Source organism: Arachis hypogaea, chromosome 2 (assembly GCF_003086295.3).
Source record: "Arachis hypogaea cultivar Tifrunner chromosome 2, arahy.Tifrunner.gnm2.J5K5, whole genome shotgun sequence".
NCBI classification, from domain to species: domain Eukaryota; kingdom Viridiplantae; phylum Streptophyta; class Magnoliopsida; order Fabales; family Fabaceae; genus Arachis; species Arachis hypogaea.
Window position 1 is genome coordinate 72518670 of NC_092037.1, and position 72089 is coordinate 72590758.

General features: G+C 32.8%; 2 protein-coding genes and 1 long non-coding RNA gene across 3 annotated transcripts; 2 read left to right on the forward strand and 1 right to left on the reverse strand.

The window, feature by feature from the left end:
• The first annotated feature begins 33312 nt into the window (after positions 1–33312).
• Positions 33313–34529, forward strand: LOC112747883 (metallothionein-like protein 2). The gene is made up of 2 exons (XM_025796094.2): positions 33313–33503; positions 34053–34529. Exons 1-2 carry the CDS (start codon positions 33439–33441, stop codon positions 34228–34230), a joined length of 243 nt encoding a protein of 80 aa, XP_025651879.1. The 5' UTR covers positions 33313–33438; the 3' UTR covers positions 34231–34529.
• A 1536-nt stretch (positions 34530–36065) lies between these two features.
• Positions 36066–37980, reverse strand: LOC140176157 (uncharacterized). Its single transcript, XR_011867131.1, has 3 exons — positions 37691–37980; positions 37424–37556; positions 36066–36294 (listed from the first exon to the last, which is right to left on the reverse strand). It is a non-coding gene; the product is annotated as an uncharacterized lncRNA (long non-coding RNA).
• Positions 37981–38854: 874 nt separating this feature from the next.
• On the forward strand, positions 38855–41059 carry LOC112747891 (mitochondrial import inner membrane translocase subunit Tim9). The gene is made up of 2 exons (XM_025796102.3): positions 38855–39294; positions 40559–41059. Exons 1-2 carry the CDS (start codon positions 39200–39202, stop codon positions 40749–40751), a joined length of 288 nt encoding a protein of 95 aa, XP_025651887.1. The 5' UTR covers positions 38855–39199; the 3' UTR covers positions 40752–41059.
• Positions 41060–72089: the final 31030 nt, after the last annotated feature.

Consider the following 72089-nt stretch of genomic DNA (forward strand, 5'->3'; position numbering starts at 1 on the left):
ATATCAACCCAGTCAAAGCATTCCAAATTTTAAATAATCACAAACGAACCAACAAATCATGAAAACAAAAATTATAGATATTCAATTGGAGCAACCAAATCTGGAGGCAACAATCCTCAACAATTTGATCAAGACAGTCACAATCTAATCACAATTAAGCCACAAAAGCACAAAGAATAACAGGACAGCAGCACATTTACCATGAATAATCACAAACAGTAGTAAGATTGAATGAATTATTGTCTACTGCATTACTGAAAAGATTTTTGTCAATCTAATGACTCAGATTATGAACTGATCCTCCATTACTAATAAGTACTAAGTCTCTGATGAATTAGTGATGCCCATTTACCTTATAATAAGAGAAACTATCACTTCATAGTATTTTTTCTTTGAAAATCTCTTTACAGGAATATTCACATTTTGTTTTACATGTATCTTCTTCTTGCTATCACTTTAGCTACATAACTTGGATGCAGATGGCTTTAAATATTAGTATTTACACAGCATCTTATCAATTTTAATTTTATTTATATAATAAATCAATATATCATTCCATTTATTTGGATGAATATGAAAGTTCATGTTAATATACATTCATGAGCTTCAAACAATTTTATAATTCATAAACCTCTCAAAGTGAATTCCAAAAACAAACGCAAGGATCATGAAGCAAGTTAGATGACAAAAATTACATACCTTTTTAGACCTTGCATAAAGTCCCATGCCGACAACAAAGAGGCAAATATCTTTGGTGATTTCATTAACAGTTTTTATTTTGTGCTGTCTGATAGAATTCATCAACAGTTCATGGTGGTATGAACTCAATTATGGGTAACAACTCAAGAGTAACAACTCAATCGATGGTATGAACATGTAAATTAACAATATCCCTAATATTCACAAGTTCTGATATTCAAAAACAATATCCCCAATCAGAAGTTCTAAAAAATTAAACCCTAGACTTCCATGGCATTCATAAATTAAAACAGTTAATTTCAAAATAAAATTCCCTACCTCAATCAGCTTAAACTCGGTAATTAAACGCAACAAACCCTTTGTTTATTTTTAATTCCTAGTAGCAACAAATTTCCTCTTGGAACAGCAGTAACAATGATCTTAGTAACAGCAAGTTCCACCGACGGCAGAGGCGCAGCCAGAAGCTTCGGTAGCGGCGGATCTGACGGTGGTTCAGACAAAGACGACGCTGGTGACTGGTCACGGCGGCTGGACTGGTCGCGGCTCTCCCAGGTTCTCTTTCTCTCACTTGGGGATCCTGTCTCTGCCCATGGCTCTGCTTGACGGCGACGGACTCAGAGGCGGCGGCGGCGGCGGCGTCATGCGTAGCATCAGCTCGTGATGATGACGATGGAGGCGCTGGCTTCATAGAGAGAAGGACGGCGGCGACGGGCTTCACGGAAGAGACGACGATGGCGACCGAAACCCGCGAAGACGACGACAGATGCAACGCAGTAGTGGTTCGCGAGGCGTGGTGCAACGGCGGCGAGCTTCATCCACGGCTATCTTCATCCGTGACGTTGTGTTTCTTTTCCTCTGGCTCCCTCCTCCGCGTCGGTGCTAGCAATGATGGCGGCGAGCAAATCGGCCCACCAGCGCTGGCCGTCCCCCTCTCCTCTCTTCTCTTCTCTAACTCCGTTTCTCCCTCTCTTCGTCAACGTTTTCTTTCTTTCTTTCTTTCTGCTGATTTCTTTCTTTTTTTTTTTTACTTTTTTTTGCTGCTATGTGTTGGGTTTGTGTGTGATTTTGGAAGGAAAGGAAAGTTGAAAGAGGTGTAGCGGCTGAAGGGAATGAGAAAATTAGGGTTAGGGTCTTAGAAAGTATTTAGCAGATTAGGTTTCATTTTGAGGATAATTGACAATATAATTAGGATATAAAATGGTATTAAAAACTAAATTTAATCTAATAAAATTATTTTTTAAAAAATATTATTTGTTCATCAATATATAAATTATTTTCTAATAAATATTCTAATTCAAAAAAATTATACATAATATTATTAATTCTCTTTGTTTTTCAAAATATTAGTACTAAATTATAAAATATTAATTATTTAACTCGAATTATATAAAATTTTTATTATTTTACAACTATTAAGTTTTATCGTTTAAATATAGAAAATTATTCAATATTATAAGATTAAGTAAAATTTTTAATTTAATTATTAAAATTTAATTTAATTATTTTAATACAATAATTTTTAAAAATAAAGTCTTTAATAAATTAATAAATTAAAATTAATTTTATAACATTTTTTGAAAATTCTGAGTCTTACCAAAAAAAGATAGGGTTAGGGATTGAGTAACTTAAATATTTTTAATAAAAATAAAGATAATATAATAACTGAAAATTAATTTTAATTTAATAATAGTTATATAAAGATATTATTTAATTATAAATTTTTAAATTATTTTTAAATAAATATTTTAATTTTAAGAATTAAAGTAATTAAATTAATTATTCTTAAAATATTATTTTATTATTATTTTAAATTATAAATAAAAAATATTCTATTTAATATATAAATCTCTAAAAATTTATTTTAAATAATATAATAAATTATAAATAATTTATTATTTAATTTTTAAAATAATTTTAAACTCAAATTATCATTAATTTGACTTAAATATTTTTGGTAAAATAAATTTTTGAATATAAAATCTTAAATAAATATAATAAATCATAAATAACTTATTATGTTAATTTTTAAAAATTTAAAGTCTTACATTTAGTAAGTTGAAACAAAATTTTTTATTAGTTACAAAAAATCTTTGAATTTTATGACAAATAAATAACTTGTTACAAAAATATTGTATTTTGTGACATATTAATTTTTTGTTACAAAATATTTAGAGATTTTGAAACAAATAGATATTTCGTTACAAAATATTTTGAATTTTTGCAACAATATAATCTTTTGTTACAAAATATTATAACATTTTGTAACAAAACAACAATTCGATACGAAAGCCAACATAATTTGTAACAAAAGAAATCAAGTTGTTATAAAATATTAAAATGTTTTGTAACAAATTTTCTTATTGTTACAAAATATTCTTATTTTGTAACAATAACTAATTATTGTTACAAAAAACTATAATTTATAACAATTTTAAATTTGATATAAATTTTTTGTTACAAATATTTCATTTTCTTATAGTAAATAGACTAAAAAACTAACAATTAAGACATAATAAAAGACCTAAAAATAAATAATAATTAAAATTACATGACAAAATATAAATAAGTCTCTTCTTATATGTCGTTGAACATTCTTAATATTGTATTTGCTTTGTTTTAATTTCTCTCAAATAATTTTATCATACTAACCACTCATATCATTTTATTTTATTTTCACAGTCTTGCCTCATTCATCTCACTGTCATTACCAAACATTTATATTTAGTTTATGTGGTCTACTTCGCTCAATAGTTGTTGTTTGTCAGCCACACGCTTTCATTCCTTTGTTGCTTTGAAATCATCTATGTTCCTAAACTTGATCCCAATATTTTGCATCAAATGCTTTATTTCATGAGCTTTATTTTCTAGGTTCTATTGCTCTCAAAACGTCTTTTCTTTCCATTTAATCACTCTACTATAAAATCAATAAAAATCACAATGTCCTCTTCTTTGGCCTTTAATTCCTCGAATAAAAATTGGAGCATTTGTTCCATACTTGTAATAAAAGCCTCACTATCGGATTTTTCAAGTACATTCTCTCCATAAAATACTTTAGAGGTAAATACCAATTTAATATCCGAAAGATTTTTGGAATTAACAAAATGGTACCTGATTTTTGTTATTGACAAAATAGTCCCTGAAAGATTTTAAAATTTGACAAGCGTGCCCCCGAACTCGTCGAAATACATCTCCGGCAAGCACGATGCTGACATGCCCACTGTGTTTTGATGACCTGGCAAATCCCCAACCCTAATCCCTCCCTCCCCAACGCACTCCCCCTCCCCCTTCCTAACAGACTCTCTTGCTCTCGCACTTTCACTCTCTTTCTTTCTCCAGCAACAATGATGACTTTTTTTATGACGAAAATGGTGGGTCGGTTTTCTTTGAAGAGCAACCTCAACATCAACAGTAACTTTAATGGCAAGAGTACCATCAAGGACTACCGCCACCACCACCAGAGCCACAACAACAAGGACAGGAACAGCTATATCAATGCCATTGATGAAGAAGACTTTCTCTACAATGATGATCGACACGATAAAACTCTCCCTCGATGCTGCTATGTTCTAGCTTTTGTTCTTGGCTTCATTGTTTTCACTCTTACTTTGGGGTGCCAGTAGACGCATGAAGTCCAAGATTTTCGTCAAGGTTCTTCTTCGTTTCTCTCATTGTAGTCTCTAAAGTCTTGATTTTTTAGGATTTAAGAGCGAAATCTGAGCTGGGTGTTGATTAATTTTGCAAGTATGTCATTCCCTCAGCATCTCAATTGCGTCATACCTCTGCCATTTACGCTGCCTCAACCCCTCATGCTACTCTCACTGCTAGCCGCTCAACCACTGGCCTCATCTTCTTGGTGTGATCTTCTTTGCTCATCCACCACCAGTGTGATCTACGCCGCCGTCTTTAAAAACCATGGTGAAATGAGAGAGGAAGAGAAACACCAAGAGTAGTTTCAAAATTCCAAAGCCCCTAAATTAGAATATTTTGATAGTTTGTAAATGGAAGCTCAGAGAGGGGGGAGTAGATTCGACGATCTCTGGGAAGAGAGTGGAACTGCACGGATAGGAGTGGAAGCTGCGTTGGGGAAGGGGAGAGTGCGTTGAGGAGTGCATTAGGGAGGAAAGGGATTAAGGTCGGGGGTTTTTGCCAGATTAGCAAAATATAGTGGGTCACATTAGCATTGTGTTCGACGGAGATGTACTCCATCAAATTTGGAATTACACTTGTCAAATTTTAAAATCTTTTAAGGATTATTTTGTCAATAATAAAAATCAGGTATTATTTTGTCAGTGTTATAATCTTTTAAATACAAATTTGATATTTACCTAAATAGTTTATCATATTATAAAAATTTTCAAAGTATCCAGCAACAACAAAATTATTATAGCTAGGAACATATATTTTATATACCCACTAATACCACTCCCCATTAACCTGTTCAATAGTTGCTAACCTTAATCCATCGTCTTTTTTCTCTTTTACTACATCCCATTGATAATTAGAGTTTATCATTTAGTATTTAGGGTTTATGTATGTTTTAGAACTTGCGAAGCCTATTTTATAAGATTATCATAATTAATAATTTATTATAATTTTTTAAGGTAATATTATTGCAAAGTTTTTGTGTTTCTTGTTTTTATAAGTATCTAGGGCTGAGGTTTGTCGGGTCCCTCTGTAAATAAATAAGCTAATTCTTATTGCTATTTGTTTTTTTTAGTCTAATAACTTTTTTTTGTTTTTAATTTTTTTAAATAAAATTTATTGTAAAATTGAGGTTTTGTAAAAATTCATTTTGAATTGTTTTAAAAAACGTAATGCATCTGAATTAATATTAGTTAGAATCATTAATTTTTAGTTTATTAATTAAATAAGGCAAATATTATAATATATTTATATTCCTCACAGGGCACTGTTTCTTTGTTACTTCCCATTTCATAAAGTTTAAAGTAAACATTTTTTGAGGGTTGAACTATTATTTTACGTGAATCTATGATGTATGATATATAAGGCTAATATTATTCTACCCCCACTACAATATTTTTGCCCTAATGTAATCCTTATTCGAAGCAACATTTAACAAAAATTGTCTTAGATAGACAAAGACAACATTTTTTACGAGTTACTTTTGAGTAAGGCAAAGATAACAAAATTTTTGGTCACCCATAAAAAAAGTTGCCTTTGATATCTAAAACAACGTTTACAAAATGTTGCAATATAAAAATTTTAAGACAACACTTTTAAATAAAAATACAACATTTTATAAGGGTTGTCAAAAAAATTTAACAAATAACATTTATAAAAAGTTGCCTAAAATTATTCACAGTTAAAAATTTTAGAGAAAAGCTTTTAATCATTTTCCCACAAATTATTTTTCCTATCAAATAATAACTTAAAAAAAAAACAAATTTGTTTATCAGCGAAAAGAGAATACCCTAAGTCCTAAATAACCAAGCCACTGAGCTAGTAACACTCACGCACGATCCCTTTCTCTCATTTCTCCATTGTCAGCTCCAATAATCAACGACGCTAACGGCGACAGCAACTCCTCCACGGCGACGGCGCGGTGCTCTCCTCCACGGCGACGGCGCGGTGCACTCCTCTACGGCGACGGCGTGGTGTTCATCTCCACGCAGGCTTCTCCATGGCGACGGCGCGATGCGCTCCTCGTTCTGTGCCCAACCACCTCCGGCGAGAAACCCCTCTCCTTTCTCTTCTCCTTCTTCCTCTTCTTCTCTTTTCTCGCATTCTTCTCTTCGCGAACCGGAGATGCATGCAGAACCATAGCAACCTCTGTTCCGCTGGCAAGCTTTGATGCAACACAGCGACCACCCCTCCGCTGGTCTATTGCTTTGGCAACATGGCGACCACCCCTCAAGTGTAACCTCCTCACCCCTGCCTTGTTACTCTGTTCTTCAATTTCTAGATTTTTGCAAAAACCCATTTTGCTGTTATCTGATTTAATTCATTACATTTTAGTTGGATTTTAATTTTTACTTAGTAATTTTATTTATTCAAACTTATTTTTGCTAATTAGGTTAATTTAGATTAAACTTAGGATTTTTTTTATCAGTATTTGTCTTAGTTCATAGGTAATTACGCATGCTATTATGATTCTTGAGTCTGGAATTTCAATTTGTTTGGAATAGCTTGATTGATATTTTGTTGAATTTTAAGTTTTTCACTACTTTTCAGTAGGATTCAAGTTAAAGGGAAAAGAACAAGAAAGAAGGAACAAAAAGAGCAGTTTGTGACACTATTAAAATTTTAATTTTCAACGTGTCTGTTTTTTCTTTAGTTTTCTTCTGAATGCTATTTGATGTCATATATATCATCATTGTTGTCTTGTAGGGAGATGCTGATGTAATATGTGGTGTAGCTTGGAAATTCTGGCTGCTGGAGCATATGGCTTGCCTCAATTTCGACTGCGAGTGTTTTTATGGGGTACTAAACCTTCTGAGGTATTCTAATATTTTTGAGGTATGTGCAAATTTTACATAGGACTTGTGTAACTGTGTTTTGAATTGTAAAATAACTTTTTAGAGGTGTTTATTAGTCATGGCATGGTGATTGATTGGCATGTTCATTGGTTTCAACTAGCCATAGGTTTATTGTTAGTTATTTACTATTAAATTGTTTGGATTTAAAAAATCCATTTTATAATTTGAATACTAAATGGATGATTAAGCCTCATTTTTTCTATTTTTTAATTTAAAAAAGCACTACAAAGTTTCATGCTATTTATTCTCATAAATACCTTTGTATATTAGCTTAACATTGGCTCAGAATTAAGATGTGATGGAACATTTCTTCTTTAAAAATGGAACAAATTGATGAAGGTGTCATTTCAGAATGCTGTTGATCAAGTTCGGTACCTTTTCCCACATCTATATCTCAATTCTGTTGGGTTGGATCATCACAAAGTTGTAAAGGAAGGTCAATTGGTAGAACCTCACTCAGCATAACCATGAATGAATGTTAGAACTTTTCTTCGCCTTGTTTATTATGCTAATGCTAATTTTCTGCACTTGTTACTACTATGTATCTATGTTAGTGTTGTATTTTGAAAACTAAGAAAGACAATGTTAGTGCTTCTCATAACATAAATAACTTTCGCAATTCCCATCTTCATGTGCATACGTAATATATTGAACTATCCTTGCTCTTAACATTATTGGAATTCTGTGGATCTTGTTCTTGTTGCTCATAAGACGTTCTTTATGTTGTTATCCATTTGTTTATCTTTCAATTTGTTGACGTTCTTTATGCTCTTAACATTTGTTTAGTGCTTTCCTGTAATTTTTAGTTTATAATTTTATTGAACTAGATATATGTTATCTATCTTTAGAAGTAATGACTTTATTTTTTCTTTTTTTTAAATAATATTTTTTATTTGAACATGAATATGATCTAATTGAAATGAATTCCAACAGTGACAAACTTCGGCAATCATATAATGAACTCCTCGAATTCAAGATTGTATTGCAGAAGGTATTTATTTATTTTTCTTCTTGATGTTTTGTAGCAAGCATATTCTCAGTTTAATTTCGAAGTTTAGGGGTGTAGATATGCACCATATTTATCATTATTGACATATTAGTACTCTTTTCTTATTTTTAACCCCCTTATTTAATTCCATCTGGTTTAAGATTTATTAGTGGGATGTTGTTTTTTAAGTTTTAACTGTTGAGTTTTGCATATTCTTGCAATGATGTTTTAGGGGTCAAGATTTTGCTTTTTTGGATATAGGTTTCGTTGCGCCTTACTGACTTGGAGGCAACTTTGGATGCAAGGTTGAGGCACCACAATAAGGCTCTAGCTTTTGTAGGGGAACATCTATCAGACTAGATAAACATGGTATGATTTTCTTTTTTTCTGTCTTGTTTTTCAACTACAAAGCAGTCCTTTTACTTTTGATACTGCTGCTCGTGATCAAACAAGAGAGAGCATCAATGAGTTCTTGGAAAGTGTTAAAAGCCATGATCTAGCAAAAGCTGAGATTCTCAACATAATCAACATCAGGCCCACTAACATAGTCGAAATTTTTTCGGTAAGTTGCCAATAATGTCACTCAAGTTATATTTGCTCTCAACTTTTTAGTTTTTACCCACTAAACCTTGTCTTTTGCTTTACTAAACTGGTTAGCAGTAACACACTAACATATAAGCAATAGAATATTTCTGAGAATTAATAGATACCTTGACATTATTACATAACTTCTAATACTATGGAAAATGCTTAGCTCTGAATTCATCTTAGTATGATTTGGAAACTCACAAGGAAAAGTGATTAATCATCCTTGAACCCATATCTGAGTCCTTGTAGCCTATAACATAAATGACAAAACCTTGTCTTCTAAGTTCCTTGTTCAATGTGAATTTGGGGTATGTCAATTCTTGATTGGTTGCATTTGTTTTGAAATGAGAAAAGTAATTATAATGGTGCATGAATTATTAAGCCATAGAATCATTCTGCTATGTTATATCATTTTTATGTTTGACATTGACAATCGATGAACTCGGTGATATGCTTTTGAGTTTGTTGTCTATCTTCACTTGTGTTTAGCATTTATTTGAGTAGTTCTAATTAGAGTTTTGGTGTGCTTTGCTTTTGTTACATAGATCATAGTGTTGTGATACTCGTTTTTCGGATGAAGAGCTCACAGAAATAGTTGAGATTGTGAAGAGAACATTGCCACCACCCCCTGAAGATGCCAATGGTGCTGAAGCAACAAAATCAAATGGTGAGAAAGGTAGGGAACAAATGGAAACAAGTTGATATCCTACTTGTGACCATAGAATTTTGTGAATAGCACCACAGGATCTCAAGCAAGTAGTTCGGTTATAGTTTTCTATTAGTTGGTATGCTAAGATTTAGAATTAGGTTCAATTTTCAAGGGGTGTAAGTGTGTTGATTACTACCTTATTGGTGATGAAATACACATGCAAGGTGCATTGCCAAATTTGCAATATCGCACAGCAGGAAAAATATGTATTTTGTTACTTATGTTTATTTATTTGACTTGGTAACTTAGCAAGTATGTTAATTGGCAGATGGAAGATCTTTCTATATATATGCAATATATATTATTAGCTTATTCTCCCTATATTGATTAAATTGAATTTAAATATTTAAATATTGTTAGTGTGTGCTATATATTCTTCAAATGTCATATACATATAACAAAGGTAAAAAATATATTGCTTTAGATATAAAAAAAGAGAATCTAAGAAAAACTCAATGAAGTGTTGCTTTAAGTATTAGAAAAAGATAACTGCAAATAAACTTAGATAAGCGTTGCTTTAGGTCTATGAAGAAAGTAACTTAAAAAAATCTGGACAAGTGTTGTTTTAGGTATATGAAAAAACAACTAGAAAAAACTTATATAAGTGTTGCTTTAGGTATATGAAAAGGCAACTTAAAAAAATCTGGACAAGTGTTGCTTTATGTATTAGAAAATACAACTTGTAAAAAGTGTTGCCATAAAGTCTTATCTAAAGCGTTGTGTTTGGGTCCCCTAAGGCAACCCTTTTGTGGAGTTACTTTTTTTGTAGAAAAGGCAACGTTTTTTTAATGTTGCTATAAAAATGATTCCCTTTGATACACAAAAGCGTTGCCTTAGACCAAAGGTAACGGCCATATAGCCAACCCCCCAAAAAGCGTTGCGTTTTGTTGGAAAGTGTTTCCTTTGATCAAAGGCAACACTTTTCCGTATTATAGGCAACGTTTTCAAAGGGTTGCCTCAGTCCGAATTTGTTGTAGTGCCCACGACTTTCTTTTTTAGAGGATAGTAAAAAATTATTAAATAAGTTATCAAAGTATTTTTTTATTTAAATAAGCTAAACAAAAAAAAAGTTAGGAACTATTTAAAGGAATGATTTCAATGGATCAACTAGAATTTTAGATCTTAATAATCTATGTAAAAAAATATAAAATAATTTTATAAAATATCTACATTATATATATATATATATATATATATATATATATATATATATATATATATATATATATATCTTCTCTTCAATTAAATATCTTTCATAACAATGTTTACTGTTATCACCACAACAACATCAATACCATTAATGGTATCATCAATACTATTATTGTGCTCTCTTTTTGTGTGAAATTGTTCTTCTTGTTATGCATTCAAACTTCGAACGAAATTATTATCTCTCTTTTGTATTTTTCACCCAACACGCTCTTGTGAATTTGAACATCTCTATCTTAAAACTCTTTCTTAGAGACCATAAAGTTGGACAGCAGAAATTAATGTCATGGTTTCCTTTAGTAGCGCTGCGATGCCAGCACAGGAGACGGCAAGAAGCATGTGAGGTGCTACTGACGGGTGGTGATAGCAAGCGGAGGAGATCTGCGGGAAAGATGCAGTGTTAGGACTCCGGTGAGATAGTGGAGGAGGGTGGCGGCGTGGTTCATTGAATGAAATTCAAGGTAAGGAGATGAACCCAACTTCTAAATAGTTGACCCCATACAAAAAGTTTTTTGGTGGTAGCATGTTGATGTTTGGAGTGTTGCAGGAAAAAAAAAAGAAGAAAGGACAAAAGCTTAATTTTAAAATAAAACTTTTTTTAAATTATTTAAATATAAATATGATTATTTTATAATTAATAAAAATTTTAAATCTTAGCCATTGGTTCAAAATTTAAATGGTCATGATTCATAAGGAATCTTAGACCATCAAGAACCATAATATACTTTTTTTATTGTAGAAAGCTCCACTGTTTAAATAGATTGGCAGTCTCACTTAAGACTACTTTTAAATTACTCCAAATAGAGAGAAGCTCTATTTGATGAAGTTGTAATCTTATCGCCATCTTTGTCATGGTATTCGCTATTATGTTTGCATTTTTCATAATCAAATGAAAATAAACATGTAAATTCCAATGCATGATATCCCTTATTTTGAACATTAATGTATTAATAAACTCAAAACTACCTTGGTGATTAGTAACGAGATTAAACGCTTCCATACAATCTGTCTCACAAATAACATCTCGTTGACCTACATCCCAAGTTAAGAGATATCCTCTCCAAATAGCAAACAATTCTCTTTGAAGAATACTATTACTCTCAGTCATTCCCAAATAACCATTTGCCAACTCCCATTACAATTTCTAATAACGCAAGCAAAACCAGCGCTATCGCCAGAATCAGGATAACTAGCATCACAATTAATCTTAAAAGTACCCATAGATAGAGGATTCCAAGAACCACTTAGAATAGAGGGGAGGGACATACGTTGTAATTAAAAAACACTTCTAAGCTCTTTTTCTGAAGCTAATGCCAAACAAATCACTTTTTCTGGGGGCCAAGTCTCATGAGGATTAAAGATGTCATTATTCCTTACTTGCCATATCCATCAAAATCCCAAAAAGAACTAGTTCTTCAAAAACTAGTTCTTCAAAATTAAGAGGATGACAAGAAATATCCAACCTGTACCATACAAGCTAAGCTTTCGGACAATCTTGAATACAATGTAAAACCAATTCCTAGCTAAAAAGGAATCTTGGAAACCTATCCGATAATGATATCCCTTTTCTGAAGCAAAAACTTACAGTAGGAAGAGCCTCTCTAAGACATAGCCAAGCCAAGTACTTGTGCTTTTTTGGAAAAAGCTAGCGCCAAAGGCAAAGCAAATTCCTTCGCTTCTCCTAACCAAATAGCTACTTCCACAGCCACAAGTACCATTGCGTAAGTCATAGAATTTGAAAGCAGACCCAGATCACTACCAACTCACTTCTAGACCTGCTTGCATATCTGGATAATAAGAAAGAATATTACCTTTCAGATTTTGGGATAGTGGAGAATAAAGAGTCTCCAAATGCCCACCTATCAACTGGCCAGATATCTTATATCCGGAGGATCGAATCAGAAATATGAACATAATCCATCTTATTAGATAATTGGCATTCTCTCCTCCAGTTAGAAAACTAAAAATTCTAGTTCAAATCCCTAATACACCAAGAAAATCCATCCTTCAACACTTTTCAAGCCTTGCAAAGACTCTTCCAAATCTAAGGCCCGTGTTCTTAGAACAACCAGAACAATTATCTTGAGATAACTAGTAGTTGACATCTAACAATTGGACTCATAACTTGTTTGGATGATGAAAAAATTTCAAATTAACTTCCCAAGAAGAGCAATATTCATACAATACAGATCTCTAATCCCCAAATTTTCATATTTTTTAGAGTAACTAGCACCTTCCAACTAACAATATTCAATCATCTTCCATCAGCTTGTCCTTTTCAAAGAAAATTCCTCATCATAGACTCCAGTTTACTAATGATCTCTTTAGGAAAAATAGAGACCTACATCTAGTACGTGAAAATAGTGACTACAATGGAATTAACCAGGCAGAGTCTACCTACTCGATTGAGCAAACACCCTTGCCAGTTTGATAGTCTACTCCGAATCTTATCTAGAACATCTTTGAAACCTGAACGGGTTACCCTAGAATGGCTAAAGGTAACCCCAAGAAACTTGCCCAAGTCCTTTACAAATCTGATAGAGGACACCCTAGTGAATATCTCTTTCCTTGTCACAGAGACATTCTTGGAGAAAAGCGCTTTAGACTTCTTCACATTAATCTTCATCCCATATGCTTTGCGAAAATTCTCTAAAATCACCATCACATTTTGCACTTGTCTCTTTGTAGCTTTATAGAATAAAAGCAAATCATTCGCAAACATTAAGCGGGATATTCTTGGTTCCCCTCTAGAAACAGTAACTGGATCTCACAATCACATATCAACCTGATGACTAATAAAGCATGCTAATATCTCCATACACAACACAAAAAGATAGGGTGACATATGGTCTCCTTGTTTAAGACCCTGGCTAGGAGTAAAGTCATTCTGACGATTTTCATTCCAAAGAATAGACAAGGAGGAAGCAGTGACACAATTAATAATGAAATTAATTGTAGAATTGAAAAAATCAAAGATCTAAAGGGTATGAGCCAAAAATCTCCAGTAAAATCTGTCATAAGCTTACTCCATATCAATCTTAAAGGCCAGGATGTCTTTCTTTGATTTAGTCTTCTTCATAAAATGGAGAACCTCTTGAGTAATAATGATGTCATCAAGAGTTTCTTGTCCTAAAATAAATCCTCCTTGAAGAGGACCAACAATCTTCGCAAGATGAGGACAAATCCTATTAATAAGGACCTTCATGCTGATCTTGTAAACCACTTTGTAGAGACTAATCGGCCTGAAATTCTTCATAGATATTGGCGTTTCAACCTTCGGAGTAAGAACCAGTAAAAAAGTTGAAAAAGTTTATTTAATCAGTAAAGTTGTTGTGAAAAAAACAAAAGCTAATTTCAAAAGAAGAAACACCAATGGATAGATAATATTCTTTCGAGTCGATTTCTAAGAAAAAACATCCATCTTAAATTTGAAAATTGGTCATTATAATGGACATCTAATATGAAATTTTTAAATTGACTATCAAGTGTCAAAAATTGACTAAAAAATTATTGTAGGGTCAAATTTAACAATTTAGTGGGAACAAATAAACATTATAATTATATACTACTCAATAAAATTTTAAATTATAATGGGGCGCTTGCCCCTACACCAATAGGAATAGATTCGTCCCTAATTATATGTTTATACCATAGACATCATGTTTCGCTGAATTCCCCACCCATTGCCATCCAGTTCAGTACCCATATTGGGCAAGCCTCCCTGCAATGAATTCTGATGACTCCATACCAACTGAATAAAGTACCAGCAGTCATAGGATTACAAGAGCAACTAACAGGTCAATGAGCTTATTCGTCTTACCGAGTGACACTAGCTGGTAGTCTGTTTGCACTCTTGATGCCAAAACACATGACTCCTCCATACTTGATGAATTCAATAGGATTCTTTGGAGCAGCAATTACGGAAGCCACCCCATTTGGCTTATAAAGAAATGAGACTCGTTTTAGTAGTGGGGTAACTTGAATTCATTAAAACTATGGTTTTTGGATAGAATTGATACCACTAGTCAAATGAAAAATCTTCTTCTTATGTCATCATTGTCGGATATGTTTGCATCCAGATGGAATATTACACCTTCATTGAATCCAATGACCATGAGGCACAAGTGACTGGAGACCTCACGAATTAGTATGTATGCCTGTGTATAACCAAGAGAAAAGAAAACTGTTACAGATTAAATCAGTATGTATGTGCATGGATGTTAACAAATGACTCACAAAATTCAGGGATAGGGAAGGTTTCATTCATTGTTCTCTATATATCTTTATCAGCTCTACACCAGGCCTTCCTTCACAAATGTCAACCTGATCAATTGTTAAACTACATCAGTCGGATGCATGTGAGCGATTAAACCGTCAAGGAAAAAAAAACATTTGAAGCTGTCATACTTGACACATTGGTTGTCATGTCTGATGTGACTTTGTCTGACATCATGCTTTTTTGTATCTCCATAAATAGTCCCTCATCATTATTGTAGAGAGTCAAAAGCTTGCAGATGTTTTGGTCAATGCAGACAAGAGTCGAATACAAAACGTCCGAGTATGCTCTACTTCTTGGCGACGGAGCTCGTGTACCTGCATCATCATCAGCAGGGTTACCCATTTTGTGCATCTCATTTCTTGAAACATGTGAGGTGGTTATACTAAGGAACGTACATCAACTTTATCAGATAGTGTCTTCACGGCAATGGTAAGACACTTCCCGGTGGCCCTGAGCTCTACATACCATAAAAAAATGTTCTTGCATGTGACAAAAACATCGGGTTATAGCATTCAACTATATGCCCATGTTCACATTATAACATTAATCTATATGCCAATGTTAACATTAAACTATTTACCAAAGATTCGTTGGTCACGTTCTTGGAAGGCTGAGTCGGGGTCGCTCCTCAGGAAATGTACGTATTCAACGGGTGTTAGCAGTGGTTGTCCACATGTGGGGAGTCGTCTATGCTCGTTGTGCTTGTTAGGAGGGGAAGGAAGATTTTGGAGCATGGACTTAGATGTAGTAGTGGAATCTACTTCCATAAATCTCATGAAACATTTAAGTAGCGTAGTAAACGTCATATTAAGAAAAGACCACGAAAAATAGCAAACATTAAACGTTTTCTGCAATCTCAAATGCTCATCAGAAAGCCAACCAGATGTCATTTTTTTTCGAGAAAAGTTCTGGCACAATACAGGATTAGGCATACAGAATGAAAGATTAACGTCTCTGTAACTCTGATTGTGATAATAAGTCTCTAATGACGTTAAAATTGTCTTACGTACTACAATGTTGTCACTAGGTTGGACAGTTAATCTGGTAAAAGTTTTGAATTATTTTGTATAAGTACGTTTATGATTTTGGTAAGCATCTATATTTGTGTTCTGCCGTAGTTACACAATTATGGATACGTTGAATGGCACTACTCTTGTAAAGATGTCATTAATAATTAAATTAGAATCTTGAAAATAAAAAAATAATTAAAGTATTTGCATTAACTTTATAAAACATCATTTTAAAAGACGTTAAGTTTCTAAAGTTAATACTTAAAATAATAAAACATATATTTCTCAAAAAAACTAAGCTTCACAACAACAAGCTTTAACCAAGGATTAAAATTAATAAGTAACAATACGAATTCCTGGTATAAAAATAAATAAATTAACAATACAAATTAGCACTAATACAAATTCTTAGTATGAAATAATGATCCTCAAAGTGCGGTGAAAGGGAAAATCATAAAAATTAGTAGAATTTTCTAATTAAAATTTATAAACAAATTAGAGGTAATATTTATAACCTATAATATTTATAATATATAACATGCTTAAAAAATATAAACATGACTTTATCAAGTAAGAGCAAAACACATAAATGCATCATTGAGCTATTAAAATTTGGACTTATACATGGTTCTATTAGAGAAAATCATACCAGATTTAAATTATTTTTGAACCCAACTACCGATTGAAACAACATCACGACAAAATAGTTCAGGTCTTTTATCAAGAAACACAGTTACATGTCTACTGGTAGTACCAATTATAGGAAATTAAACATTAAGCTAAGGATCCTAACCCTAACAAGCTTATTGACCCTATGAGCTTATCGGCTACCATGGGGAACCAACTAATGCGAAACACTAATGATAACACCTATAAAGAGACATTCATGGTGAATTAGTATTCTTCACGGGGCTCCACGACGTATCCAATGAGAAGCCCATAGCTTAACGGAGCTTCCAAGCGCGTTAAAAGGCCTTCCTACAAGTGAAACTGCAGTCTTTTTCCACATAGTGGAATCTTCAAGCTAAATGAAAAGTCAAAACAATGCACACACAATAAGAGCTTCAACAAAAAGAGCCTATAATAGCAAAAGGACTAACAATGTTAACATCATGAAGCTAATAATGTAAGGCCTACCACTCCACTAATCTCCGGTGGATTAAACCGACCTTCCGGGTGTAGCCAAGATATAACCCAGCATGCATAGCTATCACTACATGAATAAAATACACACTAAATGTCTTACTTAAAGAAATAACTGGAATAAAACTAGACGACTAATAATGGGAGTCAAATTAGGTTTTATTGTACTAGATTTGGACTACCTTGTGTTGCAATTAGGGATGCCATGTCCTTTGCGTATTGGCCAATCTGCAAGTTCTGATGGGGTGTAAATTTGTCAGGGTTCGTAGCTCGTGGAAGTCATAATCTCATGAAGTTGTCCAAGCTGGTAATAAGCAACTTCAAAAACAAACCAATGCAAAATCATTTAATCATATACATCACCATGTCTCAAAGTCTCAGTGCGCTTACCATGATTCACATGAATTTTTTCCTCTTGGCAACCATGTTTTGGTCAGGATATAAGTCGAGAAGGTATACTGCCTTATCCCCAAAATCAACAACCATGCAATATCAGTGCATGAATATGTCCTCAATCGGTATAAAAATATGTTTCAAAACCAATGCAATGATTAAAGGAACGGTTACATATTCACAAAAATGAGTGTAACAAAGTCAACACTTACACAACTCAGAAATTGGCTTGGTTTAATCCAAAACGGAATGTATGTTTCTATGAGCTCCTCGGTCAACTTGCAGTTGCCCACATCATCCTACAACATTAAATTATGAGTCAAAATATCTTCTCCTAACTCACAACCAATCCACAACCAAACATAGATAAAGCGACATGCATACAACTCACAGCAAAACGTGGATGGAGAGTCCAGAAGTACGCATGCTTCACATGCTGGACAGATGTTCCTCATCGCCACCTTTTCAACTCGACCATCCATTGCATAGCTTAGAATTAGGGTCTGAATATGACGTCTCGACAATCAGCATTGAACTATCATGAGGACAGTATCGCTGCAACAGTATGTAGCATCATTACAAGGCCAATTAACAAACATACTCCAGTGTATTCCATTAAAATAGAATGAAATTACTTACTCCAGGTTATGCCCCTTTGAAAACAAGTAGTTGAAAAGCATGGTATCTGTCCGGTTCAAGCCCATGTTATACATGGGTTTAAACTTAGTCCCGCCGGTCTTCTACATGCATCGTACTTGCTCTAGTAGCTACACTACATAAAAATGTAGCAGCAACATCAAACACCGTAAATAAACTTACCTTGGAGCTTCTCCCGACAGAGCTGCTCCTGGAACGTTTGTCAGGGGATGATCGAACTACTTGATCAGGAGAGAAATGTAATAGCCTCTGTCCCTTGATGGTGGCCACAGTTCCTTTTCCAGCAGGGTTACCCTTTTTAGTATCTAGAGCAATGTTCTTGGGACTTATAGGAGCATCATCAGCAACTTGATTATGTATTTTGGGAAGGCTAGCCTCGAGTGGACAGTCCAAAAGGTAATTAGAAGCGTGCCCCTCCTAAACTTGGGTGAAAATTGATGGGAGAGAAGATGGCTGAGATTGCATTTTTGGAAGTCAAAGGGATGGATGTTGGTTTCGTATTTTGACGACAAATATGAACACCTCCATGCAACAAATGCCCATGTTTGCCATTGTTTATATAAAATATCTCATACAATAAAAAAGGTAATGCATAAATCAATATTTTAATTAAAAAGTGATGCATAAATAAAATAAGACGGGGTTGCTTCTAATAAACAGGCAAGTGCATCATAGATAAACAGTTGGAGTCAAATCAGTTTTCCAATGTATCTTTATTATTATTATTATTATTATTATTATTATTATTATTATTATTATTATTATTATTATATAACTGTCAAAACCTGACATAGCTAAGTCTCATATGAAGACAACACACAACAGCTTTTTTTTCTAGCTCGTTTCTTGAGAGTACAAGGTAGATGAGGCCAAACAAACCCAATTAAACTAGATCATAATTGCTTCCAACTAACTGAATCCCTCAACCTATTTTAAAAGGGCATCCAAAAGCACCCTAAACTATAAAAAGCCATCCAAAACAAATAAACCCCTTTCATTCTGATCACCCAAATTGAACCAATGGTGTTTTCCAAGGCCAAAACCTATGTGGGTTTCCATGGAAGAGTCACAGAAATATACAACAATTGGCCAGCTTGTCATCAATAGGTTGACGGCTTCAGCAGGAGCTTATATTTCTTATATAAAGACCAACAACAAGCAATCATGGCTTAGAACAGTTACGCATCCCACCAAAATGAAACTTGTATCCCTAACCTCCAAGCTAGGCTTATACCGGACGTAGTTCAAGTCGAACATTAACCACAACTATCTCTTCCAACATGGCTAGCTACATATATAATCCAAGATCAACCCCTTTCAATGCAGCAAGAAGACCAACCCCCTTTCAATGCAGCAAGAAATCCAAGGGGCGACATGTTACCAACTAGAGAAGAGACAACAACAACTAATGTAATACTTTTGATACATGCTCTAATTGAGATTGTAATTACTAGGTTAGTCCTTTGCATTGCCACATATTGGACTTAAATTCAACTATTACTAGCACCTGGAAAGGGCGTCGAAAATCAACCAGTCAATGTCCTCATAAGCTCGTATGTGTGTAGCATTTAGCGTTTAATAACTATTCCATTAAAATGTATAACATGTGTCACCATCCTCTTTTTTAACCAAGTTAGACCGTCCTCTTTCTTTAATCAAGTGAGCATTGTACTGAGATTACTTATGCTATATGCCTTATTTAGTTTTATGTGTGGTTGCTTGATTATTTATTTTCTAACCAGCAAAAATTTTTTCTTAACCTCGTTTATGAAATGTTTGTCCCTAACTGCAACCTAAACCAACTAGGAGGACAAAAATTCCTACCATGCTTTCGCCATGCTGTAGACATACATGCTAGGGTCATAATTACATAGTATATGCCTTTCGGCACCTAACACATCTTTTTTTTTTAAAAAAAAGAAAAGAAAATCCTAACTACAGAGATTCACTTCTAACTCATTCAATGCATTGTATAAAAAAACAACACAAACTGACAAACAACGGCATTTCATGAAAAAATCACAAATTAGGTTTCCACAACAAATTACAAATAATAACCATCATTTTTTTCTAGTAATGCAATCAAACATTAATAGATCACAAATAGTATAGCACATTATTGCATAAAATAGTGCATTACACCTATCTCTAAACAAGTTCAGTGAATTATGTAACACCCTAACTACCAAGACTTACGCTTCCGGCTGCGCAACTCTGATAGCTCGGACATTACAACGACACTTATACTATTTAATACTAAAATATGAGCCTGTTTAAAAATTTAAACCGCAATACCGCTCCCAAGAATACTTTTGCTATACAACGTACATCCATACATGCCATACAACTTACAAAAACTCATAAAGAGTACATATATATATATATATATATATATATATATATATAATATTACAAACATTATCCAATACAATTCCTATCCCTCTTACAGGATATATCAAGATAAAGGCGAGGGTACAAAAATAATAATCTAAAGCAATACAGAGCATCTCAATAACAAATAAATAAACTCTTCGTAACTTCTGCGCCCAAATCCTGAAAGGGGAAAAATGTAAGGGGGTGAGAACATCATCCTCGAAAGGGTTCTCAGTAGAGGGTTTTTTTGGGAACTACTGTAATAGGATACATGAAGATAAACCGTACCAGTGATTAATAACCGTCTTATGCCTCTTTTCAAAAACAACAGTTTACAATAAAAGTAAAGTCGGAAATCTTTTTTTTTTTAAAGAGGAACCGTTCAATCCTTAAATCATCGAAAGCCTTTCAAAAAGGTTTATCTATACTGAACCAAAATAGCCTTTCATAGTTTTCCAAACCAGAAACATAAAATCGGAATCAACCTTCGATCCATCTCAATTCAACCACGGCCCTAGGCCCAAACAATCCAATCCAACAACCAATCACCACAAACCAACAGAGTCCCAGTTGCAAACACAGATAGGAAGTTCAAGCACAAACAAACAGTTACAGCAAGTAGAACAAGTAGCAGGTAATCACAAGTAATCACATAGGCAAACCAAGTACAATATGCACACCCAAACAATGTCACATAGATGCATATGATGCATGCCTGTCCCTAGTGGCTGATGATATCATCTGTCGGTTATAGAGCCAACCCGACAAGTCCTGGTAGCTAACGATGGGACTGTCCCTCTGTCGTGTCTCCCCAACTCGAGTTATACTCAATATAAACTTGATCATAATCATGATCTATATCCATCACCCTCACTGGTGAATATTTATGGGGGTGAGCTCATCCGGGAATTTCACAGTGTCCAGCCACCCTGACGACATAGGGTCAAAAAAGCTTCGAGTCTCCACCTGGAACACGTGGTGGCTAGCCACTGCTTCCTCCCAGGGAAACTCTTATCTCCGATAGTGAAAGTGCAACATCACAACTTATCAATGTTTCAGCATAAATGCTTTCATTCTCAATCATGGATCAACATCCATCTCAGCCATCCGGCTCACGGATCAATCCAGAACCAGCCAATATTCATATCATACACAGTCATTCCGGCTCACAACAAAACAACACTTCTACATTCAAAATCATCAAATTCATGAAATCGGCATTTAAGCCATAAATCATTTTCTCTATTCATTTCACTTTGAAATCAAGTTTCAACTCTTTTCAGCCTTGGCTTTAGAAATCTCGTTTCTCAAATCATCTCAGGCTCATAAGCCAAATTTTCTAAAAGTGAGTTCCCTTTTTAAATCAAAGCCACTCTCGGCATTCTCTTTCCAAAACTTTCAAAACCATGGAAAGTTAAAGATTCATTTTGGGAACATTCAAAATCACCCATCCAACAATGGGATTTTATAACAAAAGTTTCTTGCCAGAGTCCCAAGTCTTTAGGGAAAGTCAACTTATATAATTTCCTTAAAATTCATTGAAACTCTTAAAATCATAGATTCTCGATTCAAGTAAATAAAACTGAATTTTTTATGAAACCAATCATACAAAATCACAAGTTCCAACCCGGTCCAAAAATCAACTCATTTGAAACGGAACCAGTTCATTTGAATCAAACCACTTTCAGGTTTCTTTTTGGAACCCATTTTTCTAACTCTTTCAAAAATGCCTCAAACTTGATTACTCAATCAAAAGTATAAATTCCTTTAAAATCACTAAAAGCTCCTTTTTATATTGAAATCAATATTAGAGCATCATTCTTTCCTTCAGTGATTCAAACTGTACAAGTAGTTCATTTCTAAATAAGCCGAACTCAACGCATAAAGTTCATTAAATAAATTAAGCTTGAAAACATAAATATTCTCTTAATAAATCAAATAATACAATTTCTCAAATCCAACCCTTTTTAAATAGCTTTACAAACAAGAGTATGATTTTGTAGAAATTTCGGCAGCACCTCCCCTAAAACTTGGACTTTTGCCACCCGGTTCAGGTCCTAACTAAACCGTTCCTCATTCCTTTTCAACAGCTCAAAACTAAAAATCAATTTAAAGCAAGCTAAATCCAACAATTGCCTCAGTGGCGTATCTCAAGGAAACCATTTCAAAATCAACTCAATATCAACCGATTTAACTCATTTCCAAAGCTTTAAAGAATCGGTTCAGCAATAAATCATTTGTCCAAAACCAAGTCAATTAAAGTAAACCAGGCTGAATTCAAGAGTACATTCTATTTTTCACATTCCCAAGAAAATTAACCCAAATCAATCCTCAACGGATTAAACTCGATTTCAAAGCTTTAAAGAATCAACTTCAAAACATTACATTTCACAAGCCGCACAACAATTTAGCCAAATTAACATCCATAATCATTCGAGTCAATCAAATAATACTTAAGGCAGATACAATCACCAAATACACAATATCTCACATCAGTATCCATATGTAATAATTCCAATACAGAAAACATAGTGTTTGGAAAGCGCCCCTACCTCACAACATTGGAACCACAACCCAACTCGTTAACCAACTCCTTTTATCTCGACCCGAAATCACTGGCAATCAAAATCTCGGCTATGCTCGCTCTCTCAAAAGCAGAAACAGCCCCAAATGGCACAAGCAAACCGGATTCTAGCTCCTAAAACTATTAACATTATGATTACTTTATTACACAGAACAGAACACTAACGCAGGGCTTTCCAAACATAATTTACTTACTGAAATAACAAAATGGGGCAGCCACAGCTCTATATCAGCCTGGCAGCGGCTCTGTCAGTGGCCAGAAGCTCTAGTGGCTCAGCAACAAACCTCCATTTTTGACAAGAAACCCCATAAACTTAATCTTACAACATATATTCATCCGAATCCTTAGCCATAGATAATTAGAACGATTACGGTTTGAGTTTCAGAGCGCAGGGGGCTTACTGTAATGAAAAGGAATGGCAGAATGGAGCAGCGGCTCCGGCGGCTACCTCCTGCAGCAACCACACCGTCTCCCGGCAACCAGAGGCACATCGGGGTTTCTTGGCGGCAGAAGCGGCGGTGGTTGGGCACGGTTCTGCCTCTTCTCCTCTGCGCGACCCGGCGGCTGGCCACCATCAACAGAAATAGAGAGGTGATGGCGGCGGCTGGACTTGTCGACGATGGCGGCGGCAAGGGAACCGGCGACAACGAAGACGGCACAGACAGCGGCAGCGGAGCGGCGCTCTTGGCGGCGTCCTCCTCCCTTGCGCGACCCTGCTCCGTTTGTGCCTCCAACAGCGGCAGATCGGTGAGGACGCAGTGAGGGCGACGGCTCTGACAAGGACGGAACCCTCGGCGGCGCAGGGTGCGACGGGGCTTGCGGCGGTAGAGCGTGATTACTCCCTTTTTTTTCCTCGCGTCATCTCTGCTTCTTCCACTTGCGAGCTTGTCAGCAGCGGCCATGGAAGCTCTTCGTGCGGCGGTGGTGAGGACGATCGGCACAGTGATAGGCTCGGCGGCTGCGCTGCCCTCCTCCCCTCTCGGATTTCTCTTCCCAGCCTCCCCCTTCTTGCTTTCTGCTTTTCTTTTGCTTCTGTTCCTTTCTTTCATGAAGAAAGAACAAAAAGGAAACTGTGCATGCTATAGCTGCTGGGTTCTTGGGGGAAAGGGTAGCTAGGTTAGAGTTTAGGCAAAAGTTAGGTTTAAGGGTAATTTGGTAATTTTAACAAAATTAGGGTAATGGGGTTAGTTTTGTAATTTCAAATAAAATTGGGTATAATATAATAATTGAAACCCAAACTAAATCCAACACTATATAGAAAATACCATTTGTTCCTCACTTTCACAAATTATTTCCAATGAAATGCCTAAATCTAAAAATTAGGAATAATATAATTATTTCCTCTATTTTCTCAAAACAGTAGTAGTAATATTTAAAATATTAATTATTCAATCCAAATTATATAAAATCCTTATTATTTCACAACTACCAGCTTTATAATTTAAATATAGAAAATAATCTAATAATGATAAAATTGGATAATAATTATAATTCATCTCAAATTCAATAAATCAAAACTTGCCTTAATTAATCCTTAATGAAATAATTTCTGAAATTAAGGCTATAAATAACTATATGATTTGAGACTTGATCATAAAAATACTTTTCAAAGATTCTGGGTCTTACAAATTAAACCAAATAGGCAAAATAATCAACTAGAACTAATGGCAACTAAACCATATCAAACATAAAAATCATAGATTAGTACAACTTAACTTGGTAAGTTACACTTATATCAAGGAGAGTTGCCTTCGATGTGGGAATTGAAAAGGTTCTGGTAACCAAACTTAAGCTTCTCGTATGATCTCCAAAAGACGAACCTTTGCTCGAAGGGCACCGTTGCTGTTATAGAGGAGCCTCCCTTTTGCATAGTTAAAGTCTTGAATTTCTTTACTAGTTATCTCCAGGATGCGACCAAGCATCTCCACAGCTACATCTTCTCGAGCTGCGTTCTCCTCCAAACAAAAATGACCCATCGCATCCATCTCAACTTCAAATGGGTCACCGAGAATGACCACCGTGAATCCGAAGTACAGGCCAGGATCTTCCAGATATCGTTTGAAGAAATAAGGCCCAAATATCTCATTCTTGTGGCAAACTTTTACCAACTATTCCTCCATATCATTTATAATCGCGAAATCCCACTCAAGTTCCTCTTAGGAAATTATAGATAGCCCTACATAATCACCAAAATGGAAAGAAAGTTAAACAACTCCAAACTCCACGAAGACTAACATACACACATTTTTCATATAATAATCTCCCCGTAAACGAAAATTGGAAGTAATCCTACATTAATCAATTTCAGACAAAACCTTAAATTGACTTACATGACATAATCGAACATCGCCAGCTACCTCCGGATGACCCACCTCCTTCGCACAAAGATCCCACCATCTTAGCCTTCGCCGAGTTCTCTGCATGGATGTTCGACATTATGAAATTGAAAGCCAACAACACTTAGTCGTAGCTATTGAATCCGTGGAGCTCCAAAAAAGTGCAAGAGGCAACTTGTTCGTTGGCGTCTTTCAAGCTATAGTACACACCGGGTTTTTTCCCTTTTGTGACCACAAAGAAAAGGTATATTTTTAGACTCTCATCCATGGTGGATGAGAAATGTCTAATTTCAAACGTCCCTACATTTTGTTTAAAATGGATTAATAGGAACCAAAACATATAGGTAAAGAACAATATAAAATAATAAAAATAAACCTCACAAATTAATACCAAAAACTAACAATTCTCCATAACTCAATTCATTTTCTTTCTAGATTAGATATTGGATTCTTTTTCTGTGGTGTTGAAATTTTTTTTGGGTTCTACCATTGATTTTTTTTACGTGATCAACATGAATTTTTGGCCCATTAGAGACTGCCCACTGTGAAGTCCAATTTTGGTGATCCGTTCTAAGATAGAAACATAGTTTTACAAAATATTCCATATTTTAAATGCTGCCCTAAGATTGGCTACAAACTCAAATATGAAATACATTCTCTAAATCTGATGCCAACACCTGATGCATTTGTCTTCCTACTCCAAACCCCACGTGGCTCTTCATGAAGATGCCACCAACCCAAAAAGTGGTTGGTATTTGGACTGCCTAATATGGGTAAGCGTGTGCTAGCATTCACCTCCAAAAAGCATGTGACGTGCAAATCGCCTGATTTGGCAAGGCGTAGCCAAGCATTCATCCAATCTTCATTATACTCATCGTCTTACATAAATACACTCTAATTCCACATGATACCTTGACGTCACTCCATTACTGAGATTCACCGTCTCCGAGAACCTCTCTCCTTTCAACACGTCGCCTCGAGGTATTCGTTGGCAGAGTTGAGATTGCCATCTCTAGTCTTTTTCACGGCCAAGACGTTGTTGCTCAAAACCTCTTTTTTATGCCACATTCCTTTCTGATCTGCAAATTTGATTCTCTCTCTTTCAATTTTTCCCAAAAATCAGTGTAATATCTAAAAATCATCCAGATTTCTGTTTGGTCCAATTTACTAGTTCTCAAATATTTTTACGGTCCATTATCGATTCAAAAAATCAGACAATTTTTTTTTTTTAGAATTGAACCGAATTTAATGTTGATTCCCAATTAGATTGGTTCAACTAATCAATTCGATTCGATTTTAAAACCTTGATTAAATAACTCTATAAACTGTAGTTGTAAAAACCGAATCAGACCAATTAATTTGACTAAAAAATTGGTGAATTAGATACTAATTCGGTCTGAATTAGTGTTCTAACCATTTAAAAAAACAAACCGGTCAAATAGTCAACATGCGCGATCAACAGTCAACCCGATGGGAGTTGAACTTTGCTCTTCCAATATGAACACCAAACTGACAACTACTATGCCATAAAGCCAATCTTTTTTTTATTATCTTTCATGCTTTTTAAAGTATATATATTATTTTTATATATTATCCTAATTAATATACATATATTACACACAGAAATACTTAATTCAATATTTTTGAATTCAACATTTTTTAAATTCATTATTTTTTAATTGTATACAATTATTAACATGAAAATAAAATTTTGTTAAACATCTATAAATTAAAAAGTAAATAAAAATGCTTTTTTTAATCATAAAATATTTTTGCTATTTATAATTATATAATCTATTAATATTAATATTTTTCAACATATACTTAAATAATATAATAAATATAAATTAATTAATGAGCTTATATATAATTATTTTATTATATAAAAATAATTAAATTTTGAAATTATTTTTTTAATATAGTTCATAAAATATTATTTTTATTGTGTCAAATTAAAATATTATTATAATAATACTAATTAGTTTTATATTTATTTTTATATTAATTATTTTTAAAATTTAAGATTTAATTATTTTTAAAACATTAATAAATGTATATATCTTAAATTTTAATTGTAAATTTTTTATTATTTAATTTTTTATTTACATAAAATTAAATTAATAATGTAACCGGTTCGATGATCCATTTACACTGTATTTATTTAGATAAAAATAGGGGAATTCAATACGGAAGGAAAGAAATAGGAAGGAAATGTAAAGTTTTAGCTATTTGGTTTTGAAAGAAAATGTCAAGGGAAATATGCAACAATGCCAAAAAGTGAAAGGACCCATCAAAAATTTTTCTCTCCAACTTTGGCGAGAAACAAAAAGAAAAAATCATTCCACTCCGTAATTCCAAACCCTACCCTTCTCCTTTCTTCTAAGACTCTTCTTCAACCTGTGATTCAGCCGTTCATGTTACTCAGTTCCAACAGTCCATTCTTCCACCACTGCTTAACTAGTCTGGTCGCAACGTCTTGTATCTACTAGTGAAATTAGGTAAGTTTTCTATGTTGCTCTTATTTCATATTTCACTCTATATATTCATGGATCTATATGTTTGTGATTCAATTTTGAAGTATATGGATAGATATTATATTTTGGTTTGATTTATTAGTTTGTTAACTTTCATGTCTGTAAACTGTTTGATAAAATGCTTCAATGAAAAAATACAAACATACTGATTTATAAGTTCATCAGAATTGGAAGAATTGACATGTGTATAGACTATAGATAAGTATTTTATGTTGTTCTTATTTCACATTTCACTCTATATATTCATGGATCTGTGTGTTTGTAATTCAATTTTGAAGTATATGGATAGAGATTACATTTTGGTTTGATTTATTAGTTTGTTAACTTTTATGTGTGTAAACTGTTTGATAAAATACTCCAATAAAAAAACAAAGATACTGATTCATAAGTTTACCAGAATTAGGAGAATTGACATGTTTATAGAATATAGAGTAGTGCAACTATTTTTTGTATATAATAAATGTTTAAAAAAGATCGCAACTTTTTTCTTCATGTAAGCACGCAACTTCTATCATGGTTGGTTGCTTTCTTTTTCTGTGTTTTTTTTTGTTTTTTTAATATGTAGTTTATGTTTAAGTTTTTTCGAAAGTTATAAAAAATAGTTATTTGCTAATTTGTTGAGATTCTTTTACAATTAAATATATTCTTTGATTAGGAGGTGATATATATGAATACTAGTTATTTAATTGCATTGTTTATGCTTAACATATGATGCTATATTTTTTTTTGGTGCTGTAAATCTATGATATATACATTTGAACCTACAAAAGTGTTTGTTAAATGGATAAAGACGATCATAAAAAATTTTTTTGGTTATGAAAGATATCTTTAATTGTGATTTCCCACTAAACCGTTCCTTTAAATTTTGGGTTGATAATCACGAAAATATGTTAACCCTTGAAAACCAAGAATATATATTAATAGTTTTGAAGTAGGATTAGAAAAGACGACAAAAATTATGCGCAATAACACTGATATGTTACACCGTACTCATGTTATATTTATTGAGATTGATGTCTATGCAAGTTGACAAATTCATCTCCCATAAAATGGTTGTGCGAGAACAAATTCGAGCTACTTTAACGCAACAGTTAAGTGAAACTCACAGGTATCGTGATATCCTACGCTTGAGTCCTAATGTATTTCTTTAATTGTGTGAGAAATTAAGAACAACATGTCAAGTGAGAGATACAAAACATGTTACAATAGAGGAGCAAGTTTTTAGGTTTTTGTATATAATAGCTCATAATATAAAAATTAGAACCATTTCTTTTTTCTACCACCGGTCTGGAGAAATTGTTAGCCGTCATTTTGATGCTGTGTTATGGACAATTATTTTACTAGAAGAAGATTTTTTTCAACAACCATCTGCAACCATTATTTCTCCAGCGATCCTTCACAATCATAAATTTTATCCTTATTTTAAGGTATGAACATGTACAATTACAGGAATAAATATTTTGATTGATATAGCTAAGTTCATATTATTTTATTAAATAATAGACTATTATTTAGGATTATATTGGAACTATAGATGGAACACATTTTCGTGTCAAAGTGCCAATAGCAGATTAACCCAAATTTTGAGGGAAAAAAGAGTGGTCGACACAAAATGTATTAGCTACATGAGATTTTGATATGAAATTCACCTATGTATTAACGAGTTGGGAAGGAGCAGCATCTAACTCAAAAATTCTTAAGAATGCATTCAAGGGATGATAATCTTAAACTTCCACAATGTGAGCATATACATAAAACATCGTTATCTCATTAGTAGGTAAAGATTAATAGTTTGTATATTTATACTAAATTAAACATTTTAAATGATAGATTTTGTAAGAAAATTTTACATTGGAGATGATGGATTCATGCTGAAGCATGAATTAATTACCCATGTCGAGGTGTAAGATATCACTTAAAAGAGTATGCAAGACGTGACCCAGAAAATAAAAAAGAATTATTTAATCTTCGTCATGCTTCATTAAAAAATGTTATCGAAAGGTCATTTGGAGTTTTGAAGAAAAGATTTGCAATAATTACAAGTGGCACTGAACCATATTATGATTTTGGTGTGCAATTATTGAATCAACTTGTCACATGTTGTACTTATGGAGTATATTGAATCTTTATTTGTTGAATAACTGATAAGATAGTTTACAAATAATTTTATTTAGGATTATAGTATGTTGTTTCTATCCACTTGTTTTGTAGATTGACAGGTGTTAATGGCAAAGAAAGCATCATGCCAAGATGAGGCCAATAGTTAAGATATCCTAAGATGGACCGACGAAATGGATATAACCTTCATTGATGCTTTGATTGAAGAATGTTACAAAAGAAATAGAATGGATGACACATTTACTACAATGGCATATGACAATATACTTTTACTTTTAAGATCTATCTATGGTAATCACCTCTGCATAGAGAATCTTAAGAATAGACTCAAGACTTTAAAGAATCATTTTGGAGTTTGTTATTATCATTTTCATAGGCTTAGTAGATTTTTTTGGAATCCAATTATAAAGATGTTTGAAGCTAAAGTTGAAGTTTGGGAAGAATTGATTAAGGTAAATTTTATGCATTTATTCTCTTTTTTGGTTAAAAATTTTACTAGTAAATATTCAAGAATTATATCAATAATATATATTTACATATAAACACACTCATAGTAAATATTCTTCTATTTTATTTAGGCAAAATCAAAAGTAAAAAAGTGGATGCATACTCCAATCAAACACTATGATAAACTATTTGAGATATATAGTACAAACAGAGCAACAGAAAAACATGCTAAAGGTGTCAAAGAAAAAGTCAAAAGGTGAGAGAAGAATAAAGAAATAATTAATTTGAATGATGATGATAGTTTCTTAAATATGGAAGAAGAGAAGAATGATGAGCCAATTACTCCTCATGCTACTAGTTTTACAATGGGTCATAGTCTTGAAATTTGTTTATCTAACCAATCAACTGGCTCTCAGAAAATATCATCAAGAGATACTAAACGCAAAACAACCATGGGTGATAAATTAGAATCAGAAATGAAAAGAATGAGTCAAGGCATTTAAGTATTGACTGAGATAATGAAGAATGGGAATCGTTTTTATGAGAGATCAATTAATATTGCTGAAAAGCAAGTGTTAACAGCTAAAGAACAAGTGTAGCTAGCTAAAGAGCAAGTTCAAATTGTTAAACAACAAGTGCGAATAGCTAAAAGGGGTCTTGTGATTCTTGAATAAAGTGGGCCTCGAATTTACTCTAAAAATAATGTGTGGAGTGAGTTAGAAAATTTAGGTGTGATGTCAGAATTGCGCATGAGGTGTTATCACTTTTTATGCAGAGAAGATAGAGCTAAGAGAGAATTTTTTGGTGTTTCAGCTGCCGTACGTCTTGCCACGTTATATGAATTGATGAAAAAAGCAGGTGCACTTTAGGAACAATAATCCTAGTAATGTGGCTAATATTTTGAGACTGGCACAAATATAACTTTAGGATCAAGAAAGATACTAGTATCTTTATATTTTATGAGTAACATATGTATGACTTAATTAAGTCTTATAATAATAATACCTCATGCTTTTGTATTTTGTGACTTTCATAACTATAACTATTATTAACTATGCTATTACTATTAGTAATGAGTTAGTAAAAGAAGTCTATGCTATTAGTAATGACTTGGTCAAAAGGGTCCAGTGTTAACTTTGTTAGTTTTATGTGTAAATTTTGTTTTTAGTTGATCTTAACTTGTTATCATGTAAGACTTTTTTGATGTGTTTTTGTAAATATAATATAAGACATAATATATTAATTAGATGATATAATGTGATCAGTTAGCCTCTTTAAAATTATATACATGTAACTATTGATTTAAGTATCTTTTTTTTAAAATTGTCTCCAATTTATGTGTTGAGATGAATAATAGACAAAAATAAAATTTATATCTCAATAAATCATCCTACTTTTATTATTATTATTATTATTATTATTATTATTATTATTATTATTATTATTATTTATAAAATTTATATTCCTAACTTGTTATATATAAATATAATTAAATTTTGTTATTATTATTATTTAATAAAATTATTAAATATTTACATAATTATATACATAATAACATTCCTATATAATATAAAAAATAAAATTCTCATTACTTATTTTTTTTCATTTTTTCTTTCAAATAAATAATATAAATTAATTATTTTTCAATATCTTTTCATCTTATTTTTCTTTCATCTAATCACTAATAAAAAATAAATTTTACTTCAATTTTTTTTCTATTTCTTTTCACTTAATTTCTCTCTTTCCTATTTCTTTTTACTAGGGGTGTGTACGGACCGGGTGAAACCGGGTTTGATGTGACCCAGTCTCGGTCCGAAATATATACCGGGACTATTTATTAGACCTGAACCCGACCCTAAACCCAATGAAACCTATACACTTTCGGACCACGATTATACTGGGTAAAAATCGGGTGAAAACCGGACCGTTAACATTACATTACCTTGATACCTTCTTATAAGCTAGCATGTGAAAATATCCAAATTTTCAATATTCCAACCATTATTTGACATGGTAAAATTCACTTAGAAAAATAAAACAAGAACCAACTCTTCTCTAAAATTAAAACATAACCATAATCAATACTAATATTGTCTAATATCACCAAATATTTAAATCAATACAAATAACACAATATTATGTATTAATTAGTCTAAAATCTTATGCATTTTAAATATAAAACATTAACTTATAGTCTTATAATAATTAATAATACAAAATATTAAAGTTCACAATACTTAAATTCCACATAAAAATAGACACCATCCATCACCAATAACACAAAATATTAATTGTGTATGATAATCGAACCACCGAACCGATTTCGGGTGACCCGAGCCATAGCCCGAACCCAACCTGAAATAATGACCGGATCTATTTTTGAGATCCTTACCCGACTCTAAACTCGATAAAATCACACCAAATTAATCCCTAAAATATTTAAAATTAGACCAGATCTTCAAACCGGACCGGACCATAAACACCCCTACTTTTCACCCCAAACAAAGCCTTAGTTCTTGTTAACTATGGTATAAAGTATAAACCCATTTACAATATGAAGCATTAAAAATTCAAAATTAAACTCTCTTTTATCCTTTTCTTTTTATAAAGAAGAAAGATGAGTCATGAAAGAGACGTGGGAAGTGGGAATAGGGCAGGTACGACTCTTGGCGCTACACGGCACGAGATTCGGACACGTGTACGGTGTAGAACCCACATTTTTCTCCCCACTGAGCTTATAAAATGGAGTGTGGTTCCCTCGTGTAAAGTCGTTCTAGTGAGTGTAGTCTCTCATCGTTGTTGTTTTCTGCGTCATCTTTGGTTTCTGTTAGCGTTTTCTCTCCTTCATTTGCGTCAGAAAGAAAAAGAGGAAAAAGCATGTCTTGCTGTGGCGGTAACTGCGGCTGTGGAAGCGACTGCAAGTGTGGCAGCGGCTGCGGAGGGTAACGATTCTGTTATCTCTTTTCACGAGTCTCTGTTGTTTGGTTTCTCTGAATTTTTTTTCAGCAAAGTTTTTCATTTTACTAAATTTCATAGTTTCTGGGTGTTTTGATTTGCTTTCTGCGTACCCTTTTGGCTGAATTTTATGAAATTTGATGCTTTTTACCGTACTTTGCATAATTGCATGGTGCTGGATTTTCATGATGCTCTTTTTGCTTCTACAGTATATCACTTGTTATTAGTTTTTCTTCCTTAGGAAACTTTCGTTTTGATTTTTATTTTGTTTTGGATACCCTGTTTTGAGTACTCATTTGTAAAAAAATTAAAATAAAACACCATACTACTATTTTTTTTTTCTCTTAAAATTTTCTCCTAATGTTTTTTCCGAAACAGTTGAGCTATTAATATTTATTTTGCAGGAAAAGTTTGTCTGTATGATGACATGATCTCCCTATTTAGTTTTCTCTTAGGATTACCCCTCTGGTTAAATTCCATTAGATAATCTTTTTTTTTTTTCTAATTTAATTTTTGGTGCGTTGTTTGTTACGTAGATGCAAGATGTACCCTGATTTGAGCTACACGGAGAGCATATCCTCTACAGAGACCCTTGTTATGGGTGTTGCACCCATGAAGGCACAGTTTGAAGGTGCTGAAATGGGTGTTTCTGCTGAGAACGGTGGCTGCAAGTGTGGATCTAACTGCACATGCGACCCTTGCACCTGCAAGTGAGTCAAGTAGCGTGAAAAATTAAAGCAGAGATATATGAGTATTTTGTGCACTATGGTGTTTTGTTAGAACAAAACCCTACCTTTCGTGTATGTTAGAATAAAGTGGCTATGGTTTTTTATTTTACCTCAGGCAAATCCAATTGTTGCTATATTGGATTTGTTTGATGGTATGTTAAGCTAAGGTTGCTTTAATTTGTTATCTATTACTACTATATGGTTTGGTTTGACTTGTGTCGTGTAAAGTTTGATCTAATCTTGATCATCGATCTCTGCTTATAAAAATGTGACTTTGGGCTAAAAGAATTCTAGTTGACCTCTTCATCTTATCCCCTTCTCTCTTTTCCTTTCCTTCTTATCTTCCTTTAATTATTATTTTTTTTAAATAAGAGTTTACTTATAGTATTTTTTATATTTTTAATAAAAATATTTTTAATTTGTAACCTTAAGTCTTAAATGCACAAGATAGTAAAATTTTGTTAATAAATGAAAAATATTCTAATTAGAGGTCTATGCTAGAAGATGGATGATATTTTTTTAATAGAAAAATGAATAGTGAAAGAAAGGATTGCACTTTAATTGATTACATTATCCAATAGTGAAAGAAAGGATTGCACTTTAATTTTGCTATTTAAAAATGGGATCTACAGACTACAAATTTAACACGGCAATAATGATATAATACTCAATTTCATGGTGATACACAAATTCTTGATGTATGGTGAATAGTATTACAAGTGGTAAGAACAAAGAAGTTGCGTGAATTGCTAAACAAGTAAAATGATTATGCACCGTATTCTTGATTCCAACGTCGTAGTAATGGACCCCTTCTGATTTTTGTTGTGTAGGATCAGGATGAACTAAGATCAATGAAGATATTTTTTCTTCCTTTGCATTATTGTTGCTGCGGGTTCTCACTTCTATGTACTCTCCCAAATAATTATGAGAGCTCCATTATTCCATGTGGACTTCTTCCCAGTTTTTGTTTGATAATAAATAAAGTCACATGCATCTTTAATTGTTTATGAACTTGCAAGTTGAAAAAACAATTTTTTTGTCTTTATGAAACAGACGTGATACTTACTTCACCAAAAAGGACATAAAGATATATAAAGCAAAACAAAATTAAGCAAGCTAGTTTGGTTATTAAGTTGACATCATTTGGAGCAAATTTTATATCTGATTTTTTTTCTATTCTTAATAATTATTTAAAAACAAATACTAATGCAACAATGTATTCTGAAAAAAAAGTGTATCTCTTTTTTAAAAAATAGTTTGTTATTAAAAATAACAAATAAATTAACATATTTTGAATTTTTATTTTTTTATAATTTTAAAAAGTGATTAACTTAATTAGTAGATTTTTTTAATATGATTTATTAACATAAAATATTATTAACCAGTAGATAAAAATTATAATACTGAAAGAAATTTATACTCTTAATCAATAAGAGAGAAGTTCTTATCAATATAGTTACTACGGTCATTTCTATTTATATTTTGAGTTGTTATAAATTTATTGATACTTTAATTAGTGAAGTACAAAGCATGTTTTTATGGTTTTAATCACATTATTTTGATTCTAAATAAATTTATTTTTTTATAATTTTATTTTTAAAGATTTTTACTTATCATGAAATGTTTATAAAATGATTATAATTACATTATTTTATTGTATATGTATTAGTTTTTTTTCTACAAATTTATGTATTAGTCATTCTACAAATATTTTATGATGAGTAAACATTTTTAAGAATAAAATTATATAAAAAAATTATTTAGAATAAAATTAATGTGACTAAAATTTATTTAGAATAAAATTTATTTAGACAACATTGAATCAATTTTAAAATATTAGAAATTTAAATAAGACGATTCAAACGTTAAAAATAATTTTAAAATTTACTCTAAATATTAAAAACAAAATTAATACTTTACTCTACCAAAAATTATGACAAACACTAACCCATTTTGGGCGGAGAAGTTCAATAGATGGCAAGCAAGTCCTAATAAAGAAATTTTATGGGTCATACATAGGAAGAGGGAACAAGTCAGCATAATGAAAGACCTGTGGATTATACAGTACACACCAATCTCATATCATTTTCCATCCAATTTCAGAACATAATCTAACATGGTTTCAAAATTAATGCTATCATATAAAGGGTTAATATATAGCCAAATTAGTTTTTGAAAAATAAGATATTTTTTAAATTTGTTTTTAAATTTTTTTTAATTAAATTGGTCTTTCAGGTTATGTTTGGTTGAAAGAAAAGAAATAGAGAGGAAGGAAATAAAAAGAAAAAGAAAGGAAAGAAAAGAAATTGAATAGATTTTTATTTTCTTTAGATGTGTTTGGATGGAAGAAAAATAAGAAGGAAAGAAATGTTATAAAAAGACAATTTTATCCATATATTATAAAATATATTAAAAAAGTAAAGGGATAGTATTGGAAGTAGAGAGAGAAACATTAGTTTTCTCTCTATTTTCTTTCCCATATTGGAAAGAAAAAAAATTAGTAGACCCTACCAATTTTTTTCATCCATTTTCTTTTTTCTCTAATTTTCCTTCTCAACCAAACAAAAAAAATAATCATTTTTCTTCCTATTTTCTTTCCTCCCTTTTCTTTCTTTCCATTTTCCTCTCAAACAAACATACTGTCAAAGATTACCAATTAATCATATTTGTCTTTCAGTTACTCCACTTACAATTTTTATCAACCATTAATGATATAAAATGTTAGCTGATATCATACATAACACATAATATGTTCAATTAGACGTTAACTAAATATTTTTACGAAAATCTATCAATTTAGTCATTAAGTCATATTAAGAATAGAATTTTTGTAATTAAAAAAATGACTAAATTAATACATTTTTATAAATATATTTTGTCAATATCCAATTAGACATATAAGATATTATATATGTTATCAATTAACGTTTTACATCAATCTTTAAAAAAAAATATTAATAAAATGACTGGATGACAAATATTATTAATTCGCAATGTTTGAATGATAAATTTAATAAAAAAAATCTTTTAGAGATAAATTTAAAAAATATCTTATTCTTAATTTTACTATTAACCCACTGTATAAACATGAAAACAGGAGAAAATTCTAACAACATACAGTTATAATTAGCTCATACAATTTTACAAACGAAAATTCATCAAGAAGAAGATAGGATTACCTGGCCAAGAGAGAAGAACTGCCAATATTCTGTATCCTCAAGTTACCCACTTACTTTCAAACTCTTTCACTCTCATCCAAGCCAGCTACCAGACCGATGTAGGGAGAAGTCTCTCTAGAACTTAGTTTAAAACCTAAAAAGCCAACCCAAGATTAAGAACTTTATGTGGAAGGTATTGCATGAGGGGCTTTCAATGAGAAAAATGTTGAACATGGAATATCGCAGATGTTTGAATCAAGAAGAAACGGTCAGCCATTGTTTACTTACCTGCCCAGAATTAGAAGCTACATGGAGAATTGTCGGGCTCTCAGTCTTGGAACGACAAACTAAGTTATGGAAATAGTGGAAAGAATTTATAATTGAAATTAGAAAGGAACTTGAAGCAAAATAGATAATCCATCATGCAGTTTATATTCTTTGGCAGATGAGAGTAGCCTATGACATATGATAAGATTATAACTTCTTAGATTGGTTGTCTTAGATGGTAATTGTTTTTGGAAATTTTCATCTTTATTTTGCTGCTGTCGTAAAGGACTATTGTGTATGCAATTACTTCATTGAATAAAATGATCTTATCTTTGGTAAAAAAATTATGGGTTTGAAGTTTGAAACATATATGCCATTTTTAATCTTATCCTAACTAACGTTCCTTTATCTCTAGGAGATGCTACTATAAGTATTGTATTCCCTTTTGTTTGATTTATTGATTGTTGAGTTGGACTATTACTGTAATGAAAAAAAAATATTATATTTCTAATATTTTTGTTTGATTTATAACTTCTAGTGGTTAGGAATTTGCTGTTTTAGTTATGTTTATAGCTTTTTCAAATAGTCCCGCTTAGGATACCTATTTTGCTCTAACTAGTTTCAAAATCTTCTTTAGAACTCCTTATTAGTTTTTTCCAACATGTTAGTTAGGCACATACCCAAATAGAAATACAGTGTCGGCCGTTGGTGTACATTGCATTTAAGCTCCAATCCAAGTAACTTGTTCAATCGCACAGTAGTAATACATGTTCAATAATTTTTTTCTCCTGCATATAAATAAGACATAAAGTACAATTATATAGTTTCTTTTTGAATAAATTAGAATTTACCGGGATAATATTGTGAGCCGGCCTTCACAGTAACATCCTAATCTTTTGTGAAATCCTCGTGTTCTAAATTTTTTCTGAAAGACATAAGAAATTCGTGCTGGAAAAATTAATTCTCTTAATTATTTTATTAAATGTAGTTTTTAATATTTAATATATTTTTATATATATATTTTGTTTTATTTAAAAAAAATAAAATAAAATATTATATTTTACAATAATAATTAAAAAAATTGAGAGGATCTATTTGCCCTACTTAGCTACAATTGTACTAACCGACCTACAGAAAAGTGCCATAAGGTGGAAATGTGAATGCCAATAGAAATCTGAGCCCAAGCCCCGTTCTTCATTTATTTTTTTTCTCTCCATAAATCATGTTTTCATTTATTTGGGTTGAATCGGGTTGACCCGTAACTCAACCCAATAGGCCAATATCCAGCCTTTAATTTATGCATATTGAAACTGTTTGCTGTGCAAGTTTTAGGGTTTAACCTGCGCGCTTCTTTTTATTATCTTTCGTTTTCTTTTACTTGTCATAAACCTTACAAGATAAACCCTCTAAAAAGTTGAAAAAACTATAAACCCACCAATACCTTAGAAGCGAGAACAAAGGACAAATAAAATCAAAACCTTGTTAACCGTTTTGTTTTGCTTTGTTTCATTCTGTTCGTGTAAATTGGAGATGGATAAGGGCATCTTTAGTGGCATGTCTGATCTTCCTGAAGAGGATAAGCAACGAATGTCCACCATGGTAGACCAGCTACAAATCCGAGACAGGTAATTTTATTTATTTATTTATTTATTTTAATGTTGCTTTGAAATAATGGATTCGGAGCTTTGGTTCGTTTGTTGTTTTATTATTCACTTTTTAGTTGTGTTTAGTTGTTTGTGAGGTTCTATATTGGAATATGGAAGGGTAATTACCCCGAGGATTGAATGCTAGATTGGGATCTGAATTTGGAAGCTATATCTTAAAAAAGAAAAAAAAATATTATTAATTTTTTAGGTTGATTTGTTGTCAATGAACTTATGCAGCCTTGATTGAACTTCACATGTTGCTCACATATGAAATTGTTAGATTATTATTTAGGATATGGGTAGCATGGCAACTTAATATTGGGTTGTGTTTCTTTTAAAATTGTTGTGTTTTTTTTAGTATGAGAGCTGAATTGAGTGAATTGATTCTTTAGGAGCTGAATTGTTGTTTCTACATAGTAATTCAATGACTCTTCTCTATATGCGCCATATACTTGTCGATTCCTGTCATATGCGACCTGTTCTATCTTGAATCCTCAAATTGACTCAATGTTTAAGATTATTAGGTTATCAATCAGGGAAGTCTATGGCTTAAAAGTAGTTTCTATTGCGGTTGATGCAGCAAAAATGTGGCCTTCTCATGTTAGATGATGATTTTTAAGCGCTGCCACTAGACTAAGGGAATAGCTCCTTAATTCCTTCTTGTCTCGCTTGTTTAGGCCTTCTTCCTTTTTCTCTCGACTAGTTGTCGCATGCCAGGGGAAAATGGAGTTCATCTCCTGTCCCTTTGGGTGCAAGAAAGCTTGTATTTCCGAGTGGTCCAATAGATGTAGCTAGCACCCTTCAGATCAAGTCTGAAGCCATCACCAATCAATGTACTCCCATGTCGAAAAATGCTCATAGTGCTGGAATGAGAAAAAAAATTGCTTTGTTCTAGTTCCCTGTTTTGTACAGAATTTCTCATTATTTTTAGTCTTTTTGAAATATCATTTTTCTTTTTTTTTTTTATTTATTTGGATACTTTAGAATTGGGTGTGTTAACTGTTAAGAACTGAAGCAAAAAATGAGATAGCTTTCTAATCTTAAATGCAAGTTTCTGGCAAAATTACATATTAAACTAACACTGTTTTGTGCATATATTAAAGCAATGCAACTATTTATAGAGTTTGAAGTTGAAGAGATGTGAATGAAGAAGTTATGGTTAGGTCCATTTGGTGTAGAAATTGTTTACTTGTAGCATAAGGTGGATTTTGTTAATTTGTTTTCTGTCACATTAAAATTGCAGTCTAAGGATGTATAATTCATTAGTGGAGCGATGTTTCAAGGATTGTGTCGATACATTTTATCGGAAATCCCTAACCAAGAAAGAGGAAACATGTGTTCTCAGGTGTGCCGAAAAATTCATGAGGCTTTCCACGCAAGTAGGTTCGAGATTTTCAGATCTTGACCAAGGCGCAAATACTGGTGTCTCTCAATAGCCTCTGCCTTCTGGACAATTAATTTTTTCATTTTTGTAACATGGAGCAATTTTTGTTTAGTATACGTTTGTCCTCTTTAGTGGTTCTTAACCAAAAACTATTCATGACAAGTGAAATTTCTTTAGATAGAATAAAAGAAAATGTGATACTGATTGGTTTTGATATGATGTTCATATTCAATGTGCCCATCATCTTCACCCTTTCTTTGTTGACGATTGTCTAAATAGCATATTCCAAGAGCAAAGTGGCATGGAGTTGTTGAACAAGGTCCTCAATAGATGCTTCTCTAATTTCTAAAGTTGTTTAAATCCATGGTCTTTTTTTTCCTATTTTGTTTTTTAATTTGAAAGATAATCATTTTCTGGCTACTTTTATACTAAGCATTTATTTTTGTATTTACATTTTAATAGGGAAAAGTAAGAAGTTTCGTATTATGAGATTATTGACTCTTGGAAGAATATAATGACATCAATAAGTATTTCTGCAATTGGAGCTGAAGCTGTTGTAAATGTTTTTTCTTTTTATTTCCCCGGTAAGTGCACGTTTCTGAAGGTCCATAAAACAAACACAATGCATTACACTTTATTTGTTAGAAGAAAACTATAGCTATGAAGTAGCTAATTTCCAATATCTAATATGTTGTAATATGATGTTTTAATTTGGGCGCATGCTATGAATCTCAACCTTATTAATTAGTAAGTCAATACTCACAAGAAATTTAGTTGTTAGATTAGCTGCTAACAATTAATTTAACAAATATTTTATGAGCACAAAAAAGTCAATTAAATTGGTTATTATATATTCGTGTTTTGTATATATTTTATGGTGGGTGATTTTAATGGTTAATTTTAATGTACAAATAATATTTTTGTTTTTAATTAGTTAATATTAGCTAATTTTTACTTCTTAATTCTTTTTTTTTTTTTTGAAAAGTTTAGGGTTTTGGATTTATAATTTAGAATTTGGAGTTAATGGATGATTTAGGATTTAGAATTTAAGATAAATAAAATAATTTTAAAAATATTAATTGGTGTTGACTGAAAAAAAATTAATTCCCTAGTATTATATAGATACTTAAGTTAACCGGTACAAGGGGTGTTTGCATGCGAAATGGTTTATTTTGATAGAAAAAACCATCCAATCTAATCCTATTGAATTTAATTAGATTGGTTGGTTTGATTTTTCCTATCCGAGGTGAACCAAACCACATCAAATTTAATTGGAATAATATTGTTTGTTATTTTTTGTTTTGAAACTAATCGAAAAAAATAAACTATTCTAGTCATATTTTTTGTATAATTCTTTTTTTTTTTATCACAATATACAACAAAATACCAAACATATTTGAATTAAAATGCTCAATTTCATATATTTCAGTCATACAACATGATTTATAAGATATTAAAGTTCAACAAGACTATATTCATATTTTAAACACACTAAATCATAAACAAAAAAGTGAAAACTATCAAGAACTATATTCATATTTCACATACAATTATACCTTACAAAATATTTGTTGTTGCTCGTGTTCTTTAAAAATTATTTTCAATTTAATTTACCAAATATACACGTTATAACTTAAAAAAATTATCTTTTAAAAATTAATTTTTATAAATTATTTTTTAAAAGTAAAATTTTTACCAAACGTGTTGATCTTACTTATCGCATGAATCCTTTCCTTGGGAGCTACTACATACCTGCCTACTCCCCAAGTCAGGTCAGGTATTGGGCCAAGTCGGACATGCATATCTATGTTGGGCCCTCTTTAGTTCTGAATCCCTTAGAGATTGTTGGTGGAGTTTTGGGCTATTTGTCTTGAACTCAAGTAAGAACATTAGGTCAATAAATTGATCACCTTTTATTTTACATTATAATATTTATTTATTTTAATGGTCATCTAAAAAAATTAAAGTAACATGCATAAATAAGAATAAATATATTATGAGTGATTTAATAATTTATTTTTTTTTGTGTTTTATGAAAACATTTATATATCTATTTATTTTTTGCTATTTTTTATTATTATTTCATCAATAATTGAGTTTAAGACAAAAAATAGTCTTATTTACTCATTTACTCAATTCAATTCAATTTTCGTGCTTCTATTATCATATTAAACTTATTTTATTTCATTTATAAAAAAAAATTTTCACTAATAACCTCAATGTAATTTCATATATCAGATGTAATAAATATTTAGATGGATAAAATTTAGAATAAAACTTTATTCTAACCCTATCTATTTTATATAAGGACAATTCGTTTTTTATGATTAGAAAATGATAATTTAATTTTCAACCATCATCTCTGTTAAATAATTAGACCCTTCTGTCTTAATGAGAGAATCTTACATAACATAATGTTGATATGTCATTCAACCATTGGATTAGGATAAACAAATCCCTCACTAAATTATATCCAAATTTACATAATGTTTAAATTTTTTTTAATATATAATATTACCAATGAGTTATATTCTTCTTGTTTTGAGGTATATATAAGTGATGATTTGACATTTTGACTATGATCTGATATGGTCACGATGATTTAAAGAAATTAATCTTTATGTAGCATTTTTTAAAAATCATAAATTAATTTAGTAATGGATAAAATAACAGTGATAATCATGAATATGGGTGTATGGTATATTGTCTACAAATGTAGACCTGCGTTCTTCAGTCACCTGTGTAGATAACGTTTTATTTGGGACAAAAATAAAAAAATCTACCACCTCCTACAAAACGTAGGCTACAATTGGTAGGAAAGGGAGACTAGAACTCGAAACGTGTACGTTAGCTCTCTGCATGCATATATGAGCAGCCTTTGACCAACCTGGAATTTTCAAAATACAGCTTGCGTTTGGTAGGCATAGAAGACAAATAGCAGATTGCGATTGGCAGCCTCCATCCTTGCATGCGCGACACGTGTAGACATGGGTGATAAATGTGGTCTTTAAAAGTCAAAACGCAAGTAAGTGTTTGTGTGTTTGAACAAAGAAGTAAGAGTGAACCATTGTGCCGAGAGTGAAAGGGAGGGTAAGTGAGTGAGACATTGTGCGAAAAAAAATGGTGCGTGATTTTACTAAATCTGAAGAACACATCATTAAAATATCTTAATCATCCTCAATGGGTAATTTTTTTTTTAATTTTAGGATCAATAAATAAATATATTTATTTATATTTAATGTATTTATTTTTTAACTAGTAATTTTATTATTATTATTATTATTATTATTATTATTATTATTATTATTATTATTATTATTATTATTAGTGACATTATTGTTGTTTGTTATTGTTATTATTATTAAGATTAGGTCTCGGGGAAAAAATTATTATGACTAGTATATTGCTAATTTTTTAAACACTGTAGAGGATGTTAATAATAAATTATTTTTTTTAATAATAAATAATACTGTTTAAAATTTTTTTATTATCTTTTAATAATTTATTGTGAATTTTTATGATAATAATAATACTGTGCAATAAAATCGAATAAATACTACTAAATAATTTTTTAATTATTTATTATGAATTTTCATGATAATAATAATACTGTGAAATAAAATAAAATAAATAATATTGGTTAATAATTTTTTAATAATTTTGAATAAATTATTATTAATTTTTATGATAGTAATAATATTGTGTAATAAAATAGAATAATTAATACTGTTTAATAATTTTTTTATTATTTTTTAATAATTTAGTAGTAATGATAATAACAATACCGTGTAGTTAAGTAAAATAAAAAATAATACTGTTTAATAATAATAATTGTTATTATTATTACCATGAGTAACGTTATTATTAATATTGTTATTATTATTATTAGCGTTGTTGTTATTGTTATTATATCAATAGTATATTGTTATTATTATCGTTAGTAATCTTATTATAATTATTAATATGAGTGACGTTGTTGTGATCATTATTATAAATAAGTTATTAACTGTTATTAATTTATTATTTAAAATTTATTATTATTATTATTATTATTATTATTATTATTATTATTATTATTATTAAGTATTTTTCTTTTTTTAGGCTATTAGGAATTTGTTATCCAGAAAATTAGATCCGTCAGATACGTTTAACAAGGTAGCTGTAGCATCACTAGCACTTACTGGGTTTCAACACGTTTTGCGAGTAGGCAGAAATGAGAGGCCATTCTACACTCCTGAGTGCATTGGTGGAACGATGGAGACCCGAAACCCATACTTTTCATCTTTCCGTCGGCGAAGTGACGGTGACGCTAGAAGACGTGACACATATTCTTGGCCTCCCAGTAAACAGAGAGGTCGTCACTGGTAGATCAGACAGTAGTCACCAGTTTTTTGTGGAGAACTGCATCGCGTGTTTTGGTCGGGAGCCCGGTCCGCATGATCACGTCTTGGGTAAGGTGAGTTTTGCATGGGTCCGGCGGTGCAAAAACACCGAGCCATGTGACATGCAGGAGTCCATTGAACGGTACGTCCGGTCTCACATTTTCTGCATGCTCGGAACGGTTGTATTTTCGAATAAGTCTACCACTTCACTAAACTCGAAGTTTCTGCCTCTACTTCGAAAATTTTACTGGATTTCAATATACAGTTGGGGGACAGCCAGTCTGGCACATTTATACAGATCGTTGTGTCGTGCATCACGATTCAACTGTAAAGAGATGGATGAGCCACTTATACTACTTTTTGTTTGGGCGTGGGAGCGTATGCCATTCCTAGTGCCTATTCCCCGCAATCAGCTCGTCGATGCTACTATACATGGATAGAAGCTCCAAAAAATGCGGTAGAGAACTCTTACACCTTCAACCTCCTCACTCTCACGGTAAACGAGAAGCGTCTTTATTTGAACACGAGACCTTAGTATCTTCGCAGTTATTTCCTTCAACCATACTGGCAGAGTCTGGTAAGAAACTTCCCAATCACCGAAAACTTTTGCAATAGATTTCTGCATTGCCAACCAAGCCTTGCGGTAACTAATAGTGTAGTTGAACCTGAATTAAACTTTTGCAATAATAGACTTCATCTTTATCGACGGGTCTGCTTCGACCAACGGCCTAATAGCATCTGCAATTGTATCTGAGTCCAACTTAGCATGATCTTGTGAAATCGTGCCCATGGTGCACGTGTGTTTGCCATTGTATCTCCTAATCTCCCAACAAGCTTTCTTTCGAATCAAGCTAGCTCGGATAAGCCAATCGCACACATCACCATAACCCTTGCATTTTGCATAGAATGTTTGCGGCTCAGACTCATACACAGTGTAATCAACTCCTCTAGAGATAGTGTAGCTTTTGATTGCAGATATCACTGACTCTCTAGAGCCAAACTCCATTCCGACACCAAATTCATCATCTCCCACCGCAATGTTGCATTCGCCTACGACATTCGCACCACCATCAGTCAGACAAGGCAAATAAAATACACACTAGTGGTTACTTAAATTAATAATCATAACATGCCCATTTTCGCATACTCAGGAAATTCCGGGGCATGTATGGCTTGGAGATCCAGAGTCCGCATAAAAGACGGAACACCAAAGGGATGTCGGCTTACAATCACATCTGCTTCATTTTGCACCGTCGAATTGTCTGTCAAGTCTCCGTCATCATTTTCATTATCGACTTCGTAGTTGGCTTCGAACTCTTCTTCGCTGTCGTTGTTATCTTCTTCCCAATCTATATCCCCGAACTCGTCAACATTGACCTCCTTGCTAACCACGTCCATCCCGGAATGCTATTCGAATTCAATGTATAGCTCTATTATCGGCACGTAAAATTAGGTTTGTTGATAAATACAGAACACCTGCTGCATACTTGTGCTATCAGTGATGGGCATTATTTAAAACTGTATCAGCCCACCAAATACTTGTACAAGATTCCTATATAAAATTTTGCTCACCCTTTTCAAAATATGACTCTGTATGTTATCTCAAAGACCATTTTGCAACTCTACAAAACTCATGGTGCATGGAATAGCAAATGACAACGGACATCCACAAACAAAAGTCATTCCTTCGTGTGTATTTGATATAGTCTCACCGTTATAATACACTCGCATGTTGATAATACCTTCCATAACTTCAACCTCACCTAACTCGACTTTTTTGACACAACTAACTACCAAAAAATTCAGAACTATAACATATGTGCAAGAAAGAAGAATAAAAGGAGTAGAAGTGGAGTGAGGCATTCGAATGAATCCTACTTCATATTTATAGGCAGGACTCTTGATTAAAATATTTTTTAAATAAAACGCAACCTGCGTTTTAAGCTTTTGAAAAAAAATTCTGACACTTTAATAACACAACCTGCATTTTGTTTCTTCAAAAAAAAAAATTGTCCCCCACTAAATGCAGGCTGCGTTTGTGCTGAAACGAAATAAATTTTTTTGAAAAACTTCAAAAAACTTAAATGCAGGCTACGTTTGTAATTTGCCCATAAAAAAATAAAAAAAATAAAAAGAGTAAAACGGAGGTTGAATTTTAGGTTGACACCATAGCAATGAAAATTTTTTACTTATGCCCATTTCATTGCACTACACCAACATTTTTTCCATAAGAAAAAAAAGACCCTCCAAAAACCCACTAAATTAAGAAAGAGAGAAGTATAGTGTAAACCTGTAGTAACATTCATTGATTGCCGCTTTTTTCTTGATCCATTTCTTTTCCAGCAACCATCTTGAAAATCTGCATTTTCTAAAATTTGTGTTATATATATACTATTTGTGCATTAAAATTAATCATCAAAATTAGTCACTATATATTGTGTATAAATATATAGTTTAACTCATATTTAATGTGTATTTTATATTTTAGTGTGTATTCTATTCTAGTGATTAATTTTGGTGTATACGTAATATAATATATTCTATTCTGGTGACTAATTTTGATATACACCTAACATAATTATATATATATATATATATATATATATATATATATTAATAAAAAAATTACTGCTACTAATTATCTCCAAACACTAACTTTTATATCATGAAAAATTATCTCTAACCTCTCTTCATAAAAAAAAGTATCATCTTTCTTTCGAAAAGAAATGGCCAAACCTATTCTATATATATATATATATATATATATAACATTGTGTTGAGAAAAGAGACTCCATCATTTGAATTTTGAACTTTAAAATTTGTTTTTGAATTATGTAATTTTTTCTATAAAGCACCACTTCTTTTGAGATTCAAATAGTTTTGAAACTGCTTCTCGAATTTCTTATTAGTCATAGGTTGGAGAAATGTTAGGTGTCCAAGTATTTTTTAAATCAAGTTTTTGTGCACTTCTTTTTCGTATATAGACGGGAATTTTTTTTCCTTTTATTCCTCCTCCTCCTTCGTTATCATCATTGGAATCATCTTCATCTTCTTTTGCGTACTTTTTTCAACCTCGTTATCGTTATCGTTGTCGTTATCGCTGCCGCTGCCACTGTCTTCTTCTTGATGTTGTTTAATTTCTTCTTCTCTTTTTTTGATCATCACCATCATACTCGTTGTCTTCATCTTCTTCTCCCAACCAATGAAATTCTCTTCTTCTTTCTTCTTCTTCTTCTTCTTCTTCTTCTTCTTCTTCTTCTTAACGTTGTTGTTGTTCTCCAACCAATGAAATTCTTCTTCTCTTGATGATCTTCTTCTTCTTCTTAATGTTTTTATTGTTTAATTTCTTCTTCTCTTTTTTTCCCTCATCATCCCCTTTTATTATCATCATCATTGTACTCGTCGTTTTCATCATCTTCTTCTTCTCTCAACTAGTGAAATTATTCTTTCTTGATGTTGTTGTTGTTTAATTTCTTCTTCTCTTTTTATTTCCTCCTCATCCTCTTTTATTATCATCATCGTCCTCGTCGTCATCGTCTTCTTCTCCTAACCAATGAAATATGCATAGCGCATAAATTTTGATGCGCAACAAAAATTTTTGGAGGACTATATACTCAGAACATTGACTCACCCAACTAACAAAATACATTCGCAGTAAAAATTTGTGTGTTATATGCAAAAATTTTTGTATTGTACTAATGAAATATGCACAACATATAAATTTTAGTGTACAACACAAAAATCTTGGTGCATAGCATAAAAATTTTGATGTGCAGCACATAAATTTTTGGTAAACTACATGCCCAGAATATTGACTCACTCAACTAACAAAATACATTCACAGTAAAATTTGTGTGATATGTACAAAAATTTGTAACTGTACCAATGAAATACGCACAACACATAAATTTTGATGTGCAACACAAAAATCTTAGTGCATAGCACATAAATTTTTGGAGGACTGCATACCCAGAATATTGACTCATCTAACTAACAATATACATTCGCAGCAAAAATTTGTGTGCTATATAAAAAAATTTGTATATTGTACCAAAGAAATACGCACAACACATAAATTTTGGTAGATGACCCAAAAATCTTAGTGCATAGCATAAAAATTTTGATGTACAACACAAAATTTTTTTGAATAATTACATACTCAGAACATTGATTCACACAACTAATAAAATATATTTTCAACAAAATTTTGTCTTATGTGCAAACTTTTTTGTGTCATACTTTGAAATTTTGTGTGCTATATCAATAAGTTTTGTGTTCTCTAACAAAAATTTTTGCTGCAGAAAGTGCGAAAAAAGAGGAGTATTGATGCATGCATGCATTTTTTTTCACTGGGCTTTACACCAACTTGGTTAAACTTAGTTATAGAAACACTTGTACATGTAGCATTACTCATGGAGGATTAGATTCTCTCATGTTTTTCTCATTTGAGGGAATAAAATGTGATTTTTCACCATACATTTTATAAGTGGGATAAAAAAAATATGAGAAAAAAATATTAAAGGGTTAGAGATCACACTATCCTCCCTCAATTGAAAAAAACAAATCGAGAGGATCCATTCCCTCACTCATGGTACATACCAAAACCATTCTTTACCTTCATACATTACACAAGTGGCGCGTGCGTTCCTTAACGTCCTTCATGTCGCCGCCGCAGGGAGTTCTTATGCGAGTGATCGATGCAATTGTCCCCTTGGAGTTGCTGTTGCTGCGTTGCTGTTCGTCGTGTCACGACACAGTGTAGTTGCTACAGGCCGTTAGAGATAGCAGCGTAAATGGAGTCATCGATTGGTGAAGAAGGCTCAAATGGCCCATTGTTTTATGTGAGTGATTAGCTTAATGAAGGCAACATTGCGAGTGTGAGCGGTAATCCAAGTCAACATAATGACAAGGTACATTGTGGAAGTTGTATATAGGATGTGGATTTTTTTCTCATGTATGTTGGATATTTTTTTTATATTTTATGTGGTATTTTTTTAAGCATGAGATTGAAAAGTTGTATGGGCATTGAATTGTCGATGTTTCTTTCATGCCCCGATGACTTATTTGTTAGGTTCACGTGGAATGTGGACTCTTTTCATGTAAGTTGGATGTTTTTTTTGTATTTTATGTTGTTTTTTAGCATAAAGTTGAAAAGTTATTTGGTATTGAGTGATGAATGTTTTTTTTATGATCCAATGGCTTATTTATTGGTTTTAAGTAGAATTTTAATATTTTTTATATAAATTGGATGTTTCTTTTATGTTTTGTGTGATTTTTTTGGCATGAGATTGAAAAGTTATTTTGTATTTGAGTTGTGGATGTTTCTTTCATGGTCCAATCATTTTTTTAGTTTTATATGGAATTTGGATGGTTTTTTCATACAAGTGAATGTTTCTTTTATTGTTTGTGTGGTATTTTTTCATTATAAGATTGAAAGACTTTTTGGGTTTTGAGAGTGTATTTGGGTGTTTTCGATTGCAGATGGAAGAAGCTACAAACTTTATTAAGTTAGAAAACAATGACACAAAATTAAGTCATGAGGTGCAAACCATAATTTATTATTGTGATAACACTAACGAGTTATTGAAAACCAGTATTAAGTGTTAATGGCATTGAATGTTGTTTTTTGTGAATTGATTTATAGTTGTCGGATCACACTAGCATTCATAATGAGAAAATTCCAAACGTAGGATTATATTTTGATTTGTTGCAATGAGCACAAGAATTTTATTCAAATTATGACAAGATGAGGAAGGAATCAAAGACACCGTTTAACCAATCGATACATTGCAATCAGAAAGGTTATCATGAGTCTCGAGTAGGGACATCTCGAACAAATAAGATAACAGCCACAAGATGTAGAGTAAGGATGTATGTGATGTTCGATAGGGATTAGGAAAATTGGATGTTGTCGAAGTTAGAATTGAGGCATTTTCATCCCTATTCTTTTAAAAAATTGATTCACTACCATGGGTATAGAAAGCTGACCATGCATGCTAAGTATGTGATTAAGGATAATGATGAGACTAGAATACAACCCAACAAGACCTACCTTGCAATGGCTAATGAGGTGGGTGGGTCATCGAACTTGAGTTACTCAAAAAAGAATGTGAAAAATTACATTACAAGAAAACTCCGTTCTGCCGATGATAATGCGGATGTTAAGGAGATATTAAAATATTTCCTACAAGATGAAAGAGATCAACCCAAACTTCTTTTATACAATAGATGTTGAGGAGGGTTACAAGTTCAGGAGTGCACTTTTAGTAGATGCAAGGTGTAGGGCATCATATGAATATTATGGCAATGTGGTGTCGTTTGATACCACATACAGGAAAAACAGGTTTGTGTGTTTATGTGTCACTCATGAAAGCCTTTTTATTCCGTAGTTGTCATACGTTCTTACTTGTGGTTGGTGTTCTTACAGGCATGGACAACCGTTTGCATCCTTTATCGGTGTCAAACACCATGAAAAGTCTACTCTTTTTTGTTGTGCTTTACTAGGGAATGAGAAAATCCCTAACTTTGAGTGGGTGTTCAAGAATGGGTGAAATGGATGAAAACTACACCACAAGAGATCATTATTGATTAGTGTAAGGCCATATTTGGTGCTATTAGAAAGGTCCTACCAAAAATGTCTCTGATGGTGCATCTGGCACATAATGAAGTAGATACCGCAAAAACTTGTAGGTTATGCCTGATATAGAAAATTGTATGCTAACATGAGTGACATGTGGAATGCTCGTTCTGTGGACTTATTTAAGAATGATTAGGTTGAGTTCAAAAAACTTATAATCTAGGCCATAATAGATGGCGATCATGTTTATTACTATTAACCTATATCAAATTTAGTTATTGATTACGTTTGTGATGTGTTTGTATGTTTTTTGCGAAGTTTGTTTTGGATTTTTTTATGGATATGTCAATGTAGTTCTTTGGCTCAGTTTGAATGGTGCTTTTACTATTTTGTTTTGTCTAGACCTTTATGACAATAGGCGGATGTGGGTTCTAATACTTTTCCAGGGCAATTTTTGCGCTGGTATAAGGAGTACGCAAAGGAGTGAAAATATACACATATAGGGGTGTTCACAGGTCGGCTTGGTTCGAGTTTGGGGTGAAATTAGAACCAAAGCAATCAAATAGTAATTGGTTTGGATTTATGTTTTTTTGTATGTACCCGAACCAAACTATACTGATTTAGAACGGATTGGTTCGATTTGGTTCGGCTAATTGGGTACCCGATGAAACAGAAATTCATAAAAAAAATAAAAGATGAAATTTTTATTTTAAAAATACTGTAAATATAATAAACGTGTAAAATCAATAACTAAGTCAACAAAATGCTAACAATAACAAAATACCCATAACAATCTACAATTATAGCTAAATACTTAAGTCATTGTAGTAATCGAAAGTCTAAACACATTAAAATCTAAACTAGAGATATCCAAACAGCAAACATATTAAAATCCAAATATATTAAACACTAAACACATTAAAATCCTAGCAAACACAAACACATCAAATTCTAAACACATTAAAAACTAAAAACAAAAGTGTGATAAAAATAATCCTTCAAAGTCTTCACTCTATAATTCTTCATTTCAGCAACCAAGCATGTTCAAGAGAGGAGTTGTGACCTTCAAAAAATTAGCATATAATTAACCAATGTTAATATATAAAATTCATTAATTGAAAGTAATTCAATAAATAAATAATTAGTAAAAAAATGTTAATCTCAAATTTTTGTAAACAACATCAACTCCAACGGCTTGATTAGATATTGTTAAAGCTGAAAGCTCTACATTAACAATAATTAAATTATTGTTAGAGACTCAACAATAACGACAATTACATAATGATTTAAAAAAATATAATTTAAAAATAGTTACCTAATTCAACTTTTTCTTAGTCCTCAATTTCTTTGTTTAAATCATTCATCTTCTCTGGATTCCTCAACCAATTTTGTGAGCAAATTAGAGATTCAACAGTAGAAGGACTTAAAGAGCTTCTAAATTGGTTAAGCATACGACCACTAGTACTAAATGCCGACTCAGAAGACACAATAGAGACGGGAATAGCCATCAAATCCCTAGCCATGTAAGCAAGAGCATAATACTTCATTGATTTCAACTTCCACCAACGCAAAATGTCGAAATCGGAAATGTTATCCTCCACATCATCTTCCATGTATCTTTCCAACTCATTCCTTTTGACCTCACGTAACTTTTTTTTAACCTTCAATCTATACTTATCCTTGAATCCACCTTCCTCTTCATTTGCATTTTCACTACCAATGACATGATCATGAGAGGCAATGCTAGAATTGAAACTACCAGAAGAACTACCATCCAAAAGGGGATATATCACGGAGTAATACTCAGACATCTTATGAATGATATCCTTTAAAATTTTCAACATATCTTTGGCTTGATTCAACCCATACACCTGGTTAAGACAAAATTCAACATACTCATACTTGTAATGAGGATCAAGAAAAACAACCACAAAAAAAGTAATTTATGCCATCATCCTCCCAACATTTGTCTAGTTTTACTTTCATTTGTGTTGCCATCTTTTTTAAACCAACATCGTTACTCTTTCTCCACTTATTCAAAGTTTTTGAATGTCACACAATTTATTGAAAAAATTATTACAAAAACCAGAAAAAGTAAGAGTTACATCATAAAATATTTTCAAGAACTTCACAAACACATGTGCCCTTTTCCAACCATTAGCATTAGGAGGTCCTCCTTCAGACTCAAGCGCCAACAAATAAAATGAGTCTTAATAACTAAACCGACTAAAAGCTGATTTAAAATTCTCAACAGCATCTAACATCAAATAGGTAGAGTTCCACCTAGTAGGCACATCTAACACTACTTTAGCCTTACAAGTTATATTAGCCTCTTGAACACACCTCTTAAAAGCTTGCAACTTAGTAGGAGATAACCTCACAAACTTGCATGTAGTTCTAATTTTACTTATTGAGTTATCAATCTCTTTCATTCCATCACTGACAATCAGATTTAATATGTGAGCACAACATCTCATATGCATGAAATCTCCATTTAACAATGTTGATCCATTCTAATCACCCATGCCTCTAAGTAATACGCAATTGCAACACTATTAGCACTAGCATTATCTATAGTTACACACTTATACAACATATCCTTCTAATACCCCTCTTGTAAGAATTGTTCTAAGACTCTTCCTATGGTCTCACCCTTATGATCAGTAATCAAGCCAAAATTCAAGATTTTTTTATGCAATGTCTAAGACTCATCAATATAATGCGTAGCCACACACGTATAATTTTAATTATGAATTGAGGTCCAAGTATCGGTAATATGGGTGGAAAAGCGGGCCGTCCCGCCACGCCTAGGCCCACACTACAAACGGGACGAGCCGACCCACCCTGCCAACAAAAGTGGGTTCGAAATACTACCCCGCCCCGCTATATGGCGAATCTAGCACGTTTGACTCTTTTTTTTTGAAAAATAAAATTTATTAAAATTAATCAAAAAATAATAATTAAAAAATTAAATACATATAAAAAAAAGTCAAATTATAATATAAATTTTTTTCTTATCTTTTTTTTAATTTTTAACTTTAATAAAATTGTTCAAAATAATATTTGTCAATAGAACCACCTTTATTTTAAAAAAATAAGTCACATAATTTAAGCATATATATAAAATTGTAAAATAAAATAAATAAAATTAATAACTAAAAGAAGAATAAAAATAAAAATGAAAAAAATGTTTGAAAATAATATAATTATTAATTTTGTCGTAGTAATAACTCTTTTATTAAATAAAAAAAGAAAAAAATTCTTTGCTCGCACAAGCCGGCCCGTCCTTGCCCGCCAAAACCCGCAAATTTGGTGGTGCGGATTTGGCGGGTTCCAAAATTTAGCCCGACCCGAGTTTTTTAACTGGTTCGGCGGGTCAGCCCGACGGGTTCGGCCCGTTTTGCCACTCCTAATCGGTAGTAAGGAAAATCATTTGGTGATTTTCAAATAACATCTTTCTCAACTTCTCTTTCTCATATCTAAACAAAGCCATACAATCTCTAGCAATTGTGATATGTGAGGGAACCCTAAACCTAGGTTTTGCTTCACTCATAAATTCTCTAAAACCTTAAGCCTCAACAAATTTAAAAGGAAGTTCATCAACAATTATCATCTTTGCAAGAATAAGACGAGTTTTCTCTTGATTAAAATCAACAAGCTTCACAATAATGGTATTAGGGTCATCTTTAAATTGGCTCCCAAGTGCAATAGTTTTCTGCCCCTTTTTAACTTGCTTATGAGGATTTTTAGTGCAAATTCTTAAATGTTTATGCAAGTTTGTGGTACCATGACTAGAACTATTGCATGCGTATTTTTTTTACATTAGTTACAACAGGCTTCATTAGAAGAACTTTTAGAAAAATGAGCCCAAACACTACTAGCTATCCTACTGGGTTTATATTTTATTTTTTTAGGCTTGCCAATAGCTCCAGCAGCTTCGGTCTGTGTTTGTGCATCAGGTTCTGATGAAGGATTTAAGGTAGAAAAAGGTAGAGGAGCTGGACTTTGCGATGTTCTACCAGAAATACCATCATCAATGGCAGTAGAAGTGGCTGCACTTGGAGAGGAAGTGCTTCCAATAATAGTGTTGCTTACAGGGTTAGTTTTTCCCATTTTTAAAGCTACGAAACGCATAGAAGAAGTACAGAATCATCAACTACACATAATTTTTATACATTTTAGTATTTCCCAAGAACTCAAACAAATAGTAAAAATTGAGCAAAAAAATTATCAAGAAGAAGTTAAGAATTCAGAACTTCAACAAAAAAATATACAGACAATAAAAATTGAAAAAAATATCAATAAGAACTAAGAATGTATAATTTCAACAAAAAATTAAATAGATAAAAAAATGAACAAAAAATTATTAACAAGAATAAAAATTGAATAGAGAGTAAAATAATTAACACTTTAAGAGATAACATAAACAAAAAATTAACGTTTACCTAACTGGAGAAGACAACCACCACCTATGGAGGTGACGGCGTTGTTGACCAGTAGATGACGCCACAGATGTTGACGCACGCTAGACGAATTTAGCTGTTGGAGAGGATGACGCTGACGGAAGACAAGCCTAGCTGCTGGAGAGGATAACGGTGACGAAAGACGCTGACGGAAGATAAAGCTAGCTGCTGGAGAAGATGACACACACGGAGAAGACAACACTGCTGCTACCGGAGAAGACGGTGTTGACGATCACAGGGACGACGATGCTGATAGAGACAATGCCGACAGAGACGACACTGACGGAGATGCCGATAGAGAGGAAGCTACTGCTGATTTGGTTGGATGAATAACGGTGAGATGGTGTGGAAGCTCTGCTAAGGTTTATTCCATGGGAGGACGCCGCTACAATATATACGGGATAGGGTTATTGGGTTTCAATCACTAAAAGGCATATATATTTTAAACTTTTATTTTTGTAATTTAATTAATACAGGTTTAGGTCCACTGGCTGGTTTGGGTTTCGTACCCCCCAGAACCATTACCCGAACTAATTACTAGAGAGAGTCATCGGTTTGGTTCAGGTTGGACCCGATTATCTGTTAGTGTCAGAACCAATTTAATTGGTTCAGTTCGGGTTTAGACGGGTAATCGGATATTCGATACCCATGAACACCCCTACACATATTTTATAGGGGGTGTTTTTACGCAGTAAGAGTAGCTTGGTTCAGTTTGTCCGTGAGTATGTGATAAACCCCATTTGTAGGGCTTATCTTGTATTGATTTTAGGGGATTTTATCACCTTTTACCCACATTTATTCAATGAAATAGCATGATTTTATAACTTCTCCCTTAATTGTGCTTAAGAGTGAAAACATGCTTTTTAGGACTTAAAATAGCTAAATCTAATTCTCCTTGATTTCATTAGATGCCTTGATATGTTTGTTAAGTGATTTAAGGTTTAGGAGGCAAAGATTGGATCAAGGGAATGAAGAAAGAAAGCATGAAAAGTTGGAGAACTCATGAAGAAATGAAAGAACCGGAAAGCTGTCAAGCCGACCTCTTCGCACTTAAATGACCATAACTTGAGCTACAGAGGTCCAAATGATGCGGTTTCAGTTGGGTTAGAAAGCTAACATCCGGAGCTTCGAAACGATATAAGATTTGCCATAGTTGCTACACGTATGGTGGTGCGCACGCGCATAATACGCGCACGCGTCGTTGCTGCCACCTGGTTCACTTAAAGCAAAACGTGGCCAGCGAATTCTAAAGTCTTGTGGGCCCAATCCAACTCATTTATGATGCTATTTAACCCAAGAAATGAAGAGGGAAACACAATCTAGTTACCATTAGTTTAGTTTAGCTTAGTTTTGGAGGGAAAATTAATTTTAGAGAGAGAAGCTCTCACTTCTTTCTAGGATTAGGATTAGGATTAGTTCTTAGATCTAGGTTTTAATCTTTGCTTTCTTCCACTTCTACCTCTCAATTCTTTGTTGCTACATTCATCTTCTTCTACTCTTTTGTTGTAATTCCCTTTATGTTGTTCTTATGTTTTGTTGTAGATCTAGTATTGTTCCTTCTACATTCTTCCAATTCAATAAGAGGTAATTCATACTAATTGTTCTTTTTTGCTTTTCTATTGTTGATCTCTTGTTTTTGTAGTTGTAGATTCCTTTAATTCTTGCATTTAATAATGATTACTTCTATTGCACTTTATGTGTTTGTTGAAATGTCTCTTATAGATATAGTATAGATTTTGTTCCTCTTGGCCTAGGTAGAGTAATTAGTGACACTTGAGTTATCTAATTTCTTTGTTGATTGATAATTGGAGAGATTGCCAATTGGTTTGGAGTGCACTAAAGCTAGTCTTTCCTTGGGAGTTGGCTAGGACTTGTGGCTCAAGTCAATTCATCCACTTGACTTTCCTTTATTTAGTAAGGGTTAACTAAGTGGAAGCAATGAACAATTCTCATCACAATTGAGAAGGATAACTAGGATAGGACTTCTAATTTTCATACCTTGCCAAGAGCCTTTTATAGTTGTTAGTTTATTTTCATTATCATTTACTTTTCATGCTTCTTATCCAAAACCCCAAAATAACCCATAACCAATAACAAGACACTTTATTGTAATTCCTAGGGAGAACGACCCGAGGTTTGAATACTTCAGTTTATAAAATTAGGGGTTTGTTACTTGTGACAAACAATCTTTTGTATGAAAGGATTATTGTTAGTTTAGAAACTATACTTTCAACGAGAATTCATTTGTGAAATTCTATACCATCAAAAATCCAATCATCAGTATGATAATGTGCTCAGAAACAAAGAGCAAAAAGAACTAGAGTACGATGTTGCAGACTCTAAATGAGTCCTTTATGTATCTAGGTTTACCATTGAAAAATAAATTTTACAAGAATACACCAAAAACATGTTTAGGAAAATCCATGCAAAATTTATTAAAAAGTTGATTGCAGTATCTATACTATGGCACAAAAGGGTGATTCAGTTTGTATGAAAGTGGACGAGCAAAAACTAGTTTGTGATAAGGTTCTGTACTATACATACGACGCGGGTTTTGACACTTTAACAAAAGGTTCGGTGAGAGTGCAACATGTTTGAATGAAGAGATATATTGTGTTGTCACACCCATAATGTATTGTCATTCTACACAGTAAATATAATACCATCCTATTATGTTTTCTCTCGATGGAGCAAGAACGTACTGTACAAGTACACTTACATTAAGAGTAGTCATGATGTGAATCATTCTGAAGATTGTGTTCACACTTTAACGTGGCTCAGGAATTCGTGACTTGTGATGAGGAAGTAGCCATATTGTACTCAGATCTTGATAATGCAAGAACCAGGCTCACTGATTATCGTGCTAACATGATCCAAAAGTGTTGTTATTACTCAAAATAGTATGGCCACACAGAGCAAGTGTGTGATTGGTGTATATGACATTCAAATCTCTTCATGGGTGTCGATAAAGGGTCGGCCAAAAACTATAGCTTAGAGCTGATCTATTTAGATCAATCAATAAATTTATGAGAAAAAAGAAAATATATTCACCTCCGATATGTGTCTACCTTAGTTATATATGAACCATCCTTTCTTGTAGCTTTTCAAACCTTTGTTGTGGTAGGTTTGTTGACATAGGCTTGTGGATACTCATATGGTTGTTTTCTTTGTGCGATGATTTTTTCAGGACGTTATTAATTTTTGGCAAGACAATGATGTAGAAGCTATTGGAAACAAAGACTTTGATGTAGCTGTTAGATGGAATGAATCACAAGAATATGGCAAATTTATGTCTTTATTAAACTCTTTTGGAAATAGTTAGACCGTTCTGAGTAGAGCTTGTACATGTTTTGTGTTGGTGGTTTTACTTTTTAGTTAGATATGATGAATTTAGAGTAACAAGTATATGATGCTCTTTGATTTTTGGATTTTTTTTACTCCTGTGAAGCAAGCATTGTAATTCGTAGTGTAATACACATTTTAAAAGAAAAGTGTCAACCAATTTTATACAAATGTTAGTTTCGTAGTTTGTAACAAAACAAGATGCACAGACCCCTGAGACATGATAACATGGTCATCTACTTTTTGTTCATAAAAATATAACAGAAGAAACATCTAATGTCCTATAAAAGTAACATGCAGAAATGTAATGAAAGGAACATCCAATAGTGTGTTAAAATGAATATCTAGAGTCTCACAGTAGAAACATCCTATTTTTTAAAGAAAATAATGACAAGGGTAACAAAAGAAACATGCAGAAGTGTAATAAAACAAACATCTAGTACTGTATCAATAAAAATATCCAAAAGTGTTACGTAAGAAACATCCAAAATCTACTGAAAAAACATTCAGAAGTATTACAAGAGAAATATCCATATGTCTGAAAAGAAATATGCAGATGTGTAACAAAAGAAACATCCAATGTCTCTCAATAGAAACATCTTGTTTTACAAAAGAAACCTCTAGAAGTGTAACAAAAATAAACATCTAAAAGTGTAACAAACGAAACATTCGGAAGTGTTACAAAAGAAATATCCAAAAGCATTACAAAAAGAACATTCAAATGCGTAAGAAAAGAAATATCCAAAGTATCATAATAAGAATTTATTGTTTTACAAAATAAACATCCAGAAAGGTCACAAAACTAATAAGAAAAAAAGGTCGGGGACGATTTTGATTTTGACTCAACTCATTAAGAATAAAAAAAGTACTTAACCCTGAGAAGAACAAATATGTTCTATTCATTCATTGATTCGAATAGATTACATGTTACTAATTTGCTCACATAGATAACCAACAATTCTTCCAAAAAAATATAAAGAACATTTGCAATCATAAGCTAAGAAACATCTATCTACAACACAAAGAAACATCCATATAATAGCAAAAAAAATATCCATCAAACGAGAAAAAGCATCTGAATCATATAATAAAACTTCCTTATACTATAAAAAAACATCCATCTAAATCACTACCTCGAAAAGAACATTTGTTGCCTTTTTTCTCGAGTTTCTCAGTGTTTCATGCAGAGATCCATGGCTTCAGTTCTTGACATTGCTCTAACTGACCACATTTCAGCCGTTAGAAGTACAATATTTAGAGAGAAGACGAATACAATTTATGGTTCACAACATAAAAACTAAGTATAGTTAAGTAGTTGCTATATAATGTAACTTAACAAGACAAACATGCATCCCTTGCAGGTCTTCTTGCTTTTAAGTTGATTATTTTTTATTGTCTTTTTCAACCAGTTGAAAATCTTCATCAGCCAAATGAATCTTCCTAGATTGGAAATGTCTAATATTGGGGGATGTGCCATGGCAAGATGACTTGTTGGGTTGTGGGGCATAAGAACATTTTTAGGACAACCAATATGAAATGTCGTCGAAATTCCATCATGTTTGCTTCACTTTCCATTTAGAATTTGTAGATGAACTTGCAAAGTTCAGTTGATGTTCTTCTATTGAATCGATTTTTCACTGCCACGTGAGCCACATACTTATCGTTAAAATCGAGGAAGTTGTCACCTATAACATGCAGGTTTGTCAGCTTAGAAACATGGGTATATTGGTGTGTGAAATATATACCCTTATCAATAATATAGAAATATGAAAATCGAATGAATTGGTAGAAATAAGGCTACTTAATACAAAAAGTAAGATAAAGTATATTTTTTGTCCTTGAAATTTGTCAAATGTTTTAAAAATATCCCATGTTTTATTTTGTTTCAATTTTATCCTGAAAGTTTTAGATTTTAATTACATATATCTCCGACAGCTAAATTTTTAAAAAATTTAAGACCAATCTAACAATAATACATAAAAATTATGCCTGATTTACTTGTGTTGAGGGTTGTTTTATGAAATTGTTGTTGAGTTGGTCTTGAATTTTTTGAAAAATTAGCCGCTAAAGGTATATTTAATGCAAATAAAAATTTTTTGAGACAAGTATTGAAACAAAATAAAATTTAAGGGTATTTTTAAAATTTTTACGGAATTTTAGGAACAAAAAGTATAATTTACCCTAAAAGGTAAGACATGCTGAATAATAGATGCAAAGCGGTACTCACCACCAGAAAAAAAGCCGACAACACACTCAATTAAGTCTGCATTAATTGGAATATTGTCAACATCTAGGTGAAAGTTATTTTTATCGAGGTTGTATGACCTCGCCAATGCCACCATGATGTCTTGCTTCACATGCCACTTTGAGGTTAGCCTTAGGAATCTAAAGCCAATAACATTTATTTTTGCTAGCTTCGTATCAGCGTGGGCACTTATAGATGGTGCATCATATCAGCAATATAACAGGGTGAGCATGTTCTCTCTAACAATTTCTGTCAACATTGAAAGTGATCGTGTGAAGCAATTACAATCATGATGAAATACAAGCATATAATAGTGTACAATGTAGTATCTTTTTACGTTGCAACAACACAATACAATTAGGGTTATAATATATAAACATTTGATAATTTGTAAGAGAACATCCCACATTCTATTTAAGAAAGAAATCGAAAAACAAAAACAAAGACTCAGAGTATAACTAAAAGAAACAATCAAAATGCAACAAAAGAAACATCCAAAAGTACAAGTAATAAAACATCCAAATTATAACAAAAGAAACATCCAGTAGTGGAAAAAAAAGAATCATCCAAGGGCTACCAAAAGATCCACTCATACCAAAATAGAAACATCCACCAACTCAAAAAAGAAACATTCACCTATACATAGAGAAACATCTACTTAAACAAAAACATCCAATAAATAAAAAAATATCCAATAAATAAAAAAATCCAAAATCTATATCACTAATAAAACTCCTAAATCATAAAAGAAACATCTACTAACCCTAAAAAGAACATTTTACTTATTCATACAAACCCAGTAATATGAAGAAACCATTTCAAATCGTATACACAAACATCTGTCATGCTTTAAAAGAAACATCCAATGATTCAAGAAAAGAAAAAAAACATCTCATATGAAGTCTCGTACTTAGTTTCAAAATCCCAAAACAGAAAAGAAACATTCATTAAATCCGAAAAAAACATCCACTAATATTTGGAGTGGCGACACAAAGGAAACGTGGCTTGACTGTGTGATGGAAAAGGAAGAAGAGATGCAATGACGTGGCATGATGGTGGAAACGGATAAGGCGTAGCGCGATGGAAGAGATGGCTTAGGCGGCGCGACATTGCAATTTGCGATAGAGGAGGAAGCCACACGGCGAAGTAGAGGAGGAGTATTGCTCGGCCCAACTTACGTGCCCGTTTCTTGGCTAACAACGTCACTATGGTGGATGTCTCGGGGCGGATGAGAGACGGTGCGAGGGCTCTTCCATGGTAGCACTAGAAAAAATGGCAAAACGTGCTGTGGTGCGGAGGCAGACGGTGTGGTAGAGTCAGAGAGTAAAGCGGCTGCGGTGTTTTTTTTTTTACTTTAGTGTCAATTAGGAAAAGATGAAACAAGGGTAAAGGTGAGTAAATGGAGTGGGATGTTTTTTCTTTTGTATTTTAGTGGGCTTTAGAATACAGCTCAAATAGGAGTTGGCTGAAATTAGTTGCACTCCTTGTTGGTTATCTAACGGAGTTGTTTTTGAAATTGGAGCCGCAACTATTGTAATTTTATTGTGTATTTTGTTTTTTTTTTTTTTGTTGTCCTACTTGGTGCATGTTTTTGAAGGTCTAGAAAGCAAGCACAATGGATTATAAGTTATTTGTTAGGGCTGATGAGTTGTAGGTCAAATGACGTTACCCCTTTCCTCGCTTATATAGAAGTTGGAAGTCTCAAGTTTGAGCTTTTCCTTAGGTGACCAAAAAAATATTTATTGGAAAACTCTAATACTACGACGTAGCTAATTTCAAATGTCGAATATGTTATAATATTATGTTTCAATTTGGGTGCATGCTATCAATGTCAACCTTATTTATTAGTAGTTCAATACTCACAAGAAATTTAGTTATTAGATTGGATGATAACTGTCCCGAGGGTTACATAAAACTGGGTTACTTTTAGGCATGAACGTGAGGTCCAGAATCCTTTTGGGTAGCGTCCGACGTTTTCTGATGTTGAGGTGCTGTCGTCCGAGTTCCTTGTATGGAGGTGGGAGTGGTACCTACAAGAGACTCCGATAGTTAATTTAGCAAAGGCTTTAGGCAGGTTTTTAGTAGATTGGATTCGAAGAATACCTGAGAGAGTCAGGGTATTTATTAGTGTAGATGTAGAGTCAATAACTACCTTTTAGAGTAGTTCCACCTTTGATGATGTATAACCATTTTTGTTTGTTAGGGAGGTTATTGAGATCTCCTTTTTAAATTACTAGGAGATATCTTAGGAGTTAGTTACTTTTTTAGATAAGTATGGCTAGACCCCTGTTGCCGTATCTGACTTTATATGGTCGGATAAGTAGTAATAAAGATCTAAATATTGATATCAGTAGAGTGTTAATTGTGCTTTACTCATTTTAGGCCTGGTTAAGTTATGGGCCAAGGTATAGACAGTGCCCCTGCTTGAGACCGAACTTTTATTAGGTCAGACTTAAGCATTTATAAATCTTGCTGATCCTTTCACAGTATCAGCTTATCACATTGGATAAACCGCCTTTCAAAGGGTCAGGTCGGGTACTAGACATGATTTAAAAAATTTAAAATGTTACTTTTTTTGTAATCATTTACATTTTTCTTTACAGTTACTTTGGTACATCGTAAATGAGGGGGTGAATTTACCATTCTGCTTTTTGGGTCCTATAAATACTTAACCCATTTTCTCTTTTTTCTTTTTGCTTCTTCTGAAACGTTTTACTTTACTCTTGCTCAAAGCTTTTTCATCTCTTTATTGTAACCCTTTCAAGATTTATCTATCTTGAAGTTCTATTTCGAATTTTCACTCGTGCTTTCTTGAGAAGTTTAGAACGTTCGTATATTTGCTGTTACATGCGCTCCTTCATCATTCAATCAAGGTTGGTTTTACTTTTTTTGTTTTATTTTATTTTCTGCATCCCTGTATGTTTGCTAGATAATGTGCTTCTGGCATCTTTGTTTTCGACATTTGTGTGAAGAGATAGCAATGGTTTCTTATTGATGTTCCTTCATGTTTTTTTGGGGATTCTACATTCTTTTTCTTTTCTTAAGTTTTGGAAAAAGTTGTTCCTTTGCTTGAAATTTATTGCTGTAAATTTGTGTGCTGAATGTGGGGTTTTGCTCTGTGTTGCCCTCAAATGGTGCCATTTTGTCTCGTGAGAACAACGCCATTTCAACTTTTATAATGTGGTTTGCTTGCTGAGTAAGAGATTTTAAGAACTATTAAGTATCTTTGTGTTGTTGAAGAAGACCCGACCTCTTGCGGGCTTGTCTAAATATTTGTGTTATTGTACTTGGTTTTCCGACTTGTTATGATAATTTTTTTTACTATGTTGTAGGTATAACTTTATGTCTCATTTTGTAATACTCAGCATGTCTTCTAAAGTTTCGTCTGACCTAGACTGAGTAGATATTACCATGCTTTCTGCTGTCTCTGTAATCATTAATGAATATGCTGAAACTTTTCATATACAACATAGATTATGTAGAGATCAGGGAGATAAGGATAAATATGAGATTGTAGTTGCTGATCCCGAGGAGAGAATCTATTTTTCCTGACTTGATAAATCGGAACGTCATTTTATTTACATGTATAAGTGCTTTTTCACTAGGTCGGGGGTGAGTCTCCCTTTTTCTAATTTTGAATATGAAATTCTCCATCTTTGCAAAGTTGTCCCTTCTCAACTTTATCCTAATTCTTGGGGTTTTTTGAAAAATTTATCAAATAATAAGTCGAGAACTTGACCTACCCTTATCTTTCAAAATTTTCTTTTATCTTTTTCAACTGACCAAACCATTCAGCTCCAAGAAATAGAGCTGGATTTCCTTTGGGTTGTTCAAGGAAGGAAGGTCCTCTCTATTTTCGATGATTCTTTCCATGATTTCAAAAATTATTTTTTCAAGATCCAATCGTTTGAGGGTGTTTGACCTTTCTTTCTGAATGAGAGAGACGAAGCCCGTTTTAGCCTGTATTGGGAGGAGTTTCCCATAATTATAAAGTACAATCTTGAGGATTTCGATAAGGTAGAGTTGTGTGTAGTTTCCCTGTTCCAAGAGTTCTGGGACCGATCTCCTAACCTTGATACCAATAAATTTCGGGTAGGAAAGCCGAGTTACATGCGTACAGAGCTAGGTAGCGCTTTTTTTTTTGCATTTTGTAGATACCTTTTGTTGTTATTTGTAATGCTTGTATTACCCAATTTTGATGTTTGATTTTGTAGCAAGAATGACTAGTCGATCGAATGCTTTGAAAATCCTCTGCCAAACACAGAAAAATATTATTGCCCGAATTATTCAATTAAAAGAGGCCGGTAAGTCGGGTGACCTCTCTTCCCCCCTCCAAGTTGGACTTGGGTTCTTTCTCCTTAGTTAAGACTCTTCCCAGTCCTACTCTTCCACCTCTTGCTCCTCTTAGTGGTTTTGATATTCAAACCATTCCCCCCATTCCTCTTTTTCCCGAGCGAGATCGAAAAAACATAAGAATTCCGAATCGAGAAGTGTGTACGAATAAGGTTTCGATGCTGTGGCTTTTTGTGAGAAACATGTCCTTCCTCAAAGTTTTATCAGTATGGATGATGTTTCTATAAAAAATCATCTTCAAGTTTTAGTCTGAGGTGGGATCAGGACGGCTGGAGTTTGCTGTGCTTTGTTGAGATAACTTAAAGAGACTCACCTTGGTGCCACTCAACGAACTCTAACAGACTTATAGGCTGAGGTGGCATATTTACGGGAGTCTAAATCAGAGCTGGAGAAGGAGAAGAAAACTTTCATTTCCAACCTTTTGAAACTTTGAGAGGGGATAAAATAGGCTGAAACTTCATGTGTCATGGTTGAAGGTTTAAAGAAGAAGGCCGAGGAGAGTTATACCCGAGTTTTCGGGGGAGAAATGGGATTTGGTGGATGAGGTCGCTAGTTGAAGGAGGCGTATGCCGATTTAGAGGAGTTAATTTTGCCCAGGGTATGGACGAGATGACCGAGAACTTGAAAGCTCAGTTCCAGGATATTGCTCCCGAGATAGATCTCTCCCTCATTAATCTTGACATGATTGTGGTTGATGGGAAGATCGTTCCTCCTTCTAATGATGACGCCCCTTCTGAAGATCTTTAGACATCGAGTGCTCGGGTTGAGGAAGCTTCCCAAAGCTTTCCAACTCGGATGGACGAGAAAACCTCCTTCTCCCCGGTTCATATTGAAGAAACTCTCTCTACCCCGTCGGTTCAACCTGAATAAACTTCTAACATGACTTTTGGAAAACAGGAACCTCCCTCTTAATTTCATTTCTTGATATTTGACAACATGATTTGTGGGTCTTGTGAACAATTTTTATTTTGTAATAGCTTAGTTTGAAAGCTTTTTTAAACACTTCTTTGATGGATTCTACCCCTTTAGGGGCTTTTGAAACAGCGTAGCTTCTGCTATACTTTTATTACTTCATAAGCATTTTCATAGCTCTAATGTGATCAAATATTTTTGTGAGATAACCTTCATCTTCAAATTGGTGAATGGTTTTTTATTGTTTCTTTTCTTAACTCAGATCAAGTGAGTTTCCCTAAGGTCAAATAACTCTTGGAGTTCCTTCTTTTTAGGAGGCTATGATAATTCTCTTTTTCATTTTGGAAGACTTAGTGCCAACATCTGAGGTTGGTCACATTTGTCATTAAGTTACTTTTGCGATTCATTTTGGGGCCACTTCTTTGACCGACTTGTTTTGTACGAGTGGTTTCTTGAGTTTTTACCACGATCTGCGTATGTAACTTCTTACACTAATTTGGACCTCATCACTTTATCTTGCCAACCACCTTAGGTCGGGCAACGATTTTCACGCTTTTTCTAGCTTAAATTAATGTATGTTAGTAGGATAATCAATGGAATAAATAATGAATTAATATTACTGAAAGAATAATTTACAAATGCTATTTGGATACTAAGAGATTTTCTATTGTAGCTCCTAGCCCTTGTTATGGTGCCTCGTTAAAATCCTTTTCAGAAAAACCCTTGTCGAAGAAAAAACCGTGAAGTCAGAAAAAAGAGTACACTAGGGAACAAGGTTCGCTTCCTAGCTGTAGTATCTCTTTATGTTGCATGCATGCCACAATCTTGGGAGTTCGTTTCCTTTAAGGCTAGACACTTTGAAGTAACATTTTTCCAAGAATTCAATGATCTTATAAGGTCCTTTTCAGTTTGTAGCCATCTTTTCTTCGCCCGACTTCTGCACACTAATGTCATTTCAGATTAGTATGGGTTTGTTTGTGGCGAAGTTTCTTCTGATGACTTTCTTTTACCTTATGGCCATTCTTTGCTTCAATGTTTTCTCTCTTATCCGAGCTTGTTTTCATACTTCTGGAAAGAAATTGAGTTCTTCCTTTTAAGCTCAGAAATTTCCTACTTCATTGTAGAATTTAACCCTTGGAATTTCTTCGTGGACCTCTATTGGAACCATGGCTTCTATGACATAAGCAAGTCGGAACGGAGATTCTCCAATTGTTGAGGGGTGTTGTCCGATATGTCCATGATGGAGGGATTAATGTCGGTCTAGAATTAAACTTCATTGCAAGCATAGTCTAAACCAATAATTAACTCTCAATTAAAGTTTAAAAGGTTGTCACAATTCAAACCAAAATAACCGGGAGTAGAATTTCGGACTGTTCTCCCTAAGAATTACAATCAAGTGTTCAATTATTGGCTATGAGGTAATTGGGGGTTTGATAGCAACAAACAAAAAATGTAAATAGTAAGAAAGTAAATAAGCATGCAAAGAATTAAACTCAAAGCAATTAATCAAGGAAAAGAAAATTCAAATGCTAAAAAAAAAACTCTTGGCAAAGGTTGAGATTCAAGGCTTCCTATCCTAGTCATTGACCATAAGCATGATAATTGTGAAGAATTAATCCTATTTAGTCAACCCTAACATCGAGAATAAGTCAAATAGGCATAATTGATCTCAATCTACAAATCCTAGCCAACTCACTAATTAACTTAGTGAAAGACTAGCGTTAGTGGAACCTAAACCAACTAACAATCTTAAATCACAAGTAATCTTGGACATCAATGACTCAAGGTCACCTAAGTCCTCAATCCCAAGCCAAGAGTGTGAAAAAAAATTACTCAATAACTAAAAGAGGCATTTTATCAAACACTTGGCATGCATAAAAGAAAAAATATGGTAAATTACAATAATAATGGAATCTAAACTACCAATTGCAAGAAAATAATAACAATAACCCAAACAAACATCAAGAAAACATAAAATATCAAATTGCATTAAATGTAGTCAAAATTAACAAGAGTTTATAAGCATGAAAGTGATAAAATAAAGGAAATTAACAAGTAAACTAAGAAAGTCAAGATGTTAGAACAATAAAATATAAGAAAAACTAACTTAAAACAAGATTAAAACCTAAAACTAGAGAGAAAATTAAGCTAAAATCCTAAAATTCTAGAGAGAAGTTGGAGTATCTCTCTCTAGAATTGTCCTAAAACATAATAAAAACCTAAACTATGACTACTTGGGTTCATCTCCCTTCAATTCTTGGTTCAATAGCATCAGAAATGAGTTGGATTGGGCCCAAAATAGGCTATAAATCACGGGTCACGTGCTTCATTAATTGAGGCATGCTCTCTGACGCGTGCATACGCACAAGTGTGTGCATACGCACTCCTAAACTCCATGTCCACTATAAATATATGCATTATTTTGAAGCCCCAGATGTTAGCTTTTTAATGCCACTAGAACCACCTCATTTGAACCTTTTTACCTCAAGTTATGATCAATTTAGTGCAAAAAGGTCAAGATTGGCAGCTTTGCAAATCCTTCGTTTCTTGAATTCTTCAATTTTGCATGCTTTCCTTCCACTTCTTCAAACTATTCTTGCCTTCAAAACCTTAAATCACTCAAAAAATTATATCAGGCATCGAATGGGAGAAAAGTGAATTAAAATTGGTAATTTTAAGTATAAAAAGTATGTTTTTCACAATTAAGCACAATTAGAAAAGAATTCACAAAAGCCCTGCTATTTCAATGAATAAGTGCAGGTTTATGTGATAAAATCCACTCATTTAAAACAAAAGATTACCATCAAATATGGATTCATCAGTCCACAAGACTTGGGAAAGCTCTTCAGTCCATGCACCCGTTGCATCTTGTAATCAGCGCTTGAGCCCAGCCAATACGGCTTTATTCACGGCTTCTACTTATCCATTGGTTTGAGGATACTCTATCAACGTAAATTGATGCTTAATCTTGAGACTTGCCACCAGACTTTTGAATGTTGAGTCGGTAAAGTGAGCTTCATTGTCCCTGGTGATGGAGTATGAGACTCCAAACCGGGTAACAATGTTCTTGTAAAGGAATTTTTGATTTTTTTTGGGCCGTGATAGTTGCTAGAGGTTCTTCTTTGATCCACTTATTAAAGTAATTAATCCTGACTATGAGGTATTTTACTTGTCTGGATACTTGAGAAAATGGTCTGAGGAGGTCCAAGCCCCATTTTGCGAATGGCCAAAGTGAAGTGATGCTAATAAGCTCTTTTGGTGGTACCACATGAAAATTAGCATGTTTTTGGCAAGGCTAGTATTTTTTAACAAAGTCGGTTGCTTTCTTTTGCAAGGTCAGCCAGTAGAAGCCTGCTTGCAAGACTTTCTTAGCTAGTGAACTAGCTCCCAAGTAATTTTCACAGATGCCGCTATGGATTTTTTGTTGGACTTCCTCTGTTGATGAGGTCGGAACACACTTTAGTAGGGGTATGGAGATTCCTCTTCTCCAGAGTACATTGTGAACCAAAGTTTGATTCTATGTGTCCTTTATAAGTCTCCTTGCCTCCTTTTTCCTTTTCAGGGAGGGTATCGAATTTGATGTATTCGAGGATGGGGTCATCCATCCCAGATTTAGGTTAGTGACTGTCAGTGCATCTGACTTGTCAACTTCTTTGGTCACTGAAAGAGTGTGGAAAGTTTTATGAATTAGACTTTTATTGTTACCCCCTGGCTTGGTGCTGGCCAACTTAGAGAGAGCATCAGCTCAATTGTTGAATTTTTGAGTTATATGCCTGACCTTTGCTTCCTGGAATTAGGCTAATTATTTCAGTATTTTTTTTCAAGTACTTCTTCATGTTGGGATCTTTAGCTTGGTAAGTCCTATTTACTTGAGAAGTTATTACTTGAAAGTCACTAAACACTATTAATTTTGTTGCCCCGACTTTTTTGGCTAGCCTCAAGCCAGCAAGCATGGCCTCATACTCTGCTTGATTATTGTAAGTTGGAAACTTGAATTTCAATGATTCTCAAGAATGATTCCTGCCCCATTTCTGGATTTATTTGACAATTCATCTACATATAGATGCCAGGCTGTAGGATCTCCTTGGACTTCTGTATACTCGGCTAAGAAGTCAGCCAGGTATTGGAATTTGATTTCTGTGGAAGTTTTGTATTCCAAGTCGAACTCGGACAGTTCAACGGCCCATTGTAGCATCCGACTCGTAATATCTGTCTTCTGGTTACTTCGTATTAGAAATATAACTATTTATGTACTTTTTATAGGTTTTTTTTAAATAAATAATTTGTAGCATATTTACCAATTTACACAATATTTATTTATCATGTGTATTTATAGATACATGAAAAATTATTTCGTTTTCTATTATTTAAAATGGACTATTTATCTTCTCTATTATTTGAAACATTCTATTTTTAATAGTTTGGTTTAATTTAAATTATTAATATTTTTTTATTATTTTTAAAAATTATATTTAATTATATATATATATATATATATATATATATATATCTCGTTTACACTATAAACTAGATAATTTTTCATGTAAGTTTATACTATAAACAAGATAAGTGTAAAATTATCTCATTTACAATATAAATAAGATAAATAAATATTGTATAAATTGATAAATACGTTACAAATTATTTATTTTGATAATTAAAATAATTAAATTATTTATTTAAAAAAATTCTTTTCTCATATCAATTTAATCTTTTAAAAGTAGTAGTTTCATTATATATAAAAAATATATTTATAATTTTTTAAAAAATTTTAATCATGTTATTTGTTCCAAGGTGATTACTAAAACAGTCGATAGAGATTGAGTTTGACAAGATGGTGGTCCAAAGCTCCCGAAGTGCTTTTAAGACCATTTCTACTAGGAAATTTATCTCAATCCCTATTTATGGCACACCTATTATAAAAAGTAACTCCACATCTATTTTTGCATCATAAACAGTAAATAGAAATTCAAAACATTTTTCTCTTCTCCATTAGGAGGAACTAACTTTAGTCCCTATTGTGGTCCCACTTAATTAATTAATTAAAATACTTAAAATTAATATAATTATTTTTTTCAATAATATTATCTAAATTTATAAATTTAAAAATAATCCA

What these genes read in the sequence shown, in the direction of transcription:
- LOC112747883 (XM_025796094.2), top strand. Translation starts at nt 33,439, where the DNA reads ATGTCTTGCTGTGGCGGTAACTGCGGCTGTGGAAGCGACTGCAAGTGT. An exon ending in TGTGGCAGCGGCTGCGGAGG is followed by an intron (nt 33,504 to 34,052) that starts GTAACGATTCTG and finishes TTTGTTACGTAG; the next exon opens with ATGCAAGATGTACCCTGATT.
- LOC112747891 (XM_025796102.3), top strand. Translation starts at nt 39,200, where the DNA reads ATGGATAAGGGCATCTTTAGTGGCATGTCTGATCTTCCTGAAGAGGAT. An exon ending in CAGCTACAAATCCGAGACAG is followed by an intron (nt 39,295 to 40,558) that starts GTAATTTTATTT and finishes TTAAAATTGCAG; the next exon opens with TCTAAGGATGTATAATTCAT.